Here is a 72,089-nt window from a genome sequence, read left to right on the forward strand (position 1 = left end):
GCATGCGTATAAAGGGAGTGTTAGCAGTAATATATATTTATATTTTTTTAAATCTGGTAAGATTTATTGAAGATTTCTCATAGTCATTCAGAATAAGTTAACAACCATTAAAGCGGGGGTTCACCCTATATAAAAAAAAAAAAAAAATTATTTCCCTCTAGCATTAAATTCGGCATAGTAGCGCGAGCTACAGTATGCCTGTCTGTATTTTTTTATCGCCGTACTCACTGTTATATCGTACATAGAAGATTCCGGGGAATGGGCGTTCCTATGGAGAGGGAAGGTGATTGACGGCCGGCCCTGGCACGTCACGCTTCTCGGGAAATAGCCGAAATAGGCTTGGCTCTTCACGGCGCCTGCGCATAGCCTGTGTGCAGGCGCCGTGAAGAGCCGAGACCTACTCCGGCTGTCTTCGGGGAGCGTGACGTGCCAGAGCCGGCCGTCAATCACCCTCCCTCTTGCTAGGAACGCCCATTCCCCGCGGCAGACGGAATCGTCTATGTACGATATAACAGTGAGTACGGGGATAAAAAATTTAAGACCGGCATACTGTAGCTCGCGCTACTATGCCGGATTTTATGCTGAAATGTTGTTCTGCAGGGTGAACCACCGCTTTAAGCATGTACAGTAAATTGACCGCATAGGTGCATCAAACAGAGAAATATAGAGGACCTGTTTGAAGACAAATGTGGAGAAAAGTCTGTACTTAATTTCAAAATAACCAGCATTATGTGAAGTTTACCAACATTTCAAGCACATAGCTGAAAGACTGAACAAGTCATAGAAGTCTATCCATTACAAGGTCAATATGTAGGGTAGGTGGGGTAGGTCTCTCTTGCTGTTACTGTACATCACCACAATCACTTTTGCAATTAGGAGGGACACAGAGCCCCTGCCCTCTCCACCTGTCTACTGTATCACTGCTACCTTACTCCTAGTAACAGTATGGGGTCCTAGCATGCATCTAGTGGGGACTACATTCATGCAGTTCACCTAACTTTTCCTTGTCTGTACCTGTGTACAATATGAGGACCCATGTGCCAGGTGAGATAAACCCTTGCAGTGAGAGAGATGTTGTTGGCACTCCTTCAGCAGCTGTCAGTCTCCCATAACAGATCTGCACTGTTGGGTGCACAGGTACCACGCTGCTAAAGAGACATTTGTTACCCTTGGTAACCATTTGTGTCTTCACACTGTATACATTTTTGTACCATTATCCTAATATCCCTATGTGTTTAGTGACCTGAGCTGCAGACTAGTTACTGGCATTACACCCCTTGGGTAACTTCAGACCAGGCAAAGGCAACGTTTTAAACACTTTAATAAATAATAATTAATAAATTGCAGTAATTTTCCTAACATCCCTAGTCCCTAACTTCAGGCTTGGGCTGCCACCGCATACCTGCATAGGAAAGAGTCCACGGATGGTATCTTCAGGAAGGACTGTAGGTTCCAGCAATCCTCCTAGACAGTAGGGACTCCTGACCTCGGCATGCCACTGTAAATTCAGACTCTGGAAATGACAGTGAAAGGGTCCGACCAAAGGGAACCAGCTGGAACCAAACTGAGAGAGCAGCAGCTAGAACCCCTAGGCCACCCCTAGGGACTGGGCCCCTATCCCTTTTATAGCACACAGGACCGGGAAGTCGGGCCCAGGAAAAAAACACCAAGAAAGAGCCAGTAAACACAATTAACTCCCAACTTCCCAGCTGGTGCAGTATTAACCACTACCTGCCTACAAATAGGTGATAGGCCAGAGGTAGCAAAATAGCTAACCAGTTATCCCACACGTTTTATGAAAATTGGCGAACACCCTCTATGCTGGAAGATTCAAGATATAGAATTCCCCATATGTCTTATCCATTCCTGGAATGTTGGTGGGTACGCCGATGTCCATTGCTACAGTATAAGGTTTCTAGCTTGGAACAGTGCTCTAGCAATGGCTGCCTTGGAGTGACCTGTCAATTTGAAGCCATCTAATATTACCAGCAAGTATTTCTTGGGGTCTGTTGACACATTATTTTTAAAGACTGAGTTTATGATATTTAGGACCTATGAAGTTCTGGGCAGCCCCAGAGTATATGTATGAGGCGTCCTCAATTTCTACAGCATCTACTGAAAATAAGGGAGTCCAGAAGACCCATTGTAAACAATTTGGATGGGGTATAATGAACTTGCATTATACTATATTATTGAGAAAGTCGTTGTGTTACATTTAAGGAGCTTAAGTACACAGGGCCAAATTCTCAAAAAACCTGCCTAACTTAACTTTCAGCAGTTAAGTTACACAGGCGTTAAATTTCTACCTAAGTGCCCGATCCACAAAGCACTTACCTAGAAATTACACGCCGTGTAACTTAAGTGCCTCCGTCGCAAGGCGGTCGTCTGCTCGAGGGGGCGATTCCTATTCAAATGAGGCACGCTCCCGCGCCGGACGTACTGCGCATGCGTGTGACGTCATTTTTCCCGACGGGCAGCGCGCGAACGTAATTTACGCCGGGCTTTGTGGATTGCGACGGGACAATAAAGTTGCGACGGGTGAAAAAAAAAATACGCGCCGGGAAAACAAATAAAAAAAAAAAATTGACAGCGTCGCTCGGCATGCATTCCTGAGAGGGAGAACTCCATGCCAATTTTCAAATAAAAAACCGGCATGGGTTCCCCCCCCAGGAGCATACCAGGCCCTTAGGTCTGGTATGGGTTGTAAGGAGACCCCCCCTACGCCGAAAAATCGACGTAGGGGGTCCCCCTACAATCCATACCAGACCCGTATCCAAAGCACGCTACCCGGCCGGCCAGGAATGGGAGTGGGGACGAGCGAGCGCCCCCCCCCACCACGTGGGTACCTACCGGAGCATGATGGGACGGTGAGGCCTATATAAATGGGATGCAAGGCGCGCTTCCAACATTGCAGTGAGAAGAGGCGACGTGTCAACATCGGAAGAAGGGAGACGAAGAGAAGAGAAGAAGATGACGTCACAGAAGACCGCGCTGGCTGCCTGCTAGTAATTGAGCTAACACACGAAGATAGCAGGCAGCCAGCGCTGAAGGAGAAGGCACCGGACAGCTGGAGAAGAACCGGGGTGCGCCGAGTCAACAGCGGAGAGCGGCGAAGATAGAAGAAGACCCCCGGAGAGCGGAGAAGACCCCCCCGGAGAGCGGAAGAAGAAACCCCCCCGGAGAGCGGAGAAGACCCCCGGAGAGCGGAAGAAGAAGCCCCCCTGGTATTAGAGCTAAAGAAGACAGGGGGGGCCTCCGGAGCAGACTAATAAATGATTTTAAAAACCCTTGTGTTGTGTGTTTAATAACTATCACTTTGCCTCCAGGTGAATGGGTAGGGGTACGATGTACCCCATATCCATTCACTTAGGGTGGGGGGCCGGTATCTGGGGGCCCCCTTATTTGAGGGGACTCCCAGATTCCGATAAGCTCCCGCCCGCAGACCCCGACAACCAACGGCCAGGGTTGTCGGGTAAGAGGTCCTGTCCTCATCAACATGGGGACAGGGTGCTCTGGGGTGGGGGAGCCCGCAGTGCGCCCCCCTGCCCCAGAGCACCCAACCCCCCCATGTTGAGGGCATGCGGCCTGGTACGGCTCAGGAGGGGGGGGGGGTGCTCGCTCGTCCCTACTCCTATCCTGACCGGCCGGGTAGCGTGCTTTGGATACGGGTCTGGTATGGATTGTAGGGGGACCCCCTACGTCGATTTTTCGGCGTAGGGGGGTCTCCTTACAACCCATACCAGACCTAAGGGCCTGGTATGCTCCTGGGGGGGAACCCATGCCGGTTTTGATTTTACAAATTGCCGTGGAGTTCTCCCTCAGGAATGCATACCAAATGCCGTCGCTTGAATGGGCTTTTACATGGTGTTACTAACTTTCCACATTGTAAAACCAGCCCTAGTTTTGCGCAAGCAAATCGGAACTTACGCAGAAATCACAATGCTTAAAAGCTTTGTGGATCTGCTTAAGTCCTCATTTGCATACTCAAAGCGGCATTTCAATGAGAAATGCCCCCAGCGGCGGATGCGGTACTGCATCCTAAGATCTGACAGTGTAAGGCCCCATACACACGAGAGAATTTATCCGCGGATACGGTCCAGCGGACCGTTTCCACGGATAAATCCTCTCAAAGATTTCCGCAGATTTCTATGCGATGGAGTGTACACACCATCGCATTGAAAACCGTGCGGAAATCCTCTGGCGATGACGTGTCGCGCCGTCGCCGCGATTATGACGCGGCGACGGGCGCGACGCTGTCATATAAGGAATTCCACGCATGCGTCAAATCATTACGACGCGTGCGGGGAATCCCTTTGGACGGATGGATCCGGTGAGTCTGTACAGACGAGCGGATCCATCCGTTGGGATGGATTCCAGCAGATGGATTTGTTGTGCATGTCAGCAAATATCCGATCTGCTGGAATCCATCCCAGGGGAGATTTATCCGCGGAAACAGATCCGCTGGCGTGTACACACCATAGGATCTATCCGCAGAAACCCATTTGCTGGGATTTATCTGCGGATGGATTCTATGGTGTGTACGGGGCCTAAGTGTCTTACAGATGTCAGATCTTCTGCCTAACTTTGGAAAAAGCCTTTTGAGGATCGTTTCCAAAGTTAGGCACAGAGATACGCAGGCTGAACAGCAGTTCCGCCTGCGTATCTCTTTTGAGAATTTGGCCCACAGATTCTAAAGCGCATTCACATTAGTCCTCCTCTGAAGTAAATGCATTTCATTTCATGCTTATTTTACATATTTCTCAGCAGATGTGATTGTTTCAGAGCAGATCTCATTTGCACTTGTACTATTTGAATTTTTTTCCATAATTATTTTTCATTGTGTTACATACCTCTTCAGCATCTGAGGTTTATTTGGACACTATGGGGCAGATCCACAAAAGGATTACGCCGGCGTATCTACTGATACGCCGGCCTAATTTTAAATTTCCCGCGTCGTATCTTTGTTTTGTATCCACAAAACAAGATACAACGGCATCTGGGATCGATCCGACAGGCATACGTCTTAGTACGCCGTCGGATCTAAGCTGCAATTTTTCGGCGGCCGCTAGGTGGCGTTCCCGTCGAAATCCGCGTCGAGTATGCAAATTAGCTAGTTACGGCGATCCACGAACGTACGTCGGCCCGGCGCATTTTTTTATGTCGTTTTCGTTCGGCTTTTTCCGGCATATAGTTAAAGCTGCTATATGGTGGCGTACTCAATGTTAAGTATGGCCGTCGTTCCCGCGTACAATTTTGAATTTTTTACGTCGTTTGCGTAAGTCGTTCGCGAATAGGAATTTGCGTAGAATGACGTCACCGTCGTAAGCATTGGCTTCTTCCGGTCAAATTTCGAGCATGCGCACTGGGATACCCCCAGTATTCGAATAAAAAAAAAGTAAGTTACAGCGGCGTAGTGTATCTTAGATACGCTACGCCCGGCGCAATAATGCGCCGTTGTATGTGGATCTACCCCTATATTGTTTGGTACGTTATTTAGTTTGCAACTTGCACAATATTTTGCACTTTTCACCTATTATCATTGCTTTTATGCTTGTGCGTTTTTTTACTTTTGCATATAATTTTATCAACAGCTCAGCACTACTTTATATATTCATGCACACTCAGGTCTTGGTTTTACCTTTCAGTGTTTTGTAGCAGTTGATTAATACTTAACTCCTTCACAGCTGTCATTCAGCTGTTCCACAGTAGAGCGTGAATACTCTTTGGGCCAGATTCAGGTAGGGAGCGCGTAACTCTGTGCGGGCGTAGCGTATCCTATTTACGCTTTGCCTCCGCAACTTTGACAGGCAAGTGCATTATTAACAAAGCACTTGCTCCGTAAGTTGCGGCGGCGAAGCGCAATTCAAATGTGTAAGATGTGGGCGTGTTTTATGTAAAATCATCATGACCCAACGTAAATGACGCTTTTTACTGACGGCGCATGCGCCATCCGTGAAAGTATCCCAGTGCGCATGCTCCAAATTAACCCGCAAAAAGCCAATGCTTTTGACGTGAACGTAAATTACGCATAGCCCTATTAGCGAACGACTTACGCAAAAACGATGTAATCGACGGAAAATACGACGCTGGCCCGACGTCCATACTTAACATTGGCTGCGCCTCATATAGCAGGGGTAACTTTACGCCGGAAAAAGCCTTACGTAAATGGCGTATCTGTACTGCGACGGCCGGGTGTACGTTCGTGAATAGGCGTATCTAGCTGATTTACATATTCTAGGCGTAAATCAGCATACACGCCCCTAGCGGGCAGTAAATATGCAGTTAAGATACAACGGCATAGGAGACTTATGCCGGTCGTATCTTAGCAACATTTAAGCGTATCTCAGTTTGAGCATACGCTTAAAGTTGCGACGGCGCGGATTCGGACTTACGATGGCGTATCTACTGATACGCCCGTCGTAAGTCTTTCTGAATCCGGCCCTTTATATTTATCTCTAGGTTCCTGCTTTAAAAATATGACAAAGATGGGTAAGTCCCCATGATCGCTATTTGGGGGTACATTGGAGTTTCACCATTTCAGGATTGGCTTGGTTGTGCCAAATAGGGGCATAGCTGGTAATGCCTTACACCTTTTGAAGTTGTTTGTCTTTTTTACAAACCTTGTAACATGTACGTTGGGTACAATTTATTCGATTTACGAAAATGAACATTCACAAACCCCCCCACCCCCCTTGAAAGTCTTGAGATTTGGTGAAGTGTAAAGCAGTAACTTTCCTGACTGGGCTCCAAATAGCAGTGAGCAGCACAGTCATTGACACTATCCTACATAATAATAATAAACAGGTGCTGGGCTGAGTATGAGTAAGGCTCCATTCACATCTATGCGACAACGGCGTATTTTGCCGCGAGTGTGAAACTTTTTTTTTGACAAAGCATTCCCATTGCTGTCAATGGGCGAACGCCAATGTCGCCTGAAAAAAAGGGTCCGGGACTTTTTTTCAGGCGACAGGCGTTCGGCGTCTATGAGATGTGAACCATATCCATAGACAGCAATGGGAATTCTCCCCTCTAGCGGCAGAAGCGTCCGGCGTCTGGCGTTTTGTCGCATAGATGTGAATGGAGCCTAAGAGTATGGATGTCGCTGCTTGCCCAGACAGTTGTCTTTCGATAGCGTCCACTCGTTCCTCGCGATGTTTGTTTTGGCTATAGTGCACACTTCCAGGCTGTAGGGGGCTCCAAGGCATCCACACCGAAAAAAAGGCTTCCCTCCAGGGAGTTGACTCATAAAGGAATATGATCAATGCAAAAAAAGGGAAAAAGGAGAAAGAGACTTCCACATAGTGTAGATCAATAATAACCAAAAAAAGGGTTTGTTCTTCCAGTATTGATTTGCAGCTAGAACAGTGTTTACGTATTGATACTTAGTCATTAGTATCATTTTCAATATTTCTCACAATATTGTTTGAATATTTTTCCACTCATTTTTTAGCGCTGCACACTTTACACATCATTCATGCAAATAATAATAAACAACAAAAGTCCAAAGAATCTTGAAAGATAGAGTCTCGACTTTGGGGACCACCAATGTGTACCCCAAAATCCATGAGTCCATACAGGTGACCACCATTAGGTGTCTGTAAATCGTCACTCCGTGAATTCCACCGCAGTGTAGTAATCCACCACCGAAGACAGTAAAGGCATGCTTACCGGAAAATATAAACCCAAATACTGTTATGTATTGTTATGTATTGGTTCGTCTGATGGACCGTTTTCATCAGGCGAAACGATCGTGTGTGGGCCCCATAGTTTTTTTTACCATCAGTGAAAAAAAATAGAACCTGTTTTAAAATTATCTGATGGTTAAAAAACCAATAGAAAAAAACGATCGTCTGTGGGGAAATCGGTCAAAAATCCACGCATGCTCAGAATCAAGTTGACGCATGCTCGGAAGCATTGAACTTAATTTTTCTCTTTGTCATTGTGTTTTACGTCACCGCGTTGGACACGATCGGATTTTTAACTGATGGTGTGTAGGCAAGACTGATGAAAGTCAGCTTCATCGGATATCTGATGAAAAAATCAATCGGTCCGTTTTCATCGAATGAACCGATCGTGTGTACGTGGCATAATTCAACAAAGCTGGTGTGATTTCAAATCACATGAGGCCTTGTACAGACGAGCGAACATGTCCGATGAAAACGCTCCGCGGACCGTTTTCATCGGACATGTCCGCTCGGAGATTTTGGTCTGATGGTTGTACACACCATCAAACCAAAATCCCCGCAGACAGACAGCGTGGTGACGTGGCGGTGATGTTGACGCCGCCACGTCCGCAAACCCAGAAGTTCAATGCTTCCACGCATGTGTCGAATCACTTCGACGCCATGCGCGGGTTCTCGGGCCAGCGGACATGTCCGATGAGTCGTACTGACCATCGGACATGTCCGACGGACAGGCTTCCAGCGGACAAGTTTATTAGCATGCTAAGAAACTTTTGTCCGCTGAAAACCTGTCCGCTAGGCCGGAAAATTGTCCAGTCGGCCCTACACACGACCGAACATGTCCGCGGAAACTGGTCCGCAGACCAGTTTTAGCAGACATGTTCGGTCGTGTGTACAAGGCCTGAGGTAGAATTCATCTGTCCATTTCTTATGGACACATCCAAGTCATCCAGAGGAGTTCAGTATGGTTGAACCCCACTTTCAGAGATCAGTCTCCCATTTCATGGATATACATAGAAACATCAGGCATCCGCACATAGTGTAAAACCATAGCTTAAAGGGTTATTAAAATGTATACAACACTTACACAGAATTGGAAGAAACAGTGCTGTTAGAAATCATCAAGAATAGATATAATTCCAGGAAATCAATATAGAAGCATGCAATGACCTCCACAGGAGCTTGGTCTGACACTTTTCTAGGCCCTAGAGGATGTAAAATTTGATGAAACGCATCGGTTTGAGCTCCTGTCAAGGCCATTCGTGCTTCTATATCCATTTCCTGGGATTATATCTATGATATAATTGGCAGAATAATATGGTGAAAATAAAGTTAAAAGAAAACAAGTGGAGCCAGCACATCTAAGGACTGGTTAACTGCAGTTTATAAATTTTTAGTTTTGGCTTTAGATATGTTTCACACCAAAATACCACATACATTTTTGTTTGTTTTGGATTTAACGGGGAAGGGTTAAAACCACTGTCAAATTTTTGTTGCTGTCTGTGCTCTTACTAAGGCAATTTATCACAACAGGTAGTAGTCTTTCCATCAGAGACATGCAAAAGAGTATAAACTAGAGCAATTCTCCTCACTTTGGGCCAGATTCTCGTATCTGGGTGTAAAACTGCGGCGGCGTAACGTATGTCATTTACGTTACGCCGCCGCAAGTTTTACAGGCAAGTGCTTTATTCACAAAGAACTTGCCTGTAAAGTTGCGGCGGCGTAGCGTAAATCCCCCGGCGCAAGCCCGCCTAATTCAAATGAGCCGGGTAGGGGGCGTGGATCATTTAAATTAGGCGCGTTCCCGCGCCGAACGTACTGCGCATGCGCCGTCCCTAAAATTTCCCGACGTGCATTGCGCTAAATGACGTCGCAAGGACGTCATTGGTTTCGACGTGAACGTAAATGGCGTCCAGCCCCATTCACGGACGACATACGCAAACAACGTAAATTGGTTGCCCCTCATATAGCAGGGGCAACTTTAAGCATCGCAAATCTAACGTAAACATCGTAACTTCACTGCGTCGACCACGCGTATGTTCGGGAATTTGCATATTTTGCTAATCTGCATACTCAACCGGGAAAACGACGGAGGCGACACCTAGCGGCGAAAAAAAAATTTGCATTTAAGATCCGACAGCGTAAGAGCCTTACGCCTGTCGGATCTAATGGTTATCTATGCGTAACTGATTCTAAGAATCAGTCGCATAGATACGACGGCCCAGATTAGGACTTACGACGGCGCACATTGCGTTGCGCCGTCGTAAGCCCTTCGAGAATCTGGGCCTTTGTGTTTTGATGGCATAACAGGAAGTCTCCCCCAATTGGCACTGCAAGCAGCTATAAAAATCTGATAGTGATTTTAAGCCTTCTCCCTTCTTTCCAAAATTAAGAAATAAATTGGTTGGGGACCCAATTTAAATCAGAAAGGCCACCAACATCCTTAATTAGAATTTTATAAAATCCAGTTTAGACTTTTTAGCAGGCTTCACAATGTGTTTTGACAGGGACTGCAACCTCTTGTTGCATGATTCTTTGCTGTCCAATGTTATTCTCCTGCTGGATTGTTTTTCTGGATCAGGATCATTCAGGACATGAGGATGATGACATCTATGAGCATTTTAATGTTTGATGAGAGTGAGCTTTTAATGTGACTTTTTGTGTAGCTAGTGAAGGTTTTTCCTCTTAAAGACAATAAAAGCATTGCTATTAGGTTAAAGTGGTATTACACCCAAAAACAAACATTTAGCATATTGCAGCTTACCATTTTTTCAGATGTGGTAGCTGCATTAGTTTCCCTTTTTAGGCTTTTTTCCCTTTGTTTTCACCCGGAGATCATTTTTTTAACAGACCAAGCTGTCAAGCAAAAGTGGTAATTAGGGGGGTGAGGCAAACCATTTAACACTGACAGGAGTGCCAACATGGTCAGCTTTCCAGTAAAACCTTTCTCTCAAAAGGAAAAAAAACTGTTGCTGTCAGTTGGAGGTAAGCTTTAATTAATTAAGTCCATCGTAATCTGCTAACTCTAGGGTAGGGTTAGTAGATTTAGATGGACTTCCCAGACTGGCATTGCTGCTGTCTAAAGGTGTCTTTGTTGCTCTTCCAATGGTACAGGGCTGGTTAACAACACATGCTTTCCAGTGTATTTTTACCTTCTACCTGGAACACATGTACAGTAATTGCCATGTATTCCAATGGCCCTAGTTCACACCAGTGCGATAAGTTCCAGTGCTTTCAACAAAAGTGGCACTTGCTTCATTTTTTTTAAATCTGAAACACATCTAAAGGTGTATAAACACATGTAAACACACCAGAACACAAAAAGGAGACTATTCTTCTATAATTTCAAGTGTCAATAAAAAAAGAGGACAAAAAAACACACTGGAAAGCATTGAAAATGCGTCAGTTATGCATCAAAAACATATCTAAACGCATAAAACGCATCCAGAAATTGTGCTAAGAAACAATCGTAAAAGAAAACTAATGAAGCCACCATTGCTAGGCTGCAATATGTTACATTTTTGTTTTTGGGTTTTTGGGTTTAATACCACTTTAAGGCTAGTAGGTTATAATGGTTTCCAATGACGTAGTTCACACCAGTGTGTTCCAGTTCCAGGAAAAAGTAGAACATACTGCATTTTCTGCACTGAACTATACTGAAACATGGTAAAATGCACCAAAAAACGCACCGGAACAAACGTCCTTATTTAAGGTCAAGATGAAAAGAGGGGGAAAATGCATCAGAACGCATAAAAAACGGGCATACAGAAACTCATATGGAACGCAGCGGGACTGCATTTCTATGGTGTGAAATAAAAAATGATTTAAAAAAAAAATAATTCTTACCTGCTCTGTGCAATGGTATTGCTAAGAGTTGCCCCGAACCTCATCTCCTGGGGTCCCCCACTGGCAATCTTGACTCTTCTTCTTCTCTGAATGGCCCTGTAGCAAGCTGCTTGCTATGGGGGCACTCATGTGGACTTGATCCCAAGCCAGGGCTGTGTGGGTCCATAGACACCCACAGCTCGACTCCACCCCCCACTCTCTCCTCACAGGATTTGACTGACAGCAGCAAGATCCAATGGCTCCTGCTGATTTAATTAAAGCCTGAGAATGCAGGAAGAGAACAGAGCAGGTCTGCCGGCAGGGATATCGATCGAGAATAGTGTCAGGCATAGATGTGCGCAGTCTATTGCATTAGGGTGTGCACCTCAAAGGTTAAACACACGTGCCTTTCTCTGCAGCCTCAGCTGCTTTGGATAGTGAATGAATAGTGAATGAATGGGGAGTGCTCTGTGCTGAGCGGCTTTCTGTTCATTCACAAGAGGATGCATGGCAGACACAGTTTACTATACTTCAGTTATGATTGAACACAGTGAGTGAGTGTGTTCACTGTGTTCATTAGAAAAAGAAGGGGTAGGTAAATGATATATTGATTAGTCCCTTCCCCCACTCTCCTTCCTGAAGCATCCCCTGCAGTAGCGGGGGGGGGGAGAGCCAGCAGCACTGCGGTGGGGGGCGCAAAACAGGTCGAAGCCCGTGCAGTAGGGGGAATCAACACCGCACATTAGGCCCCCCCCCCTACGCATTCATATGGTGTCAGGTAAGTGTTTAGCCAATTCCCAATCGCCATATAGCAGAATGACCCACGCAAAGTGGTTAAGTTATCCTGACTGGGTGTTATATGACTTCCAGCAGGATAAGTCACGATCGCGTACCAGCAGGGGTGGTCAGCTTAGCGATTGTTGGTGTGGTATGTCAGTCTGACACACTGATCTCTGTAAAGAGTCTATACTGTAGGCTCTCACTGCCAGACGCGAGTAGAGGAGAGCCAATTGCCTGCTCTCCTGACAGGGTGGGACTGCACTGATTGATTATCAGTGCAGCCCCCCCCTGAGGATGCCCACCCATGCCCACCAGGGATGCCCACCAGAGATGCCCACTCAGGACCACCAGGTATGCCAATCAGTGCCCATTAGAGGTGCCAATCAGTTCCCAATAGAAGTGGCAATCAGTAATGCCTGTCAGTGCCTCCTCATCAGTACTGCCTATTAGAGGCATCTATCAGTGCCCATCTGTGCCACCTATCAGTGCCCATCAGTGTTGCCTATAAGTGCCCATCAGTGCCGCCTATAAGTGCCCATCAATGTGGCCTTTCAGTGCCGCCTATAAGTGCCCATCAGTGTTGCCAATGAAGGTTTTTTACCTTAAAAAGGAAGTAAACTCCATCTTTGACTTTTACCTATATGTAAGCCGTTTAGGAGATATTTACTGTTCATGCAGCCAGTGACATCACTGGCTCATGCACTCTGAAGGAACGGCCACCCGTGGCATTCTTTCAGAGTCCTGTGCCAAAAAACGGTTGTTCCCACGCACATGCGCCAGAAGTGACGTCATCGTGGCTCCGGCCAGTCACAGAGCCAGAGTCCGCATACCCAGAAGCAAGATGGGTGAAGATGGAAGCTGAACGGTGCCGTTGCACGGCTGGAAAGCTTTGTTTTTAGGTAAGGTTCACATAATGTGCTAGTATGCATGGGGGGGGGGGGGGCAGGGGGACGGTTGCCCGGGCGCAAAATTTAGAGGGGCGCAGCGGCAGGCGGCAGGTTTCCTGCAGCTCTTCTCCTGTGCTGTGCAGTCTAGGAGACTGTGAGCTCTTCCACGTCGCTATGAGAAAGAAGTTGTATTGCAGTCCCGGCTTAGGCTCCAGCGGTGACACTGACACAGCAGTGAGTAAATGTACACTGAAGACCATCCATGATGATCTCAGGGATTGTGACTGGGGGGAAGGGGAGGGCAGGTCAGTATAGGAATCAGGTAGGTCAGTGTACTGTTCAGTTTAGAAATTAGGTAGGTCAGTGTAGTGGTCAGTATAGGAATCAGGTAGGTCAGTGTAGTGGTCATAATAGCAATCAGATAGGTCAGTTTAGTGGTCAGTGTAGGAATCAGGTAGGTTAGTATAGTGGTCAGGTAGGTCGGTGTATAAATCAGGTTGGTCAGTACTATTGTACTAGTGGAAGGGACTCAGAGAGTGCTAAAAATCCAGGAGTTAGGAGGTGCAAATCTCTTGCCCTGCCCCAGGCGCTGACAACCCACGCTACGCCACTGCTAGTATGCGATGCATACTAGCATATTATGCCTTTGCCTTGCAGGTAAGAAAGAAAAAAAAACATCAGTTTACAACCGTTTTAATGCAGAGGATGTATTAAGATAAACATTAGTTTAACGCTTGTTCACTAGACATTTTTATCATTTCATCCCTGCCAATGTCCGTTTGCCATATCTGTACCAATGTTCTGCTGTTTTATTTTTCTAAAAAACAATAAAAACTTTATTTAAAAAAAAAAAGATAAACATTAGGATAAACATTCCAATCATATAATATCTGTAGCAAACCAGTACAAAGCAGAAGCAAGGAGATCTTTCGTGTTTAGTGCTGAAAACCACTATTACCCGGTTTACAAAGACAAGGCCAGTAATAGCCAGGTTTTATATGTGATCATTTCTGAAAAGACCAGCTGCTGTTTATTACAGAAATTCAGATCACATAAAAGTTTGCTTTTCCCGCACACTATACACCTAGGGCCAGATTCACAAAAGAGATACGACGGCGTATCTCCTGATACGCCGTCGTATCTCTGTGATCCGGCCGTCCTAACTATGCGACTGATTCATAGAATCAGTTACGCATAGATAGCCATAAGATCCGACAGGTGTAATTGACTTACACTGTCGGATCTTAAGGATGCAATTCTAGGCCGGCCGCTAGGTGGCGAGGCCATTGCAGTCGGCGTAGAATATGCAAATTACTATTTACGGCGATTCCCGAACGTCCGCGCTGCCGTCGATCTAACTTTACGTCGTTTCTGTCGAGTTACGCCGCGTAAAATTAGGGCTGAGCCCTAGGTGTTCTAAGCCATGTTAAGTATGGCCGTCTTTCCCGCGTCAAAATTTAAAAAATCACGTCGTTTGCGTAAGTCGTCCATGAATGTCGCTGGACGCCATTTACGTTAACGTCTAAACAAATGACGTCCGTGCGACGTCATTTAGCGCAATGCACGTCGGGTAATTTTCCCGACGGAGCATGCGCAGTACGTTCGGCGCGGGAACGCGCCTAATTGAAATGGTAAAAAGGTGTATATATAATAATGCGCAAACCAAATACTTAGTGTAGATCAGGCTGCCAACATACCATATGGATGTAAGGTGAAAAATGTGGAAAAGAAAATGTAGCGCCCAAAAGTATAAAAAGACCCCTAAAAAGGGTGAAATTGATGTGTACCCTGAAGGTAGATGACTTAATGTCTAAGCCTAGTACCTCTTAATACACAATGGTGAAATTGTGAGGTGGGCATTGGGAGCTGTGATGTGAAAAAATGCTCCTATATAGCAAACTTACATACAGATCCGTGCTATAAAAAAATCAACAAGCAAATATACATATGTGAAATAACTATGGTGTGATCACCATACATGTGTAAAAAAATAATTATATACAACAAAGTGATAAATAAAACTAAACTAGATGTTTAGTGATAAAAGGAAAAAAGAGTCAGTGGTAGGGACAGTCCTCCAAGGCCAACATTCCACTGTTGATCAGGTGTGCCTCAGTATTAAAGGCGTAAACCCAATCCTGCAAATATCAAGAAGTCTGCTGGGTAATGTGGAGTCTAAATTGCACATATAAACTTCCAATGTTGGGTGGAGCAGATATCTTCAATACCAAAAATCTTCAGTGCTGGACAAGTAAATAAATAAATGGGTGGGTACCCTTACCAGAACTGGTGGACCCTCTCAACCCTAGACCGATTGTCTGGGTCCAGGGGTCCTCACTCCGCGTGTCCAATCCAGAAATGGTTAATGAAGCACTTGTTCTTCCAAGATAGATAGCCAAGGTTGGTTGATCGATAGTAGCTCAAAACACCCAAAGTGGTAAAAAAGGAAAAATATAGAGGTGCTCCTCGTAGTGTAAAAACATTTAATAAAAAAGCATTGCAAATACACACACGTGGCAAAGAATGCAGTAAAAATATAAAAAACTTCAAATAGCCACACAAGAAATAGGTCACTCTGCTAGCAATCAAACGAAAAAATAGCAAAAGTAAAAGTAAAAATACAGCAGCAAACTCCCACCTTGGATAAAGGTGTGGGGAGTGTTCCAACAAAGTTGAGAGTGCAATGGGGATGCAGTGGAGTAATCACCCGACCGGTTTCGTCGCTAACGGACTTCAACTGGGGTATCTGGTCCTCCTCTGCTCCCCCCATTGCATTAAATACCTTACATCCAGGTCCCTGATTGCTGGCATCTGTTCGTCCATGTCTAACCGGTGTGCGTTCCATAACAAGGAACTGGAAACATCGTCTGCGTTCCAAAGGCCGGAAGTAGTAGGGCGGGGCTTAGCGTCAGGACGCCAGCGTCAAGACGTGCTTATCGTCAGGACATCCAGGATGACTCAGTCACTCCCCCTCTCCTCCTCCGTGATAGGCAGGAGGTGTGGTAGTCAGCCGACCAATGGGCATTAATCAGCAATAAGTATTGGATTTACACCCTCAAGAGTTACGCCCCATTTGGACTCAACGTCGAATGGGACGTGAATGCTTTTATTAATCAGTCCTAACTTTATATTTTCCAGTTTTATATGTTTCCAGTTCCTTGTTATGGAACGCACGCCGGTTAGACATGGACGAACAGATGCCAGCAATCAGGGACCTGGATGTAAGGTATTTAATGCAATGGGGGGAGCAGAGGAGGACCAGATACCCCAGTTGAAGTCCGTTAGCGACGAAACCGGTCGGGTGATTACTCCACTGCATCCCCATTGCACTCTCAACTTTGTTGGAACACTCCCCACACCTTTATCCAAGGTGGGAGTTTGCTGCTGTATTTTTACTTTTACTTTTGCTATTTTTTCGTTTGATTGCTAGCAGAGTGACCTATTTCTTGTGTGGCTATTTGAAGTTTTTTATATTTTTACTGCATTCTTTGCCACGTGTGTGTATTTGCAATGCTTTTTTATTAAATGTTTTTACACTACGAGGAGCACCTCTATATTTTTCCTTTTTTACCACTTTGGGTGTTTTGAGCTACTATCGATCAACCAACCTTGGCTATCTATCTTGGAAGAACAAGTGCTTCATTAACCATTTCTGGATTGGACACGCGGAGTGAGGACCCCTGGACCCAGACAATCGGTCTATACAAGCCCTGACGACCCTCCCACCGTATGGTGGTTGAGAGGGTCCACCAGTTCTGGTAAGGGTACCCACCCATTTATTTATTTACTTGTCCAGCACTGAAGATTTTTGGTATTGAAGATATCTGCTCCACCCAACATTGGAAGTTTATATGTGCAATTTAGACTCCACATTACCCAGCAGACTTCTTGATATTTGCAGGATTGGGTTTACGCCTTTAATACTGAGGCACACCTGATCAACAGTGGAATGTTGGCCTTGGAGGACTGTCCCTACCACTGACTCTTTTTTCTTTTTATCACTAAACATCTAGTTTAGTTTTATTTATCACTTTGTTGTATATAATTATTTTTTTACACATGTATGGTGATCACACCATAGTTATTTCACATATGTATATTTGCTTGTTGATTTTTTTATAGCACGGATCTGTATGTAAGTTTGCTATAATTGAAATGGTGCCCGCCCCATTTGAATTAGGCGGGCTTGCGCCGATCGGATTTACGCTACACCGCCGCAAGTTTACAGGTAAGAGTTTTGAGAATAAGGCACTTACGCTGTAAACTTGCGGCGGTGTAACGTAAATGGGATACGTTACGCCGCAATGGAGTAACGTAATTCTATGTGATTCTGGCCCCTAGTGCTTGCCACATTCTCAAGTAGCCTGAATTGTGTTCTTCCTAGAAAATATAGTTCATGCTAACGTGATACACCTAAGACTTTTTCAAAATACAATTCTGTGCCCAACAAAACAGGAGTTTGTATAATATTTTTTTGTACTTTGAACTATTTGCACTTACCCTTTTGTGTATCTGATCCTTGTCCTCCAATCAGACTCTCCGCTTGTTTTTATTATTGGTTATAAACAATGTTTATTCCGAGAAAAGCGATTTCTTAGAAAGTATTGCATATGCCGCTTACATTAGCACACATTGCCGCTCCTGTCTGATGTTAAGTAGGTTTTTCTTTATTTTCTTTAAACATACCTTTGAAAGTTTGCATTAGCCGCGGAGCCTGAAAACACTGGATGCATTTGGTATTCTTAACTTTAGCTTTTCCCCGAATAGACACGTGATAGTCATTCTTAGAACTGTCAAATAACAGTTTTTTATTTTGATAAGCAAAGTTTATTTTTTTTTTGCGTAACTGGGTATATATGCAAATTTACCTTCAACAGCATGGAAACCAATGCTAGACTTTTAAATAAGGTGTATTACAATACAGTTGAACCTCAGATTACAAGCATAATCCGTTCCAAGAGTATGCTTGTAATCCAAAGCACTCGCATATCAAAGCGAGTTTTCCCATTAGTCAATGGAAACAAAAATAATTTGTTCCACATTGACTTCAATGGGATGCAATACCGAATGCGGCCAGAGGTGGGGGGCACCAGAGATTGCAGAAAATGGCCGAAAAGGCCCGTGGAAACTTCGGCTTGTTTCCTGCGCCCCCTTACCTCAGGCCAAATTAGGTACTTCAGGTCAATGTTCGGCTTTTCTCGGCTCCTGCGCCCCCGTACCTCAGCCCAAATGAGGTACTGCATGCCTATTTTCGGCTCTGCTCGGCTCCTGCGCCCTGTACCTCAGGCCAAATGAGGTAGTGCAGGCCTATTTAGCTTGAATTCTGCTTGTCTTGCGAGTCAACACTCGCAAACCGAGTCAGAATTTTAAAAAAAATGTTGCTCGCAAATCAAAATGCTCTCAAACCAAGTTACTCTTAAACCAAGTTTCCAATGTATCTTCCTGGCTGGTATAAGACAGCAACACATTTGTCCATTTAGAAGCATGAAGCTGTATTTGGCAGTAGAGTCTGCAAATGTTTATTGTGTAATTACTAGGTTCATTTGTACATTAGAAGAGAAACATTGGCAAATTTGGCAATGACATGAAAGGAAGCAAGCATACATTTCTATCAAATGAACAAACCTCTAAAACCATATCCTTTTAGCTCTGGTTAGTCTAGCTGTATCCATGTCATTGGGAGTGAGTTAGGCTCTGAATATATATTCCTGAACCTTAAAATTAAATTCCAGGTAAACAAATAAATACAAATATGAAATATAATTTCGATGCTGTTTTACTTGCCAAATAATCTATATTTCTGCCCACCCAGCTGTGTTTGACAAGGCAGGAGACATAATTATCCCTGCTGTAGTTAAAGTTTGATTCCAACTTAACCCTAACTACTCTTAAAACCGTCCTCTGCCCCCTCTTATGTTGACTAGACATGTGCACAAACTAAAAATTTGTTGTATTTTTCGTTTCATTTGTTTTTGTTTTTTCCGTTTATCCGGAAATTCGGATAATTCGTAAATTCGGATGCATTCAAATTTGTTACGTTCACGAACACAAATTTGAAATGAAATTCCAATACCTATAATTTAATAGTTTATTGTTTATTATAATTTTTTTATTTTATTTATCATTATTTTTATGATTAATAATTAATAATAATAAGAAAAAAAAACGATAATAGTTAATAGTTTAATCATAATAGAAAATACGGAAAACAAAATTATCCAAATGTAATTGATTTGTTAAGCTGATAGGTTGAAAAGTTTTTTGCCATTTCGGATTTTCGTTCTTATTCTTGTTTTAGAATTTTTAGATTTTCGTTTTCAGATTTTCATTCCTTCTGAAAATTTGTTTTTTAATGCATTCATCAAAAGAGCCTTTCGTTCATTTGGATGCTTCCGAACTAACAAATATGCCCAATTTTGTTCAAAAACAAATTTCTATGTGAGCTTTTGGTTGGAAATTCTGACCGTCAGACATTTTCTGTTCGAAATTTCCGACAACAAAAATTTGAGAGCTGGTTCTCAAATTTTCAGACGGGAAAAGTCTGTATGCAATTCCGACGCACAAAATTCCTACGCATGCTCAGAATCATTGAACTTCATTTTTCTCTGCTCGTCGTAGTGTTGTACGTCACCGCGTTCTTGACGTTTGGAATTTCCGACAACATTTGTGTGACTGTGTGTATGCAACACAAGTTTGAGCCAACATACCGTCTGAAAAAAATACATCCTATCGTGTGTACGCGGCATAAGGGTCAAAATTTGAGGAAGTCTATCATTTTCCCATATGGGAGTGTATCTAGTAGGATAAGAGACACCCAGTATTTTTTTAACTGTATCCCATATTTTACATACTAACGTGCAGGTAGGCATAACGGCAAGCGAGACACCACCTCTTGCACCATCTAGGACATAGAGTGGTAACCGACCATTAAATGCATAAGAAAATAATCGTCGAGCAGGAAGGGGTATCTGCTCAGACTCCCATCCTGCAAAGTGCTGTAGTTGGGCTACAAAAAAGTATAACCTTGGATTAGGAACTGCCAGACCGCCTGCATTTTTGGGATGTTGCAGAATCTCCAATTTAATGCGAGGGGTTTTGTTCTGCCATATTAATCACCTAAATTAATTCCCAGCAATGTTTACTATCCGTTTAAGACATCCAAGGTAGGTTCAATTCAGCAGCTGGCGGTAAGAAACTGTTTTTTTTTTCTTTAAATCGTGCTTTCATTATATGAGCTGTAACATGTTCATGTAATTACACAATTCATGTTTCATCATATTTAAATATGCAGCTTTCATTAAAAAAATACCTGGTGATCCTGCCATGAAGGTCCTAGATCAGGCATTTCCTGTTATAGAGTAAAAGCACTCTATCTCTTAATTAGTGTTGCTCACGAATATTCGCATTGCGAATATTCGACTCGAATATAGCATATTCGAGAAATCGCGCTATATTTCGAATTTCGCGGTGAATATTCGCAATTCCGAATATTCGCATTTTTTCAATTTGATTTTTAAAACAGATCACATCCTATCGACGTCTAAAAGCATTGCTGGTATGATTAGAGACCCTGGGCCGAGTAGCTAAGCTGAGGCGATCCTTTTATGTTGCCAAATTGAAAAAAAAAAAATTGCGATTTTTCGCTATTGCGAATGCGAAAATGATTGCGAATTTTCGATAACTGTGGTAGGAGAACTCTGATTGTCTCTGATGCAAAAGGGGGGGGCTTTGTGTATGTTTCTGTTATGAATATTTGTATGTTTGATATTATTTTTTGTAAGAAGGAAAAAATTGCGCATACCTTAAAAAAGGGGAGAATACAGCAGCAACTCAAAAATGTTATACAACATAAATTAATACAAGACAGAAAATGGAGTCGCTCTACAAGAATAAAAAATATGTCTAGTGACAAGACATGTGGGCAAATTATAAAATAAGCAAGCGCAAATAACTTGTGAAATACACAGTGAAACAAATATATAAAGAAATATAGTCCCAATAATAGAAAAATAATCTTTCATAAAAATGTCTTTGATATGTGAAGTGAAAAAAAGTCCAAAGCATGCAGCATGAACGTGTTCAATCTTTAAGGTGTTTGATTGACAAACGGCTGTGACAGATGGATAGAGTAAAGAATCACCACCAATGCAAAACACTTTTTATTTTCTATTGTAAAATATCACGAATATTCTGAGCCAATCAGAGTGCTCCTTCCGCATTTGCCGAATATTCGCAATTATTTTGTATTGTAAAATATCAAGAATATTCTGAGCCAATCAGAGTGCTCCTTCTGCATTTGCCGAATATTCGCAATTATTTTGTATTGTAAAATATCAAGAATATTCTGAGCCAATCAGAGTGCTCCTTCCGCATTTGCCGAATATTCGCAATTATTTTGTATTGTAAAATATCAAGAATATTCTGAGCCAATCAGAGTGCTCCTTCCGCATTTGCCGAATATTCGCAATTATTTTGTATTGTAAAATATCACGAATATTCTGAGCCAATCAGAGTGCTCCTACAGCATTTGTCGAAATTGCGCAATAAATATCGCATTCGCATGTTGCGATATTTCGATAAAATATCACGAATATTCTGAGCCAATCAGAGCGCTCCTCCAGCATTTCTCGAAATTGCGCAATAAATATCGCATTCGCATGTTGCGATATTTCGATAAAATATCACGAATATTCTGAGCCAATCAGAGTGCTCCTACCGCAGTTATCAAAAAATCGCAATTATTTTCGCATTCGCAATAGCGAAAAATCGCAATCATTTAATTTCGATAAAATATCACGAATATTCGAATTTAGCGAATATATCTCGAATATTCGAATATATATTCGAGATATATCGCGAAATCGAATATGGCATATTCTGCTCAACACTACTCTTAATTGTTCTTCTGCATTGTCACCCTGTCACACAGATTTAAAAAGAATCTAAGTTACCATTTTAACCATTTAGACAGACATGGTTCACTGTAGTCACCATCAGGAATGGTGGACTCCCAGGATGGGAAATGTGGTGCAGCCATCTCTGGAGTGCATGTGTACAGAAGGTGGTTGCAAGAAGGTTACATGAGATCAGCAGCACTAAGGCCCCATACACACGATAGAATTTATCCGCGAATACGGTCCAGCGGACCGTTTCCGCGGATAAATCCTCTCGTGGATTTCGGCGGATTTTCATGCGATGGTGTGTACACACCATCGCATTGAAATCCGCGCCGAAATCCTCTGGCGATGACGTGTCGCGCCGTCGTCGCGATTATGACGCGGCGATGTGCGCGACGCTGTCATATAAGGAATTCCACGCATGCGTTGAATCATTGCGACGCATGCGGGGGATCCCTTCGGACGGATGGATTCGGTGAGTCTGTACAGACCAGCGGATCCATCCGTGGGATCCGATTCCAGCGGATAGATATTCTGTGCATGTCGACAAATATTTATCTGCTGGAATTCGGAAATATCCGCGGATAAATATCCGCCGGAGTGTACACACCATAGAATCTATCCGCTGAAACCCATTCGATGGGATTTATCTGCGGATAGATTCTATGGTGTGTACGGGGCCTAAGAAGCAACAAAGGATGGAACAAATGTGAAAACTATTTTTTTATCTTTTTTTGTTTTTGTTTTTACTTACCATGCAATCCTTTTCTTTAAGGGACAAAAGATTCAGAAACTATAGAACTGTTTGACTGAAGAGTTTGAGTCAGGGCATGGCTTCAGTTGTGTCTAGGATAAGATCCAGAAACTCCATGCAATGAGCTGGCTCAAAAACTGAACTCTGAAGTTTCAGGATCCCACTGAACTTTTTCCAGGCCTGAACTGTCTCTATCAGAGACATATTGCTGGCCGGGACTTTTCTGTCTTTTTCCGCGCCAATTCTTCTCTCAAAAAAAGTCATCCAAATATCCCACAATTAAAATGCCCTGGGAGCATACCATGGTATGCACTGGGGCCAGAATCTTGGTGATTGCATGGGGTGCAGAAGACTGGTCAAATGTCAGGGCTATGAACTGGAAATGCTATGTACCCAAAGCAAAGTGAAAAAATCACTGATGCCTTGGAAAAAATGCAGAAATGTAAGTATGCATCCTTGAAGCCTGCAAAGGCCACAAAGTCTTCTTGATGCAGAGCAAGGACCTGGTGGATTCCCGTGTGGAATTTCTAGGCCTAAATGATGACATTTAGAGCTTTGACATCCAAGATAGGGTGGATGTCTCTTTTGGTTTGGGAACTGTTAAAGTTTGGAGTAGAACCCCTGAAACCTTTCCAGTGTAGGATCTAGGACAATAACTCCTTGATCTAGAAGATCTGCATGAAGATATGCTAATTTGTACATTACCACGGGTAGGTGGGACAACATGATTTGTTAAGGGGGATGAGAGCCAAACTCAAATTCATAGCCCCTTGAAACCACCTCCCATACCCAGGAATCTGCAATGCGGTCTATCCTGGTGTCGACCACAGCAAACAGACGTCCAGCTACTTTGGAAAGTGTGAATGCTCCTTCCTGCCAAAGAGGACTTTTTGCTGGTTTGGGGTTTTTGGAAACCCAGGGTTTGCTGTTGAACTGGGCAGCAGGTTTGGGTCTTGTCTTTGACGTTTAGACCTCGGAGTAGGGAAAGGAGCTCTCTTTACAGCCGAGCATATCAGCCAAAGAGTCCTCCACAAGTTTACTGACAAGATACTCATATGAGAAAAAAGACTGGAGACATGCACAAGATCTAAATGCTCTACAAACAGGGGATCAGTTTGTAGGGAAACAAGATCTCTTCTCAAGGCCCTAGTGCAATCTGTTAAAGTGTGACAAACTAGTATCATGGCCAGGGCAAGTTGTAATGTAAGGCCTGCCATAGAAAAAAAAAATTTGGAAAGAATTTCTAAATGCTTATCGAATGGTATCTTTAAAGGATATGTTCACCTTTAGTAACATGTCACATTTTACACCCGTATTCAGGGTGTAACATGTTACTAAAGCAGCAAACCTTCTTTCCTCTGATTCCCCCTTTAACTTATTCTTTTAAAACCTGTGCATCCTCCAAAGAATAGCGCTTTAGTCCCCAGGCCTTTTCTTCCATCAATCCCTGAGCATTTTTATTTTCATTTTATTGATATATCAGATCCACACATTAAAGGGGTTGTAAAGCTTCCTATTTTTTCACCTTAATGCATCCTATGTACGACAACAAATGTGTTCCGTCGGATTATCCGATCGTGTGTACACAAATCCGTCGGACTAAAATCCAAAGCACAAACACAAATGCTTCGAACCAATGCTAACCATAAGACAACATTAGCAGAAGTTGCCCAAAGAGTGGCGCTATAGAGCAGAAAAACCACATTGTTTTGTGAATGTTGGCTGAAAAAGTTCTGCCGTCTGTATTCAGAACAAGTTCATGGCCAACTCCCTTCGGACATAAATTCATGGATTTGTCCAATGGAAGTCCGATCGTGTGTATGAGGCTTAACTCTCGCTTTGGGAAGCTCCTTTCATTTCCTGTTGAATCCCCAGGATATAAAGTGAAGGAAATTATTCCCATTAGTGTACAGACAGAAAACAAATAACCTGGTAGGGGGTTTAACCCTTCCCTACTTTCCTTACCTTTTGAAAGAAAAAAAGTACCGGCTTAAAGCCTGGTACACACTATCAGTTTTCTGATAGCTCCAGTCAGAACTGCTGTATTAACAATCCGATGTCAGTACAGTGATCTCCCCTGCTGAGCTATTGTGTTCTGACAGGGGGACGGCCCCCTGCCAGAACACTCCCATCAGTGCTCCCAGGCATTGACTGAGAGTGCTGATCGGGAGCTGGTCGGCTTCTGTCGGACCGGCTGCCATGCACACAGGACAAATATCGGACGGATTTTATTGAACGGCATTCAGCCTGTGTGCACTAGGCTGTACAATACCTACACTTTAATGCCACAGTTTTTAGCTTTGCCACTGCAAATATGATATTAGCCATCATAAGTCAATGAGTACTGCTAAGATCACATTTGCAGAAATATATAATCAATATCTGTCTTAAAATCTAATGCCGCGTACACACGACCCTTTTACATTATGAGAAAAATGCAATTTTTTAAATTGGTCATTAAAAGAGATTGTGGGTAGGCTCCAGAGCATTTTTCTCCATGAGAAAAATGGCCATTAAAAATTTAGAACCTGCTCTATTTTTTCTCAGGCCCTGTACACACGACCAGTTTCCTCGGCAGAATTCAGCTTCCGACCGAGTTTCTTGCTGAATTCTGCCGAGAAACCCGGCCGTGTGTACACTTTCGGCCGAGGAAGCCGACGAGGAGCTTGACGAGGAAATAGAGAACTTGTTCTCTATTTCCTCGTTGTTCTATGGGAGCTCTCGGCCCGCCGAGCTCCTCGGCGGCTTCAGGGCTGAACTGGCCGAGGAACTCGATGTGTTTGGCACGTCGAGTTCCTCGGCCGTGTGTACGGGGCCTCATTGTTTTTCACGTCGTCGTTTTTCTAGTCTCGAAAAACTGTCGTGTGTAGGCTTTAACGACGAGGGAAAAAACGTGCATGCTCAGAAGAAAGTTATAAGAAGGGAAATTTGCGCAATTAGCCCAAAGGGTGGCGCCATTCGAATGGAACTTCCCCTTTATAATGCCGTCGTACGCGTTATACTTCACCGCGCTTTGCTCGAGCATTTTTTTTCACGATCGTGTGTATGCAAGGCAGGCTTGACAAGAATCACGTCCAGAAAAACGCAATTTTTCTCCATGACATGAAAAACGGTCTTGTGTACGCGGCATCAAACTCTTAAAAATTGCCTCATGCTGTGAAAGTTGTCCCTTTGAATCTATAAATAATGTACAAATGTTAGATCTTGCATGTGACACAAGGTAATATTTTATGATTTCTGAATCTAACAAAGTAGTGGTTTGTCTCTTGCTTTAATATTCCGTCTTGTGACAATAAAAAAAAAAAAAAAATGTTCTGCTAGCACTATAAATTCATGTAAAGAAAAACAGATACAATTTTGTTTCTGTTGGTTTCCTAGTAAAACCAGTAAGAATCACATTACTATGCTAAGATTTGAAAGTCTCTGTATATACATAGATCATTTCTGATACCATGTGATCAAAATTTAAATCAAGATTTTTTTTTTGAAAATACTTTATTGATTTTTTTGTGAAAAATAAAATAAAAAAGTGCTACAAATAAAGCCACTGGGCATACCCTGGCATAGGTAACATACATTGTAACTATTCTATAAGTTCTAATACTTCTATTGAAACAACTAAAATCTTAAACTGCTCGTGCCATCAAATTGAAGGGATACAGAGAAGGATAACGGATCTTATGCTTCAGTTGACCACTTCAGGGAGGGAAGTTCAGGAGTCGGGAAAATGCATCCAGGTATATCTACAAATGACAGTATTAGGCAATATTAGGTCTCCACCGCTACAAGGCAGGTAAACAAACTTAGGGATCTAGATCCTATTGTGTTGCGTTCGTGATGTCTGATTCCAACCACACTTGCCACATTTTGTCAAACTTAGCTGGGCAGCATCAGGCGAGATAGACCGCTTTGTATAATGGCACCGCCGAGTTGATCAACGATTTCCATGAATTCAAAGTGGGTACCTCTGGTTGTTTCCATTATATGAGTAAAGCCTTCCTGGCATAAAATAATAGGAGTCCTATTAGATAAAATCAAGGGGCCAGATCCACAGCCAGCCGTCGTAACTTAAATATTCCCATTTAAGTTACACTGCCGCAAAATTTCTACCTAAGTGCCCGATCCACAAAGCACTTACCGGCCGGCGCAAGGCGTTCCTATTCAAATGGGGCGAGTCCCATTTAAATTAGGCGCGCTCCTGCGCCGGCCGTACTGCGCATGCTCACGACGTCATTTTCCCGACGTGCTTTGCGCGGTTTTACGTTGCGCTGGGTTTTGAGAATCGCGACGGGCGTAAAAAAAAAAAATACGAGTTGCGGCGGGAAAAAAAAAATTGAAAAAAAAAAAAGACGGCGACGCGGGATAGAAGGGTCTACTTTTACAAGGCCTGAACAGTTTAGGCCTTGTAAAAGCATGCCTAATATTGCGTTTGCAAACTAATACTTACGGAGAAAAAACTAAGCGTAAAAGCTTTGTGGATCTCCGTAAGTGCTAATTTGCATACCCGAAGCGGCATTTCGACGAGAAATGCCCCCATCGGCGGCCGAGGTACTGCATCCTAAGATCCGACAGTGTAAGTCCCTTACACATGTCGGATCTTCTCCCTATCTATTGGAAACTGATTCTGTGGATCAGTTCCAAAGATAGAAACAGGGATACGACGGCGTATCAGTAGATACGCCGTCGTATCCCTTTTGTGGATCTGGCCCAAGATTTTTAAGGTTACATATGCCAGTGTCAGGGCTTTTTTTCATCAGGAATGCGGGGAAACGTAGTTCCAGCACCTCCAGCTCCTCCAGCTCCTCCAGCTCTGAAAATATGTAATGGCAAGGAGTGCTGGGGTGTATTGGTGGGTCTATTGATGCTGGCTGCTGGGGGATCTATTGTTGCCTGAGGGGATCTCTTTTTACAGGGGGGGTTCTATTGTTGCTGGGGTGCTCTTATGCTACTGGGAGACAACTGTTGAGGGAGGGGTCTATTGTGGCTAGCTGTTCAGAGTCTATTCTTGCTGGGGGTGCTTCATTGTTGCTGGCTACAGGGGATCTGTTTTACTTCCTATCATTAACAAATTACATACAAATTACTTAGGTACCATGAATTGATACTTGGTTCTGTATCCATTGCTGAGAGGTGGGTAGGGGGTGGAACCAAGGAATGGTGCTCAGAGGTGGGTAGGGGTTGGAACCAAGGAATGGTGCTTGAAGGAGGGTAGGGGGTGAAACCAAGAAATGGTGCTCAGAGGGGGGTAATGGGTGGAACAAAGAAATAGTGTTCAGAGGTGGGTAGGGGGTGGAACCAAGGAATGGTGCTCGGAGGTGGGTAGGGGTGGACACAAGAGGTGACTCGGAAGAAGGGATTTCCTGCACCTATTTTTTCAGAGAAAAAAAGCCCTGGCCAGTGCTATATTGGGACTTCAACTACCCTCACTCCTTTAGGATGTTCAGTAATACACTCACCTTACTCAACTTAGTTTGATTCACTAAATCCAAGTTGTATGAAAACTAGGGGTATTCATTTGGGTTCAGGTTTGGTGAGGCGAACCCAACCAGGTGGGCTTAGCTGTGATAGGGAAAGCATAGGAAGCTCTGCTGTAGTATGATGTAGGCATTGATCTCTTAAAATAGATGAAAACCTTTACTGAATGTCCTTTGGTAGAAATATGCTGCTGATGTGCGTCTTGCAGATTCTTTACAGTCTCTCATATGCAATGCCTACAGTCATAACAGTCTGCATGTGTTTTTTTTGCATGACCTTGAAGTAAGATTTGTGGAAAGGCAAGTAGCCCATCCCTTAAAATGTTACTGCTGGGTGCCCTTTGCTGTGGCCATAGATTCCACCAAGATTCAGTGGCCAAGATAGACAGCAAAATGCTGTTATCTTGGGGAATTTAGTGGTGGGGGGAGCAAAGAAATGTTTTACATATAATGCCACTGATGTGTGTCCTGCAGATTCTTTATAGTCTCTCATATACAATGCCTACAGTCATAACAGGCAAGTAGCCTGTCCCCTAAAATTTTGCTGCTGACTGCCCTTTGCCCCCCCCCCCACCATTTGCTGTTGTCTGCATTGTGAAAGGGTGGGCAGCAGGACTAGAACTTCTCACTCCCACCCCTGGAACAAAATCGAGTCAGGCTGAGCGGCTCTCTGAGTGAATACAAAGCTTCCTGGCTGAAGCAGAGGGGTGGGCTGTTGACATCACAAACTCCATTTCAGCCAATCAGAGGAAGCTTTGTATTCATTCATAGAAAACAAAACTTCTTGTAAAAGGTGATTGTCTCTCAGCCCAACTCAATTTTGTTCCAGGAGGTGGCAGAAAGTTCTAGTCTTTTTTTTTAAAAGCCCATAAATTGCACTCTATGTTAGCCTATGTGTCCATGCACACATGGACGTTTTACAGTTTAATGAGCAGTGGAGTTCATGGGCTTTTTTCTGAACGCCCGAAAATCGCGTTCAAAGTGGCGTTTTTTGGCGGGGAAAACGCAAAAAAAGCAAAACGCTGAAAAACGATAATAAACGCTGAAAAACGCAGCTCATCAGTTTTTTAGCGTTTTTTTTATCCATTGGGGAAAAAAAACGCTACACTGGAAAAAGCTAATAAACGCTATTGCAAAAACGTTGAAAGGCTCCCTGCAAAGCTACTGGCATTTTTTATAGCTTTTTTTAGCTTGCCGTGTGCATGGGGCCTTAAAATTGTCCTGCTTCTGGCCAATTTTACAATGCTGTGTCATTTGCAATCTCTTTAAAGAATAGTATGGGGTTTTTAAAACAATAAACATTTATACTCATCTTAGTGGATGCAGCATCAATTTTCTAAGATTGAGAATTGAGCGATTAAAAAACACTGATCGCTTAGTTCTCAGTCTTCACTGTCAATCACCAACTCTCTGATCTGCCCCTTCACAGCTCACTGCTGCCAGTCCAGGCATGACAAAGGGAAAAAAAGCTTAAAAAAGTAAATAATTTCAGTAACTATGGGCCAGATTCACAGCGGAGATACGACGGAGTATCTCAGATACTCCGTTGTATCTCTCAGAGTATCTATGCGATTCTACGTGAATCTGGCCCCTAATAACTAAATAGGGGTAAGCTGGCAGGGCCAATGGGTAAACAAAGGGGAAAAAAAAGCTTAAAAAAAGCTAATTATTTCAGCAACTCTGGGCCAGATTCAGGTAGAATAGCGGCGGCGTAACGTATCGCATTTACGTTACACTGCCGCAAGTTTTACGGGCAAGTGCTTGATTCACAAAGCACTTGCCTGTAAAGTTGCGGCGGCGTAGGGTAAATCCCTCCGGGGCAAGCCTTCCCGCCGTGCTTTGCGCGAAATGACGTCGCACCGACGTCATTTTTTGAACGTCGACGTGAGTTCCGTCCTTTCCTATTCACGAACGACCTACGCAAAAAAAAAAATTTAAATTCGACGCGGGAACGACGGCCATACTTTAACATGGCAAGTCTAACTTTAGACCACAAAATAGCAGCTTTAACTATACGCCGGGAAAAGCCGACTAGCGACGACGTAAGAGAATGCGACGGCCGCGCGTACCTTTGTGAATCGCCGTAAAAAGCTAATTAGCATACCCAACGTGGAAAACGATGCAAACTCCACCCAGCAGGCGCCAAAGTATTACACCTACGATCCGAAGGTGTACGAAACAGCCGTACGCCTGTCGGATCGAAGCCAAAAGCCGTCGTATCATGGTTTGAGGATTCAAACTAAAGATACGACGCTGCAAATTTGAAAATACGCCGGAGTATCAGTAGATACTCCGGCGTATTTCTTCTGTGAATCTGGCCCTATATATCTAAATAGGAGTAAGCTGCAATAAAATATGTACAATGTATTTTTTGGGGTGCTTACTACTGCTTTAATTTATAAAACAGACAATAAACAGAAATATGTTAACTACATCGCTCCTTCTTACACAGCCATCACTTGCATGGGGTTACTTTTGCCAATTTTGAACAAGAATTAATTATTTATAAACATCTGCTTAGGTGCAAACAAATGTTTATTGCTTACCGGTTGTGATTACATTACAAAGTCTGCATCGAACATGCATGCAAGCACATTTGTTTGAATGAACATTTTCCTAGACAAACTCTGTCACTATATAAAGTAATTATACTTTGCACTCGAAATGACCAAGCTTCGGGTTTAAATTAAAGTGTAAACTTGGCCAAACGACTACATTCCTAATAAGGAAAACGAGTGAAATAGGGATTCTCGGTTTGCCTGAATCTTAAGCTAACTTATGACTTCTGTAGAGCAGGCGTAATTATTATGTTTAACTTCCTAATCTTCATGTAAGTAATATTTGTTATTGTGATTTATGATTATTGGAAAGGAACGAAGCAGAAGTTGGAAAAGTTTGTTTAATTTGGTTTCTATGAAGCACTGCACTGAAGAATAACACACAGTTAAATGCTTTAGGCTTTAGACTCTGGCTAATTCATTTTAAGTACCAGGATTCCTGGAAAGCAGGAGGAACATTTGAAAAAAAATTCAGAACCTGTGTGTATAGAACATTCAGGCAGCCCTTGTAAACTGTATACAAAAGCCTTCTTGAATCCAAAGTAGCATAGACAGAAGATCAAGCAAATGATGTAACCTATACAAATTCAAATTATTTGGTTTTGGTAATTTGAGCAATGATTAAAATTTCTCTCTCAAGTTATAGAATGATATGTAAATTACACTATTTATTCGTAGTACAGCAGTTTTCTTGCAAAGAAACCAAGAGCAAATTAATGGAGACCCCAAGATAAAAATGATCAGTAAATGAACATAATCAGCCGGATTCAGATAGCTGAGCGCATCGTTATGCCGGTGTAGCGCATCTCATATGCGCTACGCTGACGTAACACAGAGAGGCAAGAACAGGGGGGTAGATTCAGGTAGCAATTGCGTGTGCGTAACCATAGTTACGCAGCGCAATTGCTTAGTTGCGCCAAAGTATCGAGTGCTCCTGATTCAGAGAGCTCGATACGCCGACTGCAGCCTAAGATATGACTAGCATAAGGCTCTTATGCCATCGTATCGTAGGCTGCATTCTTACGCTGGCCGCTAGGTGGCGTTCCCGTAGTGGTCAGCGTATAGTATGCAAATTGCATACTAACGCCGATTCACAACCCTACGCGAGCCCTGCGTACGCAGTTTAAGTCGTTTCCGTTTGTCGGGTTCCGCGTAAGGCTGCTCCTGCTATTAGCAGGGGCAGCCAATGCTACGTATACCCGTCGTTCCCGCGTCGCGAATTTAAAATTTAACGTTGTTAATATAAGTGAATCGTGAATGGCGCTGGATGCCATTTACGTTCACTTTGAAGCAAATGACGTCCTTGCGACGTCATTTGCCGCAATGCACGTCGGGAAAGTTTCCCGACGGAGCATGCGCACTACGTTCGGCGCGGGAACGCGCCTAATTTAAATGATCCACGCCCCCTACGGGATCATTTAAATTACGCGTTCTTACGCCGGGCAGTTTTAAGGAGCGCCCGCGCAAATTACGTAGCTACTGCTTCATGAATGAAGCGTAGCGCAGATAATTTGCGTAGGCTCAGGGTAAAAACGGTACGCTGCGCCTCTGTAAGAAGTGCGCAGCGGTACCTGAATCTACCCCAGTATTCACAAAGCACTCGCTCCCTACGTTGCGCCGGCGTAACGTAAATCCGTCGGCGTAAGCCTGCCTAATTCAAAGTAGGTGGAAGGTGGGCGTGATACATGTAAATGAAACGTGACGCCATGCAAATTAATGGCCGAACGAACGGCGCATGCGCCATCCCGTGGACGCTCCCAGTGCACATGCTCAGAATCACGTCGGAACGAACGCCTAAGATACGTCAAATCACTGAACGTAACCTACGCCCAGCCCTATTCACGTAGTCCTACGTAAACAACGTAAAATACGACGGCACTGTGGAAGTGCACACAAAAAAAATACAGTATTATTTTGTGTTCAGTATAATTAATGAAAATGTATCCTAACAAATGGACCACAGCAAAACTATAATTATAAAAATAAATACATAATAATAATAAATGTAATATACTGTATATACTGTACAGTGCAGTGTATATATTTGGCTATTTATAAAAATGGCACAAAACTAATATTGTCATTTAATTTGGCGGCATAGTGGCTTTAAGGTAGTGTATCCACCTTGTTTCTCGCTGTAGGAACTGCCAATCAAATTTACCGTTGGGGAGCATCTTGTGCATTACCTAATGTATGGACATTCAGAACATCCTCCACATTTGAATGTGCCCCGTGCGCCCACTTCTTCTATTGGAATCTCTGTCATATAAGTATGAACCAGTTTTTCTCCTAAAAACCTATTACATCTATATACTGGTTCAGGAGATGGTTATTACATACAGTGCCTTGCAAAAGTATTCACCCCTTTTGGCTTTTCACCTATTTTGTTACATTACAACCTTTAGTACAATGTTTTTTTAACCTGAATTATATGTGATGGATCAGAACACAATAGTCTAAGTTAGTGAAGTAAAATTAGAAAAATATATGCATAAAACAATTTTTCAGAAATAAAAAAATGATAATTGGCATGTGCGTATGTTTTCACCCCCTTTGTTATGAAGCCCAAAAAAATCTCTGGTGCAACCAATTACCTTCAGAAATCACATAATTAGTGAAATGATGTCTACCTGTGTGCAATCTAAGTGTCACATGATCTGTCATTACATATACACACCTTTTTGAAAGGCCCCAGAGGCTGCAACACCTAAGCAAGAGGCACCACTAACCAAACACTGCCATGAAGACCAAGGAACTCTCCAAACAAGTAAGGGACAATGTTGCTGAGAATTACAAGTCATGGTTAGGTTATAAAAAAATAACCAAATCTTTGATAATCCCTAGTAGCACCATCAAATCTATTATAACCAAATGGTTATAATAGAAAAACCTTCCAGCAGGACAATGACCCCAAACACACTGCTAAAGCAACACTTGAGTGGTTTAACTGGGAACATGTAAATGTGTTGGAATGACCTAGTCAAAACCCAGACCTCAGTCCAATAGAAAATCTGTGGTCAGACTTAAAGAGGTTGTAAAGGTTTGTTTTTTATTTTCTAAATAGGTTACTTTAAGCTAGTGCATTGTTGGTTCACTTACCTTTTCCTTCGATTTCCCTTCTAAGGGGCAGATCCACGTACCTGCGCGCAATAATACAACGGGCGCAGCGTATCTAAGATACACTACGCCGCCTTAACTTATTTTATTTTTTTCGAATCCTCAAAGAATTTGCGCCGTAGGTTACGGCGGTGTAGTGTATCTTTGGCGGCGTAATAGCGCGCCATTCAAATCTCTGTGATGGGGGCGTGTTTTATGTAAATACGTCGTTAAATACTACGTTTTTTTTTAACTGCGCATGCGCCGTCCGTGGGGTTATCCCAGTGCGCATGCTCGAAATTAACCCGGAACAAGCCAATGCTTCCGACGGTGACGTCATTCTACGCAAATCCCTATTCGCGAACGACTTACGCAAACGACGCAAACAATTTTAAATTTCTACACGGGAACGACGGCCATACTTAACATTGAGTACGCCTCATAACAGTAGCTTTAACTATACGCCGGAAAAAGCCGAACGCAAACGACGTAAAAAAATGCGCCGGCTGAACGTACGTTCGTGGATCGCCGTAACTAGCTAATTTGCATACTCGACGCGGAATTCGACGGAAACGACACCTAGCGGCCGCCGAAAAATTGCAGCTCAGATCCGACGGCGTACTAAGACGTACGCCTGTCAGATCTAGCCGAGATGCCGTCGTATCTTGTTTTGAAGATACAAAACAAAGATACGACGCGCAAAATTTGAAATTATGCGGCGTAATACTTTTGTGGATCTGCCCCTAAATGTTTTTTTTTTTCTTTATTTTCTTTGTCTGGATTTCTTACTTCCTGTTCCTCCTCAGTAAGGTGTTCAGTAAGCTGTTCTGAATGACTTTCCACCGCTCGGATGATGGTGGAAAGCTTACTGAGGAGAAACAGGAAGTCAGAAATTCAAACAAATAAATAACATTTAGAAGGGCAATCGAAGGAAAAGGTAAGTGAAGCAACAATGCACTTGCTTAAAGGAACCAATTTAGAAAATAAAAAATGAACCTTTACAACCCATTTAAAGATTGCTGTTCACAAGCGCAAACCATCCAACTTGAAGGAGCTGTAACAGTTTTGCAAGGAGTAATGGACAAAAATCCCGATGGTAAGATGTAGCAAGCTCATAGAGATTTATCCAAAGTGACATAGAGCTGTGATAGTCGCAAAAGGTGTCTATACAAAGTATTGACTTTAGGGGGGGGGGTGAATAGTTATGCACATTGACTTTTTTTTCTGTTATTTTGTCCTATTTGTTGCTTGCTTCACCATTAAAAAAAAATCTTCAAAGTTGTGGGCATGTTCTGTAAATTAAATGATGCAAATCCTCAAACAATCCATGTTAATTCTAGGTTGTGAGGCAACAAAACATGAAAAATGCGGTGAAAGGGGGGTGAATATCTTTGCACTGTATTTGCCTACAATTTCTTCTGCACTTAGGAGGTACTAAAATTTGTAAATAGCCTCTCTGATTTCATTATGATGATAGGAGTAGGTGGTGATTAACGTGACTGTGTCTCCCGACCCTTGATGGTTTAAATAAGAGTTCAGAGCTCGGACGTTTGCATGCCTTATGGTAGGGTTTTTTCAAAAATGTCTTACTATATCCCTGCATCAATAGGCGATCTCTCAGAGCCAGGGCCTCTCTTTGAAAGTCCAGAGGATCCAAGTAGTTTCGTTTGATGGGGAGATATTGTCCATATGGGATACTTTTTATCAATGTTTTTGGATGGGCACTGTTGGCTCTAAGGATGGTATTGCCCACTGTTTCCTTTCTGAATAGGGATGTTTGTAGACTGCCATTTGACTCAATAGAGAGTTAGGGCTGAAAAGGTAATTTGGTTAGACATAGAGGCCCAAATTCACGTAGATCGGCGCATCTTTGTGCCAGAGTAGCGCATCTTTGTGCCGGCGTAGCGCATCTCATATGTGCTACACCAGCGTAACTCTGAGAGGCAAGAGCAGTATTCACAAAGCACTCGCTCCCAAACTTGCGCCGGCGTAACATAAATTGGCCAGCGTAAGTAGGTTGAAGGAGGGCGTGATACATGTAAATGAACCGTGACCCCATGCAAATGAAATGGCGAACGAATGGCGCATGCGCGCGCATACTCAGAATCACGTCGCATATCCTCCCTAAGATACGCCGGCTCAATGCCTACGACGTGAACGTAACCTACGCCCAGCCCCATTCACGTACAACTTACGTAAACAACGTAAAATACGACAGCTGTTCCGTCGCTGTTCTGTCGTCCATACCCTAACATGACTTACCCCTGCTTTAGGTGGAATGACTTTACGCCGGACGTACGCCTTACGTAAACGGCGTAGATTACAGCGACGGGTGCAAGTACAGTCGTGAATCGGCGTATCTCGGTCATTTGCATATTCAAGGTGTAAATCAATGGAAGCGCCCCTTGGGGCCAGCGTAAATATGCGCCCAAGATACGGCGGCGTAGGAAACTTACGTCGGTTGGATCAAGCCAAAATTCAGGCGTATCTTATATTGAGAATTAGGCGCATAGATACGACGGCGCATCCGTGGACTTACATGGCGTATCAGAAGATACGTTGGCGTAAGTCCTTTCTGAATCCGGGCCCATGTGTGTAAAGTGAAGGTTAAAGGTGTTGCCCCTGTGTGAACCGACTCTGAGAGGGGGCACATGATGTATCTAAATCTGCTTGTATATCTTTTTTTCTTCTGTTTTTTTCTGCTGGTATATCTAACACTCTTCTCCCCTCAGACTGGAAATGCTACTGTCCAAACTTGTCCCTGTGCTCCTTTATCCAGAGTTCAGGCACTCTGATACAGGGAGTGTGTTACCGGCCAGATCTCCAGGTAAAAACAGAGGGGGAAATAAATCTAATGCAATATATTACATTTTTAGTCTGTTTAACTTTAAAATTACCCTGCAGTGAGTCCCCCTCCACACTGAAAGGAATAGATGCTTGTTTTGTTTAGAGGTTGATGAATTAGGGGAAATACTAACCTTATTCCTTTGTAGTACAGGGTTCCCCCCACTATGTTAGTCTGGTCCACCAAAGACACTCCTCCACAGGTCCCCCTCATCCAGTTGCAAACTTGGATGAGGAATGGAGGAAAGCAAGCTGACCTTCATGCACCCTCATGGCTTGTTCGTGAAAAAGTCACTCGTAATAGGATTAGGCAATAATTATGGCGCTGCTGCTCTCATTTCCTATGGAAAACAATCTGTAACAACACAAGGAAAGGAGATGAATGAATAGAGAACTCAGCCCTATGGTAATAAAAATATAATATATATTAAAGAAGCTGCTGCCCTAAAGTGGTGTGAAAACAACTTTGGCAATGTGGGGGTGTATAATAATAAGGGGGCGCTAATAGTAAGTGATAAATAAATTCCAAATTCTAGCTTGAAACAATATATTAACTATAAAGTCAACAATATAATAGTGATTTAAAGTGCAAGTGCTTATATAATGACAACATCAAAAAAGAGGTGCAAACAGGTCCACAAAATACAGCAATGGTCACTAAATAATAAGCATTGGTAAGTCCATGCATCAAATGGTGCATGGACTTACCAATGCTTATCATTTAGTGACCATTGCTGCATTTTGTGGACCTGTTTGCACCTATTTTTTGATGTTGTCATTATATAAGCACTTGCACTTTAAATCACTATTATATTGTTGCCCTTATAATTAATATATTGTTTTAAGCTAGAATTTGGAATTTATGTATCACTTACTATTAGCGCCCCCTTATTATTATACACCCCCCACAAGGAAAAGAGAGCACACAACTGCCCTAGTGTAATTCAGTTTACAGTAACCAAAAAAACATAACGCACTACACTCACATTATTCAATAGAAGATAAGCATGTCTACATCAATGCTAAAGGTGGAATATTGCCTCCAATTGGGCTAGCTGAATTCCCCAGACCCCACGTGTAGGTGCTACTGTGCATGTGTCTGGTCCAGCCGGCGCCACGCTCGGTTGCCAGGAGACCGTAACACGGAGGAAGGCAGGGAGGAGGACACACACATCATGGTTGCCAAGCTGTTAGCTAGCCCAATTAGAGGCAATATTCCACCCAGATGTTGCAGCGGCTATTGAGGAGGATAGGCATTGATGTAGGCATGCTTATCTTCTATGAAACAATGTGAGTGTATTGAGTTATGTTTTTTTGGTTGCTCTTAATAAACTGTATTACACTAGGCAGTTGTGCGCTCTCTTTTCCCTGTGTTGCTGCCTGTCTTGAACCCAAGCTAGAGGTGTAGGATGGCTTTGATGGCTATGAATTAGCATTAAGCAAACCCTTGGTTATAGGCATGCAAAATATTGCCCCTTGCTGACCAGGCTTGGGGTATGATGGAAAGAAGTTACTCACTCAGTCCCTCTTTGGTGAATCCTGAGGTCCAAGAGGCTGCTGCACAGGGTTCCTGCTATGCAGGCCTAGATCATGACTGTCAGGGTTGATTCACCTAAGCCTAGCTGTGGCTGGAAAGGGTGTGAGACTTCAGCTGCTCCTTCTCTTTTCCACTGGCTCTCTCCCGTTCTTCCTTCAGCCCATAGGCAGAGCGCACCCCCCCCCCCCATCACAGGGGTTCCTTCCAGGCAACTGGAGCCTGGGCTCTTCTCCCTCCCTGTCAGGCGTCTGAAAATCTATGGCCTATCTCCCCAACTTCTGAGCCTTGCCTACCCAGGGATTGGTGGAGACTCTTTAAATATTCAGGCTTTAGCCTCTTATTCTTAACCCTCTAAGTTCCAGAACCATAGGACAATATTGGAGGCACTCGAGGCTGGCTCGTTTATTCATAAAGGTCCAACTATAAAACTAATCCTTAAAGTATGGCAAACAACAAAAGCACTGATGGGCTATAAGGGAATAACAACGTTTGCCCCTCTCTGGTGCAATCAGAACTTAAGGGAACTAAAAGACATTGAGAGATGTAAGGAATGGGAGAGACAAGGGATAAATCGCTTAAATCAATTGTATGATGGAGAACATATGAAATCCTTTGCAGACTTGCGACAGGAATTCAATATAGCAAATAAAACATTTTACAGATACCTCCAGATCCGGCACGGCATCCAAGCCCAGTTTGGGTCACAACCCATTGTATGGTCCTCGGCCCCTACCCTCTTGAAAATAACCTCTTCAAAAACAACTAAAGGCCTGATCTCCAAATTGTATTCCAGAATAGGAGCTAAAACAATAAGTAGGGCAGGCCCCATTAAGAGCAGGGTAGGGTGGGAGAAAGACTTGGGGCAAATGACCACGGAACAGTGGAGCGCGATCTTGAGGAGGGGGGTATTGGTCTCGATCTCTCCATCTCAGAAAGTATCACACTTGTTCCTCTTGCATAGAGTATACTATACCCCCAGGAGAATGTTCAATCTTGGGTGGAGAAGTACTGACGAATGTCCAAGGTGCAGAGCGACAGGCAGTCTCATCCACATGATGTGGAAATGCCCCAAGCTACTCAGATACTGGGAGGAGGTGATAGACATAATAAATAAAACTTTCAAAACGAATTTGGAAGCTGAGTCTAAGACATGCCTACTAGGCAGTATCGAGGAGGATAGAGTGCCTGCTGGTGCCCTTGAGGTGGTGCTGAGATGCCTCTTCCAGGCAAGGAAGTTAATTGCATGGAAGTGGCAGGCCCAGACTCCACCTACTGTCAAATCTTGGGTTGAAACCATTAATACAATGATCTGGAGCGAGAGAGTGACACTCACTAGACAGGGCAACTATAGAAAATTTGTGAGGATGTGGAAACCTTGGCTAGACATAACGGGATGTTCTATATAAGAAGAGGAAGTCTTTCAAATTTAATATATACTTTAACCCGCTATTGGACATCCCTACATGGGGAGGATTTATCTAATGAAACAAATTAACCTAAAAAAACGGTCCAAGGTGTGTTGGGAGGGTGGAGGGGTGGGCGAGGGTTGGAGGGGTGGTGGGGGGGATGGTGGACAAAAGGGAAGACAATATGGAATTTAAGAGGCTCTTTCACTCAATCATAATAACACGGAGATATGGGGGGGGGGGAATGTATGCTTGCGTATGTATCATGTTAATCCTATGCAAGTTGGTGTACCACTTTTTGTACTTTATATATGCAAACAACAATAAAAAATGTTATAATATAAAAAAAAATAAACTGTATTACACTAGGCAGTTGTGCGCTCTCTTTTCCCTGTGTTGCTGCCTGTCTTGAACCCAAGCTAGAGGTGTAGGATGGCTTTGATGGCTATGAATTAGCATTAAGCAAACCCTTGGTTATAGGCATGCAAAATATTGCCCCTTGCTGACCAGGCTTGGGGTATGATGGAAAGAAGTTACTCACTCAGTCCCTCTTTGGTGAATCCTGAGGTCCAAGAGGCTGCTGCACAGGTTTCCTGCTATGCAGGCCTAGATCATGACTGTCAGGGTTGCTTCACCTAAGCCTAGCTGAGGCTGGAAAGGAAGTGAGACTTCAGCTGCTCCTTCTCTTTTCCACTGGCTCTCTCCCGTTCTTCCTTCTGCCCATAGGCAGAGCGCACCCCCCCCCCCCATCACAGGGGTTCCTTCCAGGCAACTGGAGCCTGGGCTCTTCTCCCTCCCTGTCAGGCGTCTGAAAATCTATGGCCTATCTCCCCAACTTCTGAGCCTTGCCTACCCAGGGATTGGTGGAGACTCTTTAAATATTCAGGCTTTAGCCTCTTATTCTTAACCCTCTAAGTTCCAGAACTATTCAACAAGTTCTAGAAGCCATAGGGAGGTATCAGAGGCCCAGCCCTTGGAGCTCTGCACAGCTAAACACATAAAATTTACTCCAGCTCCTTTGCCCAACGAAATTTACCTACACTGTACACTTAGACCCCTTTCACACTGGGGCGGCGGGTCCATTAGCGGTAAAGCATGGCTAGTTTTAACCCCCGCTAGCGGGCGAGTAAAGGGTTACTAGTGCCCGTTTTGCAGCGCTGCCAAAGCCCTTTTTCTGTCCCGCAAGCACACCCCCCCCCCCCGGGTGGCCTGAGAGGCGCTTTTTAGCGCTAAAATGCCTGAAAAGCACCTCAGTGTGAAAGGGGTCTAAGGATGCTACACAGTATTTAAAAAAAAAATAATGGCAAAGGGAAGTGCCCCCCAGAACATTACACAACCTTCCATGCTATTTGTTTGACAATAATTTTCCTATTAGCCTAAAAAAAAAAAGGACAAAATTGATTTCTAGGTTTTGGCTCCTTTTGATTTTCAGAATCAGAACTTCAGTAAAGTTTGCCAAAAGTGCCCCAATCTGAACCCTGGTACAATCAGGTCATCACTACTAAGTACCAAGTACTAAGTACTACGTACTAAGCCCAGTACAGGCTGTTAGAGAGAAGATCCTATACTGCACAAGGCAGAATGCCTACATCATAACGAACCATATACTATGTGTGACCAGTGCTGGTGGCCAGGGCCGGCCTTTGGGGTGTGTGAGCTGTGCGGCCGCACAGGGCGCCATGGGCAACAGGGGCGCCGTGCGGCCTTTACAGCTCGCAGAATGTAAGTCGCAGTCAGTTGCTCACATGATCACATGGGACCTGATGGTACCAATGTACCAGGCAGGACTTTCAGGGGGGCGGCAAATTGCACAATGTCTTGGGGGCGAGGGGTGAAGATGGGGGGGGGGCGCCACAGGATTAGCTTGCACAGGGCGCCTGAACACCTAAGGCCGGCCCTGCTGGTGGCATCTTATTAAATACACTCCTATTTACAATGCAGGTGCAGTCAGTCCCCGAGTAGGCAGAAAAAAAATTGGACTTTACCTATGACTCTAAATAAATAAATAAAACACAAAAAAAATATAATTACAATGAAAGAAGGTCCTATTCTGAAAGAACCTGTAAAACTGACCAGTGACCACACACGTGAGATCCAGCCAGATTAGGCAACAATCCTCCCTCATAACAGCAGCTCACTGATTTTGAGGGAAATACCAAACAACCAAACTGGACATTTTCAGGCAATTGCCTTTGTTTTCCATCTGATATGGCATAGGAGATGTCTGGATTCTCTCCTCCTGCCTCCAAAGGCAATAAAAGGCAAGCTTTATCTGAATGTGCATGATTTTGCACAAATCTTTAAAAAAAAAAAACACAACTGCCTTGTGTGTCTTACTGCATAGCAACATCCAGGACTATAGTTACAAAACAGATACCGTGTATTTCCTATATGCATTCTTTATTATCTCTGTACCCACGACTCAAGGTCAGTGACTTCATCTGAAAGGTTATTTATTTGTGCTTTTATAATGTAAGCAGGTTGTGGAAAAATACTTCTGCTGAACATGCTTACAAGAATCTTAAGTATACAAAATAAAATCAATGGAGGCAATTTTCAAAAGTCAAAACATGTACGTCAACCAATAACATGTACGTCAATCAAATTAACTCTAAGAAGGAAAATATACAGGTAATTTTTAACTAGCTAGTGTTAGTGGGAGGTTAAACATATATTATTAAAAAAAAATGAAATCAGTAAAATGTATTTGTTAAAAACATTAAATATAACTAATTTAAGAACCTGAATATGTATTTAGTTTCTGTAATTCCCTCAGCAGCACTGGGAGAGGGAAAGCCTTCTTTCTGAGCCAGTCGGGGCTTACAGGTGTAGTAAAATTGGTTCGTCTGAGAGCCAGGCCTGGGTTGAATCTGGGTCAGGGTTTAGTGACTCAGGGAGGCTGGGTGACTCAGCAATTAGCTCTTCTGGTGCCACCACCTGTTTTCTGGAACCTTGGAGAACCTTCCAGATGTAGTGGGTGGAGGTTAGGGTGAGCTGTTTGGCATATATATATATATTGTGATGTTGGGGGTTATTTTGCGTCTGTGTAGAGCAGGGGTCTCCAAACTGCGGCCCGAGGGCCGGATGCGGCCCTTTGCTTACCATTATCTGGCCCTTGGGGCACTATCCCTCCCACTGATACGAGACACTATTCTGCCATCTGACACCAACAATGGAGCACCATTTCTCCCACTGACACAACTAATAGAGCACTATTACTCTCTATGATACCAGCAATGGGGCACTATTCCTCCCCTAATACCAGATGTTCACTAAAAATGATGCTAGGAAAATTTCTACTCCCGCTGGTCAAAGTCCGGCCCTCCAAGAGTCTGAAGGACAATAAACCGGCCCTTTGTTTAGAATGTTTGGAGACCCCTGGTGTAGAGCATACCAGTGAGCAGAGTCCATGCCAGTTGTGCTTTTTAAGGGCTTGTTGACCCACTTTTATTAAAAGAAAGAAAAAACATCCATCCAGAATTCCCACGCAGGGGGTTTCAAGTTGCTACAGCAATAAAGTAATCAACCGAAAATGCAGAGCCACCTGGCTCACTTCAGAAATACAGCCGCTTGGGCTTTACACTTCAGCCCTCTTGGCCATGTACCAAAGTTCCTGTACAAATCACTGTACCTTCTCTGAGCTTCTGTGCTGCTCAGCCCACAGCTTTGGACCCTCTGTCTATACCATGCAGACATGCATGCTTCTCCCTTGCTTGCCTGGACTCCACGGGAGGGTGGAGTCCAGAACACTGGCCCTGACTCTGCTATTAGCTCAGGACCCACCTGCTCAATCAACCAGCCAGACTCCTGGCTGTTTCCAAAACTCGGTCCCAGGATTAGAGATTCCATCCCACCCATATCACTATGGAATCTCCGGGCTCCAGGTCCCCAAGTGGATTTTACAAACTTTGGAGGAAACTGATCAAACAGATTCCTCCACATTAAATAACCCTGGAGCTCCTCAACCAGCCTATTTGAGAATCCTGGGCGACCATTACCAGGACAGGGAACTGTACTATCACAGTATATGTATGTATATATATATATATATATATATATATATATATATATATATATATATATATATATATATATATATGGTCATCGATCAATCCCTAGAAAAATTGGACTGGAAGGTGGTAGGCACCTCATAAATAGGCATGAGTCATGCCAGCATGGGCAGTTGGGTGGAAGATGGAGATGGAGTACTGGGGAGGCTATCGTGGCCCTTAAAGGGTACCCCACAGTCTGGAGGTGTGACCTAAGGCCTGGGGCTCAGGTGCTGGAGGGACCCTCTACCCTGGAGGGACCCTCTACAAATGAGCTAACTCACATAATACAGCCTTTCTTTGGAAAAGCTGGATTCCAGCTGGCATTTGGTTTACCAGCATTTCATCGGCAAAGACTGCAATTATTTTGTTGTATCAGAAATCTTTAGCAGGGTGGGACATTTATTTTCCTTGCTGCAGTACACGGAGGGTGCAGCCTAAGAAGAATTAGGTAACATCAAATAAAACACTTTTTTCTCCGTATACTTCCAATTTACTGTTTTTCAAAACTATGAGAACTACTTATCAACCAGGTACTGTTGATAAATATTAAATAGGAACTGATGAGACAATGAACTCTTGGATGGTCAAGAGTATAACATTTGAAGTAGGTACTTGTACTCGGGGAAAATGCTCCGATACTTTTATATACTTTTATATAAATGCTCCGATACTTTACCGATACCTGACTCTCCCTCCATGCTCCTGTGTCCCCCCCCTCTGTGCCGCTGCCGTTCTGCTCTCCCCCTCCATGCCGCTGCTGTCATCCATTCTGCTCTCCCCCCTCCATGCTCCATGTCCCTCCTCCGTGCCGCTGCCGTTCTGCTCTCCCCCTCTGTGCCGCTGCTGTTCTGCTCTCCCCCTCCGTGCCGCTGCTGTCCTCTGTTCTGCTCTCCCCCCTCCATGCTCCGTGTCCTCCCTCTGTGCCGCTGCCGTTCTGCTCTCCCCCTCCATGCCGCTGTCGTTCTGCTCTCCCCCTCCATGCCGCTGCCGTTCTGCTCTCCCCCTCCATGCCGCTGCTGTCCTCCATTCTGCTTTCCCCCCTTCATGCTCCGCGTCCCCCCTCCGTGCCGCTGCTGTTCTGCTATTGCCCTCCGTGCCGCTGCTGTCCTCTGTTCTGCTCTCCCCCTCCATGCTCCGTGTCCCCCCTCCATGCTGCTGCTTCCCCCCTCCGTGCTCTGTGACCGCCTCCATGTCCTCCTCCGCCCCCTCTGTCAGGATGGAGAGCGGTGGTAGGAGCCGCTAAACCCGGCTAAACTTGAAGAAAAGATTGGACAGCCGCACTTCCACGAAATCCTTAAAAAGGTTGCCTTTAATGGTAAAAATGAAAACAGCACTACAAATCACAGCAGACAGTGGGGTATATAGCTAAACCCGGCTCCTACCTTTTCCGAATGAACAGAGTCAGTGATCACTGACTCTGTCCATTCATATGACAGAGCATCATAAACTGTGTTTACGATGCTTCAGTTTATGAATGGAGAGGAGCCTCTGTCTCCTGTCCATTCATTTCCAGTGCAGCTGAGAAAGGGACTGGGGAATCTGTGTCCTTAGTCCCTTTCTCTGTCTCAAAGGTGAGATATCAGGGGTCTGTTATGACCCCTGATATCTCACCAAAGCCCCCCAACAGGGCTAAGAAAAAAAATGGCAATAAATAATAAAAATAATTAATTGTAAAAAATAATACATATTAAAATAAAAAACACACTGACGCATCCATTCCCCCCCCCCCTCCCTCAAGAAAGCATTGTAAAAAAACAACAACAAATTGTGAAATATTTAAATTCTAAATAAAAAAAAAATACTGACACATGACATAAAAAAAGTATCGGTAATCGGTATCGGCGAGTACTTGAAAAAAAAGTATCGTACTTGTACTCGGTCTTAAAAAAGTGGTATCGGGATAACCCTAATTTGAAGCTTTCAGATTCCAGCATTCAGGACTATTTAAAGAGTATTTGAACAGATCACAGGGTTCAAGAGAGTGTAATGTACCCTACAGCATGTAAAGCGCAACAGTCAAGACTCAAAAAGCAGCTAAAACAATTGAGGGCTTGGCCCTACTTTTTCAAAGAAGCCAGGGGGGAGAGAAGTAGTAGACATTTGGATGTACATACCTTTTTCGTAACTGCTTGACACACTACTATAGTCTATTATCTGCTTCCATTCAGCCTGGAGGAAAAAATCAGCAAACTGTCCTATTGTCTTATCAAATTAGTATCAAAGAGAAATGATGCAGGCACAAAAATGGATAGACATACTTGACCTAAACAATGCACAGCATTTAAGACACAGAGATTTGTGTACCCAATCTGTAAAGATGATGTTCCTTTCGATCCAATAATAAGGTACAAATACCAACAAATTGTATCTTCCTATCTGGGAGTTGTTTTTAGGGGTTTAATGAGCCTTTGTACTCACAAATGACCAACAATTTCTTCTTCAAAGAGGTATTCTGTGAAAATGTTGTAAAATTTTCAAACCTAAAATATAGCAACCTATATACAGTACAAACTGAAAGAAATGAAGCAAAGCACAAATGGGTCTGCTATGTTTGTGGGGGACCTTTGGGGTCAGTGTGCCATTCTTTCTTAAAAAAAGAAGCCAGGAGGGTGATGTCATTTGCCAGCAATTCAAAACTCTTTTAGCCTTTGAAAGTAATAGTGTTTTAAAAAAAAAAAAAATCACTGCTTAATACTCCTGGCCACATGGAATAAAATAAAAAAAATGCATTGATACATGTTGCCCAGGGCAGTGCTTATACCCCATGCTATTTTGATACCCCTTTGCCTATTAGCCCAGAAAATTTGCATTATTAATATGACAGATTCGCCTCTCATTGATTTCAGTGTGGTTCGGTCTCGGCATCCAAACTTCTGAAGTTTGCGGAACCCTGCTCAAACCAAACCCAGGGTAGTTCAGCTCACAGCAAAACATTCCAGAATACCCATCCAACCAATGCTCAATTTTCTAATCCCACTCACTATTGGTTGATGAACATTGATATTAGCCTGATGAATATCTAACAGTGTTCAAAATAGCCTTTTACAGCGCATTTCTTCTTTAACCGCTTGCCGACTAGCCGCTGTCATTATATTGCGGCAGGTTCGGCTCGTTCCCGACATTAAATTTATCTATTTATTTAATTATTGCATTGTAGTGTAAATATGAGATGTGAGGTCTTTTTAAACACAGATCTCTTATTTAAGAGGTCCTGTCATGCTTTTTTTTCCTTCTATTACAAGGGATATTTTTATTCCTTGTAATAGGAATAAAAGTGAATTTTTTTTTAATTGAACAGTGTAAAAATTCAAAATAAAAGGTAAAATAAATAAGAAAAAAATATATTTTAAAACGCGCCACGTCCCGTCAAGCTTGCGTGCAGAAGCGAACGCATATGTGAGTAGTGCCCATATACATAATCGGTGTTCAAACCACACATGTGAGGTATCGCCGCGATCACTAGAGCGAGAGCAATAATCCTAGCCCAAGACCTCCTCTGTAACTAAAAACATGCAACCTGTAGAATTTTTTAAATGTTGCATATGGAGATTTTTAAGGGTAAAAGTTGGTCGCCTCTCCACGAGCAGGCGCAACTTTAAAGCGTGACACTTCTGTGTATTGTGCTAAATTAGAAATTTGAACACCCCGCCAGACTTTTAGCACTCCCTGAGTACCCTCCACTAGTACAGTAGTACTGACCAACTTCATTCCTACACTGACCTACTTGACCACTGCACTAACCTACCTGATTCCTACACTGACCACTACACCAGTGTTGCCAACCTACCAGATTATATGGATATTTGAAATTGCTGATGAATTTGTAGCACATACACTTTACAAATTCTTACAAATTGGTTTTTGTGAGAGTAAAAATGTCCAAATATGATTGAATGTGATTGTACAGCTGGCCATACAATAAGCAATTTTGCAGAAAATAATTGCTCAATTCCCCCATCAAACAATCAATGTTGATGAATCCCTCCTGCAGAGATTTTGTATTTTGACAGTGGGAGGTTTCCTAGCAGTCAGAATACAATGATCACTGCTGGAGGCTATAGCAAGAAAAAACAGACAGGTTGGTTGTACAGATGATGCTCTTGAAGCAGCAGACGGAGAATCTTGTCTTCTGATACTGTTGGACCTTAGTGCGGCTTTTGATACAGTAGACCACAAACTATTGCTGACTCGCCTAGCAGAGGTAGCTAGAGTGGCAGACTCGGATCTACTCTGGTTCTCCTCCTTTCTGGGAAACCGAATCCAGACAGTGAAACTAGGCCCTTTCACTTCTGAAAAACATACCGTGTCATGCGGAGTCCCTCAAGGGTCACCCCTGTCGCCCGTATTATTCAATATTTATCTCCGCCCTCTCCTCAAAATCATCAGTAATCAGAATTTACTCTACCATTCTTACGCTGATGACACCCAACTTTACTTCCGTATCAGCAGCAAAAAGGATCATTATCTCGGACTAGAGAAATGCCTCACTCTGATAGAGAACTGGATGACGGAGAGTTACCTTAAACTCAATGGATCAAAAACAGAACTTCTTCTGTTCCACGCTAACCGAAAGAGACTTCCTACGACAACATGGACGCCCCCACCCATCTTGGGACAAACCATCACCCCTAGCACCAAAGTCGAAGGCCTCGGAGTCACATTTGTCTCCGACATGACAAATGGATGCACAAATAGGTTCAGTAGTCAGCGGATCTCACCATCTGCTGCGCCTGCTACGTAGACATGTTCCCTTCATTCCAAAAGAGGACACAGCAGTAGTGGTGGGAACAATAATAAACTCCAGGCTCAACTATGCAAATGCCCTTTACCTCGGACTCACAAAATACCAGGTTGCTCATCTACAAGTCGTCCAGAATACGGCGGCATGACTTGTAACAGGAAAAAAAACCTGGGAATCAATCACCCCTTCCCTCAGGTCCCTCCACTGGTTGCCCGTAAAAGACTGATTCATATTTAAGGCGCTCTGCCTGACGCACAAATGTGTTCAGGGAAGCGCGCCCCAGTATTTATGTGATAAATTAAAATGCCACAACCCCAATCGTGTTCTCTGTTCTACCAACCAAAATCTACTCCAAATACCCAAGGCCCACTACAAGTCCAAAGGAGAACGTAGATTTTCAGTGCAAGGACCTCGACTGTGGAACGCATTACCAACCAATATCCGAACGGAAGTGAACATGGCCTTGAGAAAAAAACTCAAAACCCACATATTCTGAAGGCAAAAAATCGAAGGAAATGGATACCAAGTGCCTTGAGGCGATTCAGTTCGCATGTGTAGCGCTATAAAAAGTTTTTCACTCACTCACTCACAGAAGTCAGTGAACTTCAGTACAATCAGAATGCCCCAAGATGGATCAAAATTTGCCTGGTCCCTGCTGAACAGGCTGAATTTTGATCCATCTATGGCCGGCTTATGTAATGACAAAACAAGAAGCAAAAAAAAGAGCTTCCCCGCTCCATCCAAAAGTACAAAAAAATTTTTACATTTACAAACTAACTTTAGCAAACATGATGTTATACAAGAACATTTTCGATAGAAATCATATACATATTTTGTAGGCCCCCATACAATATCATTGCTTGTAAATATGAGTGGAGAGAAGTTACAGATTGCCCAATCAGATGGAAGTTCGAAGGCTTCCATTGGATGAACTGCTTAATAACGTTTTGACACACTGCGACATCTGTAGACACACCGTGGCAGATCATTCTCAGGGTAAAATCAGTCTCACTAGAGGTCTGCTAAGATATGTCCGGTGCTTGGGATGTCTGCTCAGTGTGTGATTGTACATATAAAGGGAGAGCTTTGCTAGGACAGATCTACTGAAAAGTCCCGCAGCAATCGCATATCTAGGACAATCCTATACTAGATTCTACCTCTATCCCTGTTATTATGGTACCCAATTGTCTTACCTTATTGTCGCAATATCTAGTGGTGCTCTTTCTTTTATGAAGTCCATCAGGTCTCCCCCACTTAGGTATTCCATGGCGAAGACTACTTTGTCCTGTACAGAGGAAAGAAATATCAAGGTTATAGAAATTATTTGCTATGTGAATCCCTATGCAATCCTGGGTAGGTTGTGAGAAAGGTAGGTATCCCTTATAGCAGGATTTTGAGAGGATAACTATTTAACACCGACCTCTCTCACAAAATAAGTAGAAGATAGAGTCACTCACCTTTGTCTTGAAGGCACCATATACATGGGTGCAGAATGGGCTGGTACGAACTTCCTGAAGTATTCGGCTTTCGCTGAGGATCTCATTGCCGTAATTGTTGTCCTTGGTGATGATTTTGAGAGCCAGCAGTTCGTCATTGGAAATGTGTGATGCCAAAACCACCATGAGGGGACAGAAGGAGAGAGAATTATAGCTGACTATTACAGAAGTTCTTTTACATTGTTTAATATTTCATTTATGGGCGCAGAGTAATGTCTGGAATCAACATAATAGCATTTTGTCCATCACAGGGTCTTCATTGGTGAAACTGCTGAAAGTCCAGGACTTTTTCTCACTCCTGACTGCAGCCTCTCTCATCCTGCTGCACTGAGGTATAAGTCAATGAAGAGTCCACCAAGAAAGGTGAGACCCTCCCATTCCACTTCAACTCATCCTTTCATGAGGAAGTTGTTATCCTAGGTTGCACCATCCTGATTCCTTCTCTGTTTTATATAGTTTGAAGCTCAATTGAACTTTCAGCTGATATCATGAATGCATTGCAGATGTATGAAAGCAAAATATGTGCAATATAAGTTTAACAATTTCTTATCATTAAAAAGAAGCCACAACATGAATTAAAAAGCATGCGCACTGCTAGCATGCTTCAGAATGGAAATATTTGTTCTCTTTAGAGAAGCAGTGGGCTCTCTACAGAGGTTCAGCACACCCCTTTCTGGTCAGAGCCCAGAGATCACCAGTAGTATGGAACTGAGGTTTGTCAATTGGAGAGCCCTAGCCCGGGCTCATTGAGGAAGGGGGCCTTGAACCACTGTAGAGAGGCCACATCTTCCCAACAGAGAGCAAATACCCAACTCTGCTGCATGTAAGTAGGGGACAGGCTTTTCTACTTTGGCTTTAACTGCTTTAGAAATAAGTAAATGCAAAGCTTTTTATTTTAATGCACCTGGAATGTATTTAGCTGAGGTAAATAGAGAGATGAATTGGGTTTTAAAGTGTATGTGTCGCTCTGCAGCAGTCACATACATAGTAATATATTAGAGTAGGGGGAAGAGATTTCTGCCGGTGCCCTTGTTGCAGATTTTCCATTACTTCCTATTTGGTGAAAATATCATCAGCAGGAAGTGAGGGGAAATCTCTCCAACAGAGCCCCAGACACCATCTGAACATTTTAAATAAGTGTAAAGATCAATCTGACCACTTACCTTTCCAAAACTTTCAGCTCAGAGGAATCGATGGAATCTGAAGTTATCCAATATGGTTGGGACAATCTCCCTAGTGCTGGGGAATGTCTCAATGTCACTTTCTGGTGGAGTCTCAATCTCAATGTCACTTTCTGGTGGAGTCTCAATCTCAATGTCACTTTCTGGTGGAGTCTCAATCTCAATGTCACTTTCTGGTGGAGTCCCAATCTCAATGTCACTTTCTGGTGGAGTCTCAATCTCGATTTCGCTTTCTGGTGGAGTCTCAATCTCAAAGTCACATTTTGGTGGTGACTCAATGCAGAGTTCACATTCGGTCTCGCTCACTGGGGCAAGCCTGCCGTATGAGCTGCATCTACGATAAATACCGTAGACATCTGTGATAAAAAAAGAGAAGAATTAGATTTAGCACCTTTAGCTATATTCGAACCATTTTTCTTTATACAACATCAAATTATAGAGAGAAAAGCAAAAACTCCAGTGCCAGAGACCAGAAATAATCTTCACATGACAGGGACACATGGAAGACTATTGTTGGCCTTCACATAAAAATGCTTGTTGCCTGGCACTTATCCTGACCCACTGTCTGTGACACTTCCTAAAAGTCAGTAAGTTAAGAAGCTGGCAACAAGTAATTCATGACCTTTTATAGTTAAATGAGTGGGCTGTGACCCCTATATAGTATTCAATCCCTGTACACACGCCCAAACTTTAAAAAAAAGTCTGAAATTTAGCCCGTGTGTACAGGTATGTCGGTCTGTCCGACAGAAGCCGGCAGAACGGAATAATATGTGATGTGTTCTGAACCATCGCTACTTCATCAAAAATTCCACGTCTTTTAAACTTTAATGCCTTGTTCAGAATAAATTTGTAGTCATGAATCTGGATTCAGGCTATAGATGGCTGCCTTAACCATGTGCATATAATATTGAATGAAACACTGAGCTATATATTTTTTTTGTAACCAAAATATCCTTAACCACTTCCGTACCGGGCCTATTCTGGCACTTCTATCCTTCATGTAAAAATCTAGGCCCAGATTCTCGTATATGGGCGTAAAACTGTGCGGGCGTAACGTATCTGGTTTATGTTATGCCGCCGCAAGTTTTACAGGCAAGTGCTTTATTCACAAAGAACTTGCCTGTAAAGTTGCGGCGGCATAGCGTAAATCCCCCGGCGCAAGCCCGCCTAATTCAAATGAGCCGGGTAGGGGGCGTAGAGCATTTAAATTAGGCGCGTTCCCGCGCCGAACGTACTGCGCATGCGCCGTCCCTAAAATTTCCCGACGTGCATTGCGCTAAATGACGTCTCAAGGACGTCATTGGTTTCGACGTGAACGTAAATGGCGTCCAGCCCCATTCACGGACGACTTACGCAAACAACGTACATTTTTACATTTCGACGCGGGAACGACGGCCATACTTAACATTGGTTGCCCCTCATATAGCAGGGGCAACTTTACGCATCGCAAATCTAACGTAAACGTCGACCGCGCGTACGTTCGGGAATTCGCGTATTTTGCTAATTTGCATACTCGACAGGGAAAACGACAGAGGCGACACCTAGCGGCAAAAAAAAATTGCATTTAAGATCCGACAGCGTAAGAGCCTTACGCCTGTCGGATCTAATGGATATCTATGCGTAATTTTTTTGCTAGAAAATTACTCAGAACCCCCAAACATTATATATGTTTTTTTTAGCAGAATAAAGTGGCCATCATTTCAACTTTTTATCTCGCATGGTATTTTTCAAACGCCTTTTTTGGGGGGGTTTCGTGAATTTAAAAATAACACAACAGAAAATGTAGCCCAATTTGTTTGCATAATGTGAAAGATGATGTTACGCCGAGTAAAAAGATACCTAACATGTTACGCTTTAAAATTGCGAACACTAATAGAATGGAGCCAAACTTCGGTACTTAAAAATCTCCATAGTAGACGCTTTAATTTTTTTTACAGGATACCAGTTTAGAGGATTGGTGGGCAAGTATATAGATTTCTATTTGCAGCCTTTGGAAAGGAACGTGCCATCATATGCCAAAGATACTAGGCATATCATCAATCTGTTATTCGCTCTCAAACCATCTGCCAATGTATGGATGGTGACCGCTGATGTCACCTCCCTATACACAATAATTCCCCATCATTTGGGTTTGGAGGCAGTTTCACATTTTTTAAAAAGAGAGTCAGGATTATTAAAGAAGCAGGTTTCTTACATTATGGAGCTGTTGAAATATGCGGCCACCCACAATTTCTTTTGGTATAATGGCCATTTTTACAGGCAGGACAGGGGAGTCGCTATGGGGGCTAAATATGCCCCAAGCCTGGCGAACCTGTTCATGGCGAAGTGGGAGGAGGATGTCATCTGTGTCCAAACTAGGCCCAAGATTATTCTGTGGGCCAGGTACATAGACGACATCCTCCTCCTATGGGATGGCACGGAGGGGGATTTGTCTCTCTTCATGGATTTCCTTAATGTAAACAACAGGGGGATCCATCTAAGCTACGAGGCTACGAGGAAGAGAGGATCAACTTCCTAGATCTGACCATTTCTGTTGGTAATGACAGTTTCATAATATCAACTTTTTTCAAAGCTACAGACAGGAATGCTTTCATACCGAAGGATAGTTGTCATCACACCTCATGGCTAAAGTCAGTGCCCAAGAGCCAGTATCTCCATTTAAAACGGAATTGTAGCTAACATGTAACCTTTGTAGAACAGGCATGCGTTTTGACAGAGCGATTCCTAGAAAAGTGCAATTCCTCAGAATTTTTGTCTGACACTCTGGATTTGGTCAACAATGTAGATAGAGCTGACTTACTGAAGGAAAAAAGGACAGATGAATTAATAATAAGTTTAGGAGCCCTTTTGTCACTGACTATTTGTGTCAACATGCCAATGTGAAACATATAGTTGGCAAACATTGGCACATTTTAAAAAATGACAAAACTCTCAGTGATTTAATACCGGATAAACCTCAGGTTGTCTTCAGGGGGGTGCCTTCTCTGAAGGATAAACTAGCCCCTGATATTTTGAACCCTCCCAGTATTGATTCAATGTTCTTCTCTGGCTTAACGGGGTACTATAAATGTGGAAGATGCCAGGTTTGTTCCCTAAATGGATGCAAAACCAAGAGAACCACCACATTCAGTTCTAGCTGCACTTTAAAGAGTTACTCCATCAAGCCATTCATCACATGTTCTACCATCGGGGTAGACTATATGCTTCAGTGTCCGTGCGGCCTGCAATATGTGGGCAGGACCAAACGCCCTCTGCAGGTTCGCTTAAACGAACACATTGGTAATATCCGAAGGGGCTATACTAAACATTCAGTGTCAAGGCATTATTTGACTGCACATAGTAGGGACCCAAATAACACCATCTTCCTGGGCATTGATAAGTTCAGTGCGCACTGGAGAGGGAGTAACTTGGTGCGCAGTATATCCAAATCAGAAATGTCATGGGTGCACAAACTCAAATGCTACACACCCTTTGGCTTGAACATAGATGTTGACGTCAATTGTTTTATTGATAACTCTTAGGTGAATTTCCTTTTTGTGTATTTAAATATATTGTTTAATGTACCCATCAGTTCCCCCGTAATTGGGTCTTCCTGTGTTACCCACTGACATAGGAGAGAATTGTAGTTATTGATTATTGAGTTATAACTTGTGAACTGGATGTGAGTCCTATTCAGCTGTTAGACCAATTATCATTTTTTTCTTTTTTTTCCTGTTTTTTATGATTAGTCTATGGCGTTTTTGGTACTTATCCAATAACTGATATCGAGGGTTACAGACTCGCAGTGTTATGATATATTGATAGTTCGATTTATAGTGTAATGGAATTTGCAGAATCAATTTTTTCCAATCGACTTTTATGTCTTTTAATTAAGTATTTATATAAAAGATTTTTATGGTATTTACTTTTTTATATAAGATAAGGGGTGGAAGTGCGGGGTGATCTGCCCATCTCTTTGCCCTTTTAATTTATATATTTTTGCCCTTTTGTCTATGTAGGACATCTGGCTGGTTTTGATCTCCTATAATTTAGAGATCATATATTTCTGGTAAGAGTCAGTGTCTGATCGTGGTGGAGGTGCTTCTGTCATCACTTTTTCCAGGATCGTTTGTGGATACATTTTTTCACTGGGAGATCATTGAATGTGAACACTTGCATATGTTGGACTGCTTCGTTGATTGTGGTCACATCCACAACTGTGTCATTACATTCACCATTCAATTTGTTCACAGCACGTTTATTGATGTCAATAATTGATTTCATATGGTTTGCACTGGTTTTAGCGCATCTTATTACTTATCATAATTAGCGCGACTTCTTCTTTTTTTGTATATTGTTGTTTATATTGTATAACATTTTTTAGTCGCAGCTTATTTTTTTCACTCTAGAGTTACAAAGGAGGTCTAGTGCTAAAATTGTTGCACACGATGCGGCGATACCTCACATGTGTGGTTTGAACGGTGTTTACATATGTGGGCGGGACTTACGTTTGTATTCGCTTCTGAGCGCGAGCTACTGGAGACAGGGGCATTTAAAAAATATTATTTTTTTGTTATTTTTTTTAATGTAAACATTCCTTGTAATAGGAATCTATTGTGACAGGTCCTCTTTATGGAGAGAGGCGGGGTCAATAAGACCTCACATCTCTCCTCCAGGCATGGAAAGCATAAGATTGGGGAAAAAATTCACAGATCCCATGCTGACATACTTCCGGGAACGTCATAACGTCACGCCCGGGCCTCCGACAGTCATAGAGATGACTGGTGACCATTTGGTCTTTGGAAATCTCTATCGTCGTGAGCCAGCACCCGCCGATTCATTCTCTGGGCCCCCGATGGCACGGGAGAGCCCAGGGAAGCACCGGATGGGACGTCCCCTTCCATGCCCTATAAGAACGATCAAGTGGCGGAACTGCCGTTATGATCATTCTTATGGTGCACAGAATCGCAGGCTGCAAAGAATGATATCTGATTGATGCCTGTAGCTGCAGGCATCATTCATATATCTCTCCCGAAAGTCAAGGACGTCGTATGATGTCCAACGGTAGGGAAAGTGGATGTAAACCTGAATTTTTTTTTTTATTAAGGCTTGTACAGTATAGGATTTCATGTCATCTGTGCCCAGTCTTGCCACAAAGCGTTAATCCAGCTCTGAGCAATCCTCTTTTCTTTTTTCAGCAAGATAAAAACTGACACACAGAGAAATATGAGGCCGTTCTTCCCCCTTGCTGTGAGTGACAAGTGATTTACGTATCTCAGGAATTATGTGTACTTTAGATCCCCGCATTTTTTCTTCTACAGCTTTCCCAGGATTGGCTGCTCCACACGTCAGCATGATTGGGCATGCTAAAGTCATGTAATGACTTTTCTGGGTTTTGACTGGATGTTAGTGATCATAACATAAGTCCAGTGTAAGAAATACACAGGAGAAAATGCATGTTGACAAGGGGAGTGTAGAGGTGGGCAGGGAGTCTACTGACATCACATCACCCACTGAGCTCCAGACAACAGACCCACCCACAGAATCTACAGTTTTTCATGTCTCAACAAACAGTGCAGAGACATTTGACAGGTAAGGATACATACCGGAGGCATGTAAATCCTTATAGATGACCACTATGGCAGTAATTTAGAAAGGAGTGTGTTTACATCCACTTTAAAGAGGAGCTTCAGGCTCCCCCCCCCCCAAAATAAGGCAGCGGCTACAAATACTGTAGCTGCTGACTTTTAATATTAGGGCACCTACCTGTCCAGGCATCCAGCGGTGTCCTCACCTTCAATTGGCTATCGGGTCCTGGCACCGCCATCCTGACTAAGGAAAACCGGCAGTGAAGCTTCATGGCTTTACAGCTGGTTTCCTACAGCGCATGCGTAAATCTCGCTGTGCTTTGTGAATGGGCTGTCTTCTGGGACCTGTGAAGTGTTCCAGAAGGCTGCAGGGGAAGTAGGGGGGGTGGTGAACTTCCGCCTCAGTTCACCATGGCAAACTCAGCCGAAAGTGGGAGCCGGTACCTGTCAAAACCCCCTCCCCCCTACAGTTTGACAAGGTATTGTCATTATTTAAAATGAAAATGTGTAGTGCTGTCAAACCATGACCTTAATGATTAAAGTGCAAAAAAACATCTACTATAATGCAATAAAGATGAAAACGTGAAAAAATATTTTTATTATTACCATATATACTCGAGTATAAGCCGAGTTTTTCAGCACATTTTGTGTTCCCCTTTTTGCGCATGATTTCCCGGACTTTGGGTACCTGGTACCAGCCGGTCGCAGGTCCCCTGGACCTGAAACTTGACACAACTATAGCCCCATTTCTCCTCTACAAGTGTGCAATGCTTGTTGTCTGGAGGACCTACAGCTGGGGAGCACCGATTTTTCAAATATGGGCACCGCTTCCATAGACTCCCAGGTTAAAGTCAGTCTAGTCATGGACACAGTGAGGCATGGGCACAGTGAGGCATGGGCACAGTGAGGTATGCACATGGACACCCTAGGCTTATACTCAAGTCAATACGTTTTCCCAGTTTTTGTGGTAAAATTAGGTGCCTCGGTTTATACTCGGGTCGGCTTATACTCGAGTATATACGGTAATAGTCCAAATGTCTCAATTCCACATCCATAAAGTGAACTCAAAATGTGGGCTGATCCAATGTTCAATTTGTGAAGACGCATTCTGTGTTCCCCACAGGATAGACAGGGTAAGTATATCTGCTTACCAAGACCCTCCAGGGTCTATCATGTGCATTTTTGAGCTTTCACCCCTCACTATGGGCTCAACCACATCCACTACCCAGCCTGCTTAATTGTATTCCTCAGCCATGCAAACTGGCAAATGAGCAGCACCTCTGAGATGGAGATCCTGATTTTTTAATTTTTTTTTATGAAGTGTGCATTGTTGTGAGAGCTGCTGTCGGTCAAGGATCATCCGTTTCGCTTACATAGTTTGGTTTACTTTATATGCACTTATTTACTACATTGTCCTTATTTAGTTAGTTATATTTTTTTTTTAAATGTATCAAAACTTGGAGAAAACAACTGAGAGCTAAACCTTAATTAAATGCATAAAATAAATGTGTTGATATCTTACATGCTACAACATTGCTGTAGTATTATTTTTATGTGTTCATCGAGATCTTGATTTGAAAATTCATTGCTGATTTACCCACATACTTAACATAACATTGATTTAAATTTGGTATCCATTGGTGATTTATTTTTGTCGCAGTCAATTCCTTTTTTTAAGCTCAGTCTGGGGATTCCTGGAAAACAATTAAGAGTACATTGCATGTAAGAATGCAAACCTGCATAGTGTTACCACTGTCATATGTAAAATAATACAGAGCTGACTCATCAACTGTTACTGGGAGAGCTGCTGCTACATTTATATGCTGCCCTAGCAGCACTTGCCATTTCCTAGAGAATGGATTCTGAGAAAAAAGAAAAGGCCTGCGTTCCCTAGAAACATTAAACTAACACACGGGACCTTTAAATGTAACAGCATACATTTCACTGCTTTACCCTTTACCGTTTCCTGCTTTCCAGGAAAAAATGGCACGATTCAAAGAAATAGATTATTTTACATGACTGATCAGCTATGGAAATAATGGTTTATTTCAGGAAAAAAAGCATCTACTAAAGACTGATTTTTCTCGAAAGGAGTAAATTCTTCATCGACAGAGCTCACAATGATGATTTATTTTTTTCATTTTGTACTATATTTTGCATTCTATAATTTATATTATAAATTTTTACAGGCACAATCTGTGATCCAGAAAAGGCTTGTCAGTATGCTGAAAACACATGCTAAAAGAGAAGTACAATGTATTGGCAGAAGTATAGTGAAACAAACAATACTAACATGAAGGCATAGTGATGATTACACAATTATGTAATTTTACTATAAATTACGGCATTTTAATGAGATAACAGGACACTGGTATTTTGCCCTCTATACAATATTGCTGTAGTTTAAATGCTACACCCTTGGTAAAAAAGATGAATAAAAAAAATGCACATGACTTTACAGGTTAAAAATATATATATATATTATTTTTTCACATATGAGCCTGCAAGCATTGCACTCGTGATCCACTGCAATGTCACATTCCAGCAGACACTGCCTATAGCTCTCATAGCTATGAATAAGCACATTTAAAAGTGTGAAATGCGTCAGCTCCTGTATTCCGTTGTTTGCTGTGGCTTGCATTTTTTAGATTATTGCCTCTTTTTAATAAAGGCATTGATTTTGAGTGCGGCTCTCCAGAATTTTCTCCTCACCCAATTGCTGTGAATGAATGAGCACTGCACAGCTACACCGATTTTAAAATTGAATTCCATGCAAAATCTAAAAACCCTACATCTATAGACACCAGGGATCTAACACCAACCTATTTAGCCCTGTAAAGAAAAAAACTGTATACATACCTTTTTGGAAGCTGCTCTGAACCGCTCCGACCGGATTCCACGCTGAGTTGTCAGCCGTGGCTTCTTTGTGGAGGCCGGTGCAGAGATGGAGGACAATGGAAGCCCCATAGTAACTCTATAGGTGACGTCACTTCCCATTCATTTCACAGTGGTTGTTGTCCGTGTGCTCTGCAGAGCTTCCGGCGCTGGAGATCGGTCAGAGCGGGTCAGATCGGCTTCCAAAAGGTATGTATACTAATTTTTTCTTTACAGTAATAGAGAGGTTAAGTGTTAGATTCCTGGGGCCGGATTCAGATACATTGGTGTATCTATCAGCGTGGCGTAACGTATCTCAGGTACATTACGCCACCGTAAATTAGGGCGCAAGTTCCGTATTCAGAAAGAACTTGCGCCCTTAGTTACGGCGGCGTAACGTCTGTGGTCCGGCGTAAGCCCGCCTAATTCAAATGTGGATGATGTGGGCGTGTTTTATTTAAATTCACTGTGACCCCACGTATTTGACGTATTTTACGAACGGCGCATGCGCCGTTCGTGAAAAAATCCCAGTGCGCATGCTCGAAATTACGCTGCAAATCGTCATTGTTTTAGACGTGAACGTAACTTACGTACAGCCCTATTCGCGAACAACTTACGCAAACGACGTAAAATTTTCAAAATTTGACGCGGGAACGACGTCCATACTTAACATAGGATCCTCCTTATATAGCAGGGGTAACTTTACGCCGGAAAAAGCCTAACGTAAACGACGTAAAAAAATGCGCCGGGCGGACGTACGTTTCTGAATCGACGTAAATACCTAATTTGCATATTCCTCGCGGAAATATACGGAAGCGCCACCTAGCGGCCAGAGTAAATATGCAGCCTAAAATACGACGGTGTAAGACACCTACGCCGGTCGGATCTTAGGGAAATTCTGGCGTATCTTGCTTTCTGAATACAGAAAGAAGATACGCCGGCGCTTTTAAAAATATGATTTAAAAAAAGCAGCCATGTATGTACGTGATGATACAACCTCTATGTTCCATACTTTTTTTACCTGTACGTGCATCATTTTATGACACAAAGCACTGAGACTATATGACTGATTTTGTTTTATGGTTTTTATTAAATCCCTCTACCCTCCCCCTTTGTTTCACATTCCTTTACCTGTTAAAGCACCATTTTTGAAAATAAAAAAATAATAAAAAGGCTATAAAATAAACCTTTTTATACATCACAATACTGACGTTTTGCACTGTATTATCTCACTGTGATTTACTCACAAACATTAGCATTTTCATATGTTTTTCATTAGGATTACACATTCAAGTTAGGGATGAAACATACTGCTAAGAAACTAATCATATATTTCAAAAAGAGTCTAATAAAATAAAGTAAAGTTTATTCATTTTTAAACTTATGGTTTATGGAGTTCATATATATAAAATCACATTGTTATAAATGAACAGTAAACGCAGAGTAACCCCATAAAATGTTTGCTATAGAGTATTAGGGGATTCCTAAAGATAAAGTGCAGAAGATAGCCAGGGGAATTTAGTAAATCCCTAACAACACTTTTCTGGTGGTATGGTGCTTTAAAATGGCTTGTGTCAGATTCAAAGATCCCTGTTGCCTGTTTCGGTAGCTTTACTGACACGTGCTTATTGATGTAATTATTTATTTATTTATTTTTTAACCACTTCAACCCTGGAAGGATTTACCCACTTCCCGACCAGGACATTTTTTTGCGATACAGCACTGTGTTGCTTAAACTGACAATTGCGCACCCCCAAACAAAATTGATGTCTTTTTTTTCCCCACAAATAGAGCTTTCTTTTTAGTGGTGTTTGATCACCTCTGCGGTTTTTCATTTTTTGCGCTATAAAAATAAAAAGAGCAACAATTTAAAAAAATCTATATATTTTTTTACTTTTTGCTATAATAAATATCCAAAAAACTTTACTCAAAGCTATATACATTTCTTTTATTAGACTCTTTTTGAAATATATGATTAGTTTCTTAGCAGTATGTTTCATCTATAACTTGAATGTGTAATCCTAATGAAAAATATATGAAAATGCTAATGTTTGTGAGTAAATCACAGTGAGATAATACAGTGCAAAAACCGAAATGCACTTCTGGAAGAATGGTCAAACATTCCCATAGACACAAATAATAAATGGGATTCTGCGCAACGTATCACACAAACATGGTATGTGTAAACATAAACAAAAATAATCTAAATAAACTCCAGGTGGTAAGTGAATGATGATTCTGTGTGAATGAAAAAATAATAATAATAATAATAATAATAATAATAATAATAGGACAGCTCACAAGCTCAATAAATAATAAGTGCACAAGTACTTAAAATAAGCAATGCAGTGCAAAAAAGTCCCATAAATGAATAATGACAAAATGACAAATGGGAATAATAAAGTGATAAAGTGCAAAAAATCCTAAAAATCTATGAATAAACTGCCAGATGGAAATACTGGTGTTGCTGAATTTCCACTCAATCAGATAAAGGTAATTGACAGATGAATGATAGTATCCCTCACTGGGCTCACAGGACTCTTACCTCCAGGCCGATAGTAAAGGGCATCAAATAGAATCCTTACTGGCAGTGCTCTATGGATGATCTCAGCCAATCCTCCTTTGAAACTGATGGAGCGTCTCCTCGGCCAATCCAAACGGTACTCAGACCCGGGTGGAGAGAGAGAGAGGACAAAAGAAGGGGACTCCAATGGTGAAGTACAGTAAGACTCAGGGGTATTTTATTAAAGAAAAACCTGTGCTTACATCAAAACAAACTAAAATCATGCAGTGGTTTAAAAACGAGCGGCGTCCTCAGCGCCAGCTTACGTCACTTCAGGTGTATGTCTGTCCAATCCCTACGCGTTACGACACGGGATCACGTGTCTTCGTCTGGGGAACCTGATTGGCGGTAATGGTGTTGTTTATAAATCCGGAAACCAGAAATAGTATCGTGGCCATTTTGTTGGAGTCCACAGCGCTATATATGCTATGCCCATTCAATGGGACGCACAGCAATGCAAGTCGCTAGTGATAATGAGTGACTCGGCCTCAGTGTATACATGGGAAGTATACATCTGAAGGAACGGCGGAGTGCAGCCAATACAGACAGTGTAATGAATATTACCATGGCATGTAATAAATAAAAACTGCACATTGGGCCAATTACATCGAATAATCAAATCAATATATAACATAGATAAAATAATATACTTCCACAGCTCAAAGTTTATGTTTACACATACCATGTTTGTATGATACGTTGCGCAGAATCCCATTTATTATTTATCTCTGTATTTGTGTATTGTAAACACTATTAGGTTTTGCTGCACTGTATTTATTTTGTTTTGGTTATTTCACATTGAGGGTTCCATATTAGCGCAAAAGCACTCGCCACTTTATTCCCATAGACACACTCCTAAACCTTGTGGACAGCCTTCCCTGAAGAGTTGAAGATGTTATAGCTGCAAAGGGTGGGCCAACTCAACATTGAACCCTACGGACTAAGAGTCTGATGCCATTAAAGTTCATACGCATGTAAAGGCAGGTGTCCCAATACTTTTGATAATATAGTGATTGCATAGTTTGCTATATAAAGTTACATTGCAAGCATATAAACTTGGTGTGGCTGAAAAGTGACATTCAGCTACTTCACATAGACAAATTGAAACATGACTGTAACCAACCCTACCAGCTGCACATTTACTGCATGATGTGGGACCATATCTTTATTTTATTAAACAGCTATTTAATCCATAAAGTGGGAAAGGGGCCTCAAAGTATATGAGTGACAGCTTTCTTGAAATGTTGTGTTTTGATTGTGTATCCCTGAACATTTGCAAGGCATGCCTGTTAAATTAAGCCACGTTAGCACAATAATTTGTCTGAATCCACCTGGTCTGTGACAGCTGTATATACATAACCCTCCATGCTGTACCAGTCATTCCACACAGAGCATTTAAGGTCACTTGAACAAATAGAATATTGTAGAACTCTATATGCTCAATTCTCAAAGCCAGAAAACACCAGGCTAAGTATACTTTTTTATTTAATAAAATCAATTACAGTTATTTTAGCGGAACCCTAGAGATTTGAAAATTACAGTCACAGGGCTAAATTAGAGAGAGATTCTTTGTGTCGGTTGAGACTTATGCGCTATGCACATTTAGAGGGTTAGTACTGCTCGCCTCCACCATCACAGGAGTAAACTCCTTCTCTGAGGCCTCGTACACACGACCGAGAAACTCGACGGGCGCAACACATCGTTTTCCTCGTCGAGTTCCTTGTTAGGCTTGTCGAGGAACTCGACAAGCTTGCTTTGCGTACACACAGTCAAGCCAAAATCTCCTTGTTCTCAAACGCGGTGACATACAACACATACAACGGCAGGGGAAGTTCGATTCCACTGGCTAAACTCTTGGGGCTGCTTTTGCCAATTTCATGTGTTTGCGTGTTAAATAAAAGTTTGGTAAGAGACGATTTTCACTTTTCAGTCTGTTACAGCTTTAAAAATGTGTTATCTCCATTACAAATGCTACTTTTACTCCCGTCTCATACTTTAATCTGAGCAAGCGGGGGTTTCTTAGCATACAGACGTCCACGTTTTTTGTTGAAAACCAACCCGTCGAGGATCTCGACGAGCCAAATCAGACTCCCGTCGAGGAAATAGAGAACTTGCTCTCTTTTTGGCTCGTCAAGGTTCTCGACAGTTTCCTCGACGAAAATGTACATACGACCGGTTTCCTCAGCAAAAAAATATCTCCCAGCAAGTTTCTTGCTGGTTTTTGTCGTGTCGTGTGTACGAGGCCTGATTCGGATCCCTCACATGCTCTGTCTCTCCCCCAGTAGCTCTGAGCTCAACGTCTGAATGCTCAACTGTGATGATGGAGGTGAGCAGACTTAGCACATCCTAGCAACTTCATGGGAGTTTTCCAGTAATGCCGCGTACACACAACCGTTTTTCCTGTCATGCAAAAAAAACAAAGTTTTTCTCGACGTGATTCGTCGTGATTCCTCTCAAGCCTGCCTTGCATACACACGTTCATGAAAAAAAAAACGCTCGAGCAAAGCGCGGTGACGTACAACACATACGACAACACATACAACGGCACTATAAAATGGGAAGTTCTATTCGAATGGCGGGACGTAAATGGCTTACACCCATAGCAAGGGCATTATTCAACTTTAGTCAGAGCTGGACAGTGTGGCCCGGATTCACATACATCTTACGTCGACGTATCTGTTGATACGCCACGTAAGTTGTAGGATGCGCCGTCGTATCTCTGTGCCGTATTCTCGAAACCAGATACGCCTGAATTTGGGCTTGATCCTTACGCCGTCGTATCTTGGGTGCATATTTCTGCTGGCCACTAGGGGCGCTTCTGTAGATTTACGCGTTGAATATGTAAATGATCTAGATACGCCGATTCACGAACGTACTTGCGCCCGTCGCAGTAAGCTACGCCGTTTACGTAAGGCGTACGTCCGGCGTAAGTTTACCCCTCATAAAGCACGGGTAAGTCATGTTAAGGTATGGACGTCGTAAACGTCGGAACAGCCGTCGTATTTTACGTTGTTTACGTAAGTCGTACGTGAATGGGGCTGGGCGTAGGTTACGTTCACATCGCATGAATGATCCCGGCGTATCCTAGGGAGTAAATTTGACGTGATTCTGAGCATGCGCGCGCATGCACCGTTCGTTCGGCCATGCTCTTACATGGGGTCAGGCTTCATTATAATACAACACGCCCACTACCAGCCTACTTTGAATTAGGCGGGGCTTACGCCGGCCATTTTACGTTACGCCGGCGTAAGAAAGGGAGCAAGTGCTTTGTGAATACAGTACGAGCCACTCTAGGTTACGTCGGCGTAGCGCATATCAGATGCGCTACGCCGCTCTAAAGAAACGCCAATCTTTGTGAATCCGGGCCTTTGTTTTTATCTACAGACGTCCCTTAGCTGCATAGGCAGTTTTTTGATAAAGGTGAACAGTATTGACAGTACTTTTGTATGATGTTATCGGTTAACTGCTCTGTGTTCAAGGGTTGAATTCAATTTTTTTTTTTATTGTTTCAGAAAACATCCAACTAAATCCGAGAAAATAAAACAGGTTGGCTGGTTGAAGCCAAACCTGCATAATTAAAAGCATTTTGAGTAATACCAGTCTTGGGTCAGCCCAACAATAGCCACCTTTCATGCATTTTCATGTTAATCTCTTTGGAGAGGATTCTCAGATATCATGTAAAGCCAAAAATTATACATCAGCAGCTACAAATACTGTAGCTGCTGACTTTTAATAAGCACAAACTTACTATCCCAGGGATCCAGCACTGTCGTCACCCTGGCTGGTTCTTCGTCTTCACCTCCCCGCTGTACATGTGCGAGTCACGCTGCGCTTTGTGAATGACCCGCAGCCTCCTGGGAGCCAAGGCGATCTGAGCGAAAGCGGGACAGTGTACCTGGCAGAAATAGGTACCCGCTCCCTAAAAAAAAAAACTCCAAAACTAGGGTGGGAGGATTCGAAAAAGTGAAACTTTCCCTTTTAAGTGAAGTTTCCGTTTAACGTGGACTGTAGTCTTCATTCAGTTACCATTTATATTTACATATAGAAATTCAATAAAAATTGGCAAATTCTTGGGATTTGGGGCTCTGTAGTAAAGTAATAATTATTTTTAACTATTGTTACTGCTGTGGGTGTATTATTACATACACTATCTCACAAAAGTGGGTACACCCCTCACATTTTTGCTCGATTTGCTCGAGCATTTTTTTTTTTCACAATCGTGTGTAGGCAAGGCAGGCTTGACAAGAATCACGTTGAGAAAAACATTTGGGCAGATTCACGTACCTCGGCGCATATCTCCGCCGGGCGCAGCGTATCTAAGATACACTACGCCGCCGTAACTTTTTTTTTCGAATCCTCAAAGAATTTGCGCGGTTTAGACATGAATGGCTGTGTGTTGAGTTATTCTGAGGGGGACAGCAAATTTACACTGTTATACAAGCTGTACACCCGCTACTTTACATTGTAGCAAAGTATCAATTCTTCAGTGTTGTCACGTGAAATAGATTATTTACAAAAATGTGAGGGGTGTATTTACTTTTGTGAGATACTGTATGTGCATGCACGTGGCTGGGTGTACACATTTGCATACATGTTTATCTATTATCTATGTGCAAAGCACACTGAGAGACATTTAATACTTCTAAACCAAAAACCAAAAACAATATCCTTGTATGCTGTGCATACTTGGCCAACAAAGCTGATTCTGGTTTTATACTAATGAAAGATTTACCTTGTGCTTCCAAGACTGTTATAATTTTATTCCTGAAACAATATATTCATTAGGGAGTGTAAAAGATAAAATTCTTTGTGGCTTATAAGGTAACATCTTCCTCTACTTGTAACGGAAAATGTTACAATTCTGAGCACTGTGTTTCTAATACAGTAAACTAGGACAAAGATCACATACCTCCCAAAAATTCATATTTTAGAGATGAACCACTTATTTTAGGACGTGTATAGATCTGATCAATAAACCATTTAAAGGTGCATTTTATATCAAAAAAAATAATTGAAATGCATGCACAGAACAAAGTACAAATGACCATTATATTTAATCCATGGAATTAAAGAAGGCCATATTCCAAAGTGTTGTACAGCTGGTGGTATACAGTACACCGATCAGCCATAACATTATGACCACCTGCCTATTATTGAGTATGGACCACTTTTGCTAAAACAGCCCTGACCCATTGAGGCATGGACACCAAAATAACATCCACATGAATGGCAGGACCCAAGGTTTCCCAGAAGAACAGTGCCCAAAGTATCACAATGCCCCCGCCAACTTGCCTTCTTATAATGCATCCTGGTGCCATCTCTTCCCCTGGTAAGTGATGCACACGCACCCGGCCATCCACATGAAGTAAAAGAAAACATGATTCTTCAGACTAGGCCACCTTCTTCCATCGCTCCATAGTCTAGTTCTCATTTTCATGTGACCATTGTAGAAGCTTTTGGCTGTGGACATGGGTCACCACGGGCTTCACAGCCCCATACACGACAAACTGCGATGACCATTTTTTCCTGCTCTCACCCCATTAACTTCATGGACAACATGTTTACTTGCTGCCCAATGTATCCCACCAATTTTCAGTTGCCATTGTAATGAGATATTCCCTTTACCTGTCAGTGGTCATACAGTGCCTTGCAAAAGTATTCACCCCCCTTGGATTTTTACCTATTTTCTTACATTACAGCCTTTAGTTCAATGTTTTTTTAATCTGAATTATATGTGATGGATCAGAACACAATAGTCTAAATTGGTGAAGTAAAATTAGAAAAATATGTTGTGGGGATGTTTTTCAGCAGTCGGGACTGGGAAACTGGTCAGAGTTGAGGGAAAGATGGATGGTGCTAAATACAGGGATATTCTTGAGCAAAACCTGTACCACTCTGTGTGTGATTTGAGGCTAGGACGGAGGTTCAACTTCCAGCAGGACAATGACCACAAACACTAAAGCAACACTTGAGTGATTTAAAGCAGGCGTTCACCCCAAAAAAAATGTTTTAACATTACATTCAGCCGAGTTGTCAGAATGACAATCGGCTGTTTTTTTTAATTTCATTGCCGTACATACCGTATTTTCACCGCCGCTTCCGGGGATGTAATGTGCGGGACTGGTCGTTCCTAATTGATTGACATCCTTCCGACCGGCTCATACAGCACGTCACGAGTTGCCGAAAGAAGCCGAATGTCGGTGCGCAGGCGCCGTATAGAGTCGACTCACAGTGCAGCTTTTTTCGGCAACTCGTGACGCGCTGTATGCGCCGGTCGGAAGGATGTCAATCAATTAGGAACGTCCAGTCACGCACATTACATACCCGGAAGCGGCGGTGAAAATACGGTATGTACGGCAATGAAATTAAAAAAAACAGCCGATTGTCATTCTGACAACTCGGCTGAATGTAATGTTAAAACATTTTTTGGGGGTGAACCCCCGCTTTAAGGGCAAACGTGTAAATGTGTTAGAATGGCCTAGTCAAAGCCCAGACCTCAATCCAATAGAAGATCTGTGGTCAGACTTAAAGATTGCTGTTCACAAGCGCAAACCATCCAACATGAAGGAGCTGGAGCAGTTTTGCAAGGAGGAATGGGCAAAAATTCCTGTGGTAAGATGTGGCAAGCTCATAGAGACTTATTCAAAGCGACTTGGAGCCAAAGGTGGCTCTACAAAGTATTGGCTTTAGGGGGATGAATAGTTCTACAGATTGACTTTCTGTAATTTTGTCCTATTTGTTGTTTGCTTCACAATAAAAAAAAAAAAAATCTTAAATTGTGGGCATGTTCTGTAAATTTAATTATGCAAATCCTCAAACAGGGGGTGAATACTTTTGCAAGACACTGTAATGTTATGGCTAAATATAATTATAGGTGGTACGGCTGTAAGTCTAATGCCGCGTACACACGATCAGAATTCCGATGAAGCTGACTTCCATTGCATACAAACTGTCAGACTAAATTCCGACCGTCCAAAACGCGGTGACATACAACACTACGATGAGCCGAGAAAAATGAAGTTCAATGCTTCCGAGCATGCGTCGACTTCTGAGCATGCGTGGGGTTTTTCTCCGTCGGAGTTCCACACAGACGATAGGAATTTCCTTTTGTTTGTTTTTTTCCAAAAAATAAACATTATCTATTTCTAAACACAGACGGAAAAAAGTCAGATGGGGCCCACACACGATCGGACTTTTTTCTTTGGAAAATCCGGTCGTGTGTACGGGGCATTACACAGCAGGGCTTAGATTCTATTGGCTTTGTGGCAGAAGAGGTTCATTCACTTTTGCTTGAGAGATTATAGAAATATCTTGTGCCGTAATATAATCAGCGCGCAACACACTCAGCCAATCATGTAAAAAATAAAAGAGAAAACCTTTGTTTCCTTTTCCGAGTATCCTCATTTATTTGAACGTATTTTTCCTACAATCGCTCCAGTTTCTTGGAATTTCTATTTTTTTTTCTTTCCATACAAGCCTGACAATTTCCTAGAATCTCCACAGACACTTCTACAAACACTCCCATTTTCTTGGAAGAAAGCTATTGGTCTTAATATGAGTGAAGTCAGTATAGCTCATTAGTTATAAATGCTTCATTTTACACTGTCTGCATTTTCTTCCCTACACAAACGCTCTGCCTGTTTCTCTTATTTGATTAACACAGAGAGAGGTAAAAATACTATACAGACAGCATTTTATTTCACATTCTCATGCTACCTTTCAATGTCTATTTTATTTAGGGCTTCATACCCTGACGTTGTTCAGCTGGTTCATGTTTTCCAGAACAGAAAAATCATCTTTCAAAACTATGCATGTTTCTTTAAGTAATATTTGCCAAAAGGTAAGTTTTAAAGCAAATATCATTCAGCTTTTAATGCAAATATATTTATACGACAATGAGTAACAATGAGTAACAAATTAATACAAATGCCTGTCTTTAAAGTAAAACCCATGAGGCTGTATACCAGTCACCAGTCTGCATTTGTATGCCACCTTTATTTATTTCCTGGGTACACCAGGAGCCTCAATATCCAGAGTGTTCTATTATACATACAGGAACAAAGGGGAGTGCTCAGCCAGCATTTAACACATCTACTATAACCCGGTACATGCTCAAAACCTTTTAACCACTTGCCAACTGCCGCACAAACATTTACGTCGGCAGAATGGCACAGGCAGGCACAGGGCCACCATCAGGAATTATGGGGCCCCTTAGGCCCCGTACACACGGTCGGTTTGGTCCGATGAGAATGAACCGAAGTTCATTTTCATCGGACCAAACCGACTGTGTGTATAGGCTATCGGTTTGTTTTCCTTCGGGCCAAAATTTTAAAACATGCTTCAAAACCGAACCGATGGACCGCTGCCTGATCGGACCAAACCGATGGTTAGTACAGAAAAGAATCGGTTTAAAACCCGCGCATGCTCAGAATCAAGTCGACGCATGCTTGAAAGAATTGAACTTCGTTTTATTCAGCACGTCGTGTGTTTGACGTCACCGCGTTCTGACCCGATCGGATTTTGGACTAACGGTGTGTACACATATCAGGCCGTACGGCCACTTCAGAGGTGAACCAATGAAAACGGTCCGTCGGACCATTCTCATCGGTTTTGTCCGACCGTGTGTACGGGGCCTAACACAGCATCAGGCATGCGGCCCCTGGAGCAGAGAACCAGGGGAGGGGGTGCTGCCGCCGCAAGTTAAGAGGCGGGGGGGTGCCGCCGCTAATTGAGAAAATTGAGAAGCGGGGGGGCTGTGAATTGAGAAACGGGGGGGGGACCTCTGGGCCCTTTAATAAAAAGAAATAGAAAATATATAAAAAAAAAATTAAAAAAGGGGGGGTTGCCATCCGGGGCCCTGGGGACTGCCAGGCCCCTTACAAAAAAAAGGGGGTTGTCATCTGGGCCCCTTACAAAAAAAAGGGGGTTGCTATCCAGGCCTCTTAGAGGTGTACTGCCTGTACCCCCCTGATGGCGGCCCTGGGCATGCAAATGGGGGTACATGTATGTCCCTTTAAATTTGCCACCTTGCGGGCGTGCGCGCCCCTGCCGCAAGCTCCATGACCAGGCCCGTGGGACCCGCGGACTCGATGTCCGGCGATCGTGTCACGGAGCTGCAGAACAGGGGGATGTCTGTGTAAACAAGGCATTTCCCTGTTCTGCCTTGTGACAGGACAGTGATCTACTGCTCCCTGTCATCGGGAGCAGTGATCAATGTCTCGTCACAGGTAGCCCAGCCCCCACACAGTTAGAATCACTCCCTAGGACACACTTAACCCCTTTCTTCGCCCCCTAATGGTTAACCCCTTCCTTGCCAGTGTCATTTACACAGTAATCAGTGCATTTTTATAGCATTGATTGCTGTATAAATGACAATGGTCCAAAAATAGCATCAAAAGTGTCCGATGTGTCTGCCATAATGTCCCAGTCACGATAAAAATTGCTGGTCGCTGTCATTACTAATAAAAAAATTAACAATAAAAATGCCATAAAACTATCCCCTACTTTGTAGATGCGATAACTTTTCCGCAAACCAATAAATAAAGGCTTATTGCAATTTTTTTTACCAAAAATATGTAGAAGAATACATATCGGCCTAAACTGAGGAAAACATTTTTTTTTATATATATTTTCGGGGGATATTTATTGTAGCAAAAAGTTAAAAATATTGCTTTTTTTTCAAAATGTACGCTCTTTTTTTGTTTTTAAAGCGCAAAAAATAAAAAACGCAAATGTGATCAAATACCACCAAAAGAAAGCTCTATTTGTGGGGGAAAAAAATGGTTGGGAGCCACGTCGCACGACCACACAATTGTCAGTTAAAGCGATGCAGTGCCGAATCGCAAAAAGTGGCCCAATCATTTGGCAGCCAAATC

At 42.8% G+C, this 72,089-nt stretch overlaps 1 protein-coding gene across 1 annotated transcript; it reads right to left on the reverse strand.

The window, feature by feature from the left end:
* Nucleotides 1-22,894: 22,894 nt before the first annotated feature.
* Nucleotides 22,895-50,228, reverse strand: LOC120930409 (protein kinase C epsilon type-like). The gene is made up of 3 exons (XM_040341596.1): nt 49,991-50,228; nt 49,727-49,818; nt 22,895-23,069 (listed from the first exon to the last, which is right to left on the reverse strand). The coding sequence occupies exons 1-3, from the start codon at nt 50,153-50,155 to the stop codon at nt 22,895-22,897; spliced, it is 432 nt and encodes a 143-aa protein (XP_040197530.1). The 5' UTR covers nt 50,156-50,228.
* Between the last annotated feature and the right edge of the window lie 21,861 nt (nt 50,229-72,089).

Source organism: Rana temporaria, chromosome 3 (assembly GCF_905171775.1).
Source record: "Rana temporaria chromosome 3, aRanTem1.1, whole genome shotgun sequence".
NCBI classification, from domain to species: Eukaryota; Metazoa; Chordata; class Amphibia; order Anura; family Ranidae; genus Rana; species Rana temporaria.

Coding starts and splice junctions, on each gene's coding strand:
- LOC120930409 (XM_040341596.1), bottom strand. CDS start 50,155: ATGGTGGTTTTGGCATCACACATTTCCAATGACGAACTGCTGGCTCTC. Junction 49,819..49,990: donor ATGGTGCCTTCAAGACAAAG/GTGAGTGACTCT, acceptor TCCTCTGTACAG/GACAAAGTAGTCTTCGCCAT. Junction 23,070..49,726: donor CTAGATATTGCGACAATAAG/GTAAGACAATTG, acceptor TTTTGAGAGAAG/AATTGGCGCGGAAAAAGACA.